The sequence below is a fragment of the Tupaia chinensis genome, unplaced genomic scaffold, assembly GCF_000334495.1.
Source record: "Tupaia chinensis unplaced genomic scaffold, TupChi_1.0 Scaffold000657_1, whole genome shotgun sequence".
Taxonomy (NCBI): Eukaryota; Metazoa; Chordata; class Mammalia; order Scandentia; family Tupaiidae; genus Tupaia; species Tupaia belangeri.
The window spans coordinates 845,316-917,404 of record NW_006160178.1 but is presented as its reverse complement, the minus strand read 5'-3'; positions in this window follow the sequence as shown (position 1 = coordinate 917,404).

The window sequence follows — 72,089 nt, the reverse complement described above, 5'->3', positions numbered from 1 at the left end:
ATAAAATGACTTGAAAAGACATAAATTAAAGATAATTAACATTAATTTTGGCATGCAACTATAATCATTCACTTAAACATTTTTTTAAAAATATTATAATTTCGCACACTTTTTAGTAATGTATACTTTTTCTAGTAAAATACTTTTATTTTTAAATTTTCTTCATCCCTGATTCCCTGCTCTTTCACCATTTCCTTTTTCCAATTCAGGAACTAACATTAGCAGACGCAGATCATTTTATGTGCCATACTTTTTCATAGGAAAACTTTATCCATCTATTTATTTATCTAATTTATATGTGCCTTTAGTGTTTTAATTGAATATAAATAATATATTTTATTATCTTCTTTGCATCTTGCTTTTTACTTCTCAGTATAATGTAGAAATGTCCTCACGTCAAGGGCTGCTAAATATCTTATTATATTTAGTATTCATGGTCATTTTGTTTTCCAAAGTTTATGTGTTTCCATTATGAATACATATAAAATACATAATTATCATTACTCGACAATTTAAATGCTTTTGTTTTTAATTTTTATGGGGAACATATTCAGAAATTAGATATCTATTTTGGGGACTATTTTAAGAGATATTTAAGATTATATTCCCTATAGGCTATCATTTGCATTTCCCTGAGGATTTTACTCTCTAGATTTCTTCTTCAATTCAATGATGAGACATTTCATTGTTTCTTTAGTTAAATTTCCTTCCCTCAAAACTTAATATTGGTCTTTTAAGTTATCTTTTCAGTGAAGTTTCTATTTTTAACCTTTAATTACTGTATCACTTTTTTCTGTTTCCTTTTCCTTTTGTTTTTTTTAAGAGAGATTTTTGCTATATGGTATGTGAGCTTGCCAGAATCACAGAGACAGAGAGAGAGGAAGTGAGAAATCATCCCCCCAGAGGTGATGACCATGTCACCATCTCCTTGTCTCCTTCTTCCTCTCAGGAATTTGGTCATGCAATCACATGCGCCCAATGTGAGTTTCAAGCCACAGTATCAGGACTTGAACTGTGGTCAGCCATGTGGGAATCTAGTACCACAACCACTATACGACCTGCTGGCCCCCAAATATCACCTTTTTAAAAATGTATTAAAAGTTCATACTTGTTAGAATACACTTCTGGATTTCATTCTGTTTGAGATAAATGCGGAAGTAAATTTTAAAATTAGACTCACATTTAACAGTGATTCTATTTACTCTTAAGTTTTGTATATAACATCAAGAATACAAGTAACCATAGCATAGTGGAAGCAAAGAAACATCTGGAGCAAAGTGTCTTGTTACCACATCAGATTGGTGTGGCCGAGCAGGAAGGTATGAAGCTTCCACCAGTGTGCATGGATAAGTTACTCACACAGATCAGACCCTTTAGGTCATAAAATCTTGCTAATGTACATGGTTGGGAGATTTCGGGTTTCAGGTTTCTTTCTGGTGGACAATCTTTAATAGCCAGATGGATTCTGCTAGATGTGTTTCATAAATAAGCAAATTACATTGATGTGTGTGTGTGATGTGTGTGTGTGATGTGTGTGTGTGTGTGCATTTCAGCAGTACCTTGCTGCTTTAATAATAGTGCTTTTTAATTTGTTCTAACAGCTGGTATGTCAAATCTATCTCCTGACCTTTTACATAATTTAAAAAAAGTTTTATAAATTTGCTTCCATTTATATTAAGTGCTTCAGGAAGGAAGTACGTTACTATGAGTTTTGGTTTCTTTCTGTCTGGAGTAGGTTTATTCCACTCCATGTTAGGTGATCTCTCAAGTATACTTCTACTGCTAGAACTGAATATCACAGATAATAATTCATATAGAATAATGTTTTATTCAGCCACCATTCTGGAAGCCCAAGATTGAAAGGACACATCTAGCAAGGACCTTTTGATTAGTGGGGACACTCTGCAGCATCCTAAAGCAACGCAGGGCATCTTGTGAGGACAAGAACGTATGTCAGCTTCGGTCTCCTTCTTCTTCTAAAGTCACCTGTGTTCAATCATGAGACCCTCCGTCCTGATGACTTTATCTAATCCTAATTATACCTCCCGAAGGCCCTATCTCTTAATACTATAGTCAGCTGAAGTTTCTGCTCTCTTTATACCTACCAAAGGAATTCAATCTTAGCCTGAGTTTTAGTGGGGACACTTAAATGATAGCAGGTGGTCTGAAACATAATGCTTCAACACCTACCATTGTGATAAAGTCGACAGTCATATTTCCCATGTAGGTGTAGATTTAGATACCTATACCATAGGGTAACATTCTGGAAGACCCATGGTTATAAAGAGACTTGTAATTTTCCATCATCATGCTTTATTAACCTATTTCATTGTATGAGAACTGACTTAATTTGTTTTTAGTGTCTTTATATATTTCTTCTTCTGAGAGAGATATCTATACATAGAAATGCAGAAACACAGAAATACAGGCACCCCTAACAGGGTCTACATATTGCAATTCACCCCTAGTCTCAGCCGACCCAGAACACAGACCCATACGTATGCCCAGTGTGCTCAGAGAGGTCCCAGGATGCAAACTCAGGACCTTTCCCATGGTCCACTTGTGTTTCCATGGAGCCACGCCTGGCTCTGGCTTCTTAATCTTTGATTTTAATATTTCTCTAGTTTGAATTGTTTGATGAAATTCAGTGTAGCCCTCTTCCTCACTTTCTCAGGGCTCCCTACAGAACCATTGCATTCCAATGATTCTTATTCTACTGGATTGTCTTACTATCTGTGAATATTGTGCTATGACAAAATTCCCTGTGTTTACTGACTCTGTCCTTGAACTCACCTGCAATATCGTGTACCATCTTTACCTCATCTGTAGGAAAGGTGACTGAAAATGCCATAGTTAAATAAATGACAAGAAGAATAAATAGTTCTTTTGAAACTGAGGAAATGTGCAGAATGAAAAGCATGAAATATACTTTACATTTGTGTGCATTTGTTGTCTGTGAAATGTTTCATAGTTAAAGAAGAGTGTATGAGGTACAGACAGTTTAAAGAATGACAATGAACAGATCTATACGGAAATTAAGATGAGAGCATTATTCCCATGACCTCTTAAACCTGCTGTAGGCTCTTCCACTTCTCATCACCTATAAATCATAGGACAGTGGGACAATAGCCTGCTTATCAACTTTTTCTAACTGAAATTTCAGAACTGGTCTTTCTTAGTGAAGTTATTTTCTCATCTGCTTTAAAGCCTCCAAAATTTTGTTGCTTTCTTCTCCTTTCTGGGTAGTTCCTCTTTTTTGGAATTGTTTTTATTGTCTATGAGGAAGGAGTAAAATTATAGACCTGTGTTCAAACTTCAGATTGATGTAGGTCCTGTGTGTATGTGTTAGTTCATCAATGAACTAAATGAACAACAAAATTGAATGTGCTCTGCCAAATTTGAAAAGAAAAATATAAATTGGAAGACTTCAATATTGAAAAGCTTGGTATTCATGTTTATATGCTACATTCCTTTATTCTTTAAAAAATTATTTATTTGGGACCAGCAGTTGGCATAGTGCCTATGTTGCTGGACTCCCATGTAGTCAACCGAGGTTCAAGTCCCATATCCAGTGGCTTAAACTCATACTGGCTGTGTGCGTGCATGCTCAAGATCCCGAGAGGAGAGTGGAGGAGAAGGGATTGCAGATGGCCATCCTTCCGGGGGGTGATTTCTCGCTTTTTGTCTCTCTATTTTCTCTCTTGGGGGCAAGTGCACGTGCTCTCTCTCTCTCTCTCTATATATATATATATATAAAATACTTTCCAAAAATTATTTATTTAATACTGTTTGTCATTATTATTTTTTAATTTGCTACAAGACATGTGCACTTACCAGCGAGAGACAGAGAGACACACAGAGAGAAAGAGAGCAAAAGCAAGAAAGCAAGTCACGAGGTATTGGAATTGAACCCATAACCGCCCATGTTAACAGTCCACAACCTTAATCACCATGCTGCCTGCTGTCCCTGAATTCCTTTACTCTTTTGTTTGTTTGTGTTTTTAAAAGATATTTTTGCTATAGGGCACATGTGCTTGTTGGAGAGAGAAAGAGAGACAGAAAGCAAGATATCACTCCCAGGGGGTGATGGCCATGCTGCAGTCCCTTCTCTATTCTCCTCTCAGGATTTTTCCTCTTGCACGTACATGCACATGGCATGAGTTTTAAACTACTAGGTCTGGTACTTGAACTGTGGTCAGTCATGTGGGTGTCCAGCAACATAGCCATTATAACATCAGCTGGTCGTGAACTTCTTTACTCTTAAGTCAAAGATGTTTGTGATAAATAGTATCTCAAAATTCAAAAGAGAAGCTTGTCTAAACAAATAGCATAAATTATAGAGAATTGAAAGATGAAAAATGTTTCCCAAAAAGTAAGTTGTGTGTGTGTGTGTGTGTGTGTGTATGTTTTGATTTATCTAGCAGAATTGCTAATAGACCTTCCTAAGGAACCATTCATACTTTTGAGAAAAATGCTGAGAAAAAGGTTTCAGCTACTGTTACTTTTTGTTTGTTTGTTCTCTCAAGTTTCTATAAAAGTCTAATTTATATTGTCAGTCCTTTATGCTTTTTTTAATCTTTTGTAATATTGTTGAATGTCTATTTTTTGATCTTTGCAAATTTTCATATCATGTGCTTTATAATACATTCCATTATGATTACAATAAATAAAAATATTAGATTGGTGTATAGATATCTTAGGTGCGCAGCCAAGTAAAAAGAAATAGAAAGCTCTGAAGAAAATACGGACCAGAACATCATCTACATAAGTAAGCAAAGCTATAAGGAATACTGCTTCCTGTACAGTACTTTGCTAGGAGCACTGAAACACCAAAGTAACAGTAGAAAGGCTGAGTTTCTTCTCAAGATACCAAAGGGATAATTTATACTCTGCAGAGTAAAGCTGACCTTGAAAAGTTTTCTTTTTAAACTAACTGAAAGAACAGATTTTTGACTCTTGTCTGTTAAGTTAGCATATTAGCATACATCTCAGGCTGGAGTCAGGAGATCTGTGATTCTCAGCCTTGCTAACACTTTTGCATCACTTGAACCTAGGAAGCATTTCCAGACATTTCTAATTCAATTGTTCTGGGTAAAAGCCCAGACCTTGGCAGATTCCAGTGTGCAGATATGTCCCATAACCACCACCAGGTAGTGAATTAATCAAATAGATTCACTATTTCCACCCTGAGTTAGGTTCAGAAGGTAAACAGTTGATGTCTTGTGGTTTCCAAAGGCTTTATGCTCCAGTGACATCAATTTCAGCATGCAATGTTCAAGGTAAATGGAGTTGCGCACACTTTTCTGAATGTCCTGTGGTTGGTTACTCATTTATTTTTTTTTATTCTTTACTGGACTCACATATATTGTTACTTCTGCCAGGACAGTTCTGTTCCCTGTATTTTGTTTTAAATCCTCAAGACAGGGATGAGCAATTAGTGTAATGCCTATGTCGCTGTTCTCCCATGGAGTCGATTGTGGTTCGAGTCCCGGACCCAGTGACTTAAACTCATGCCGGGCATGTGTGGTGCGTGCCCAAGATCCCGAGAAAAGAATGGAGGAGAAGGAATTACAGCGTGGCCATACCCCTGGGAGGTGATTTTTCACTTTCTATCTCTCTGTGTCTTTCTGTTTGGCGAGAGTACACACCCTATGGCAAAAAAACCCCTCTCAAACTAAAAAAAAAAAAAATCCTCAAGACATTGCAAATGTCCCCTTCTGTGAAGGTGTCCGTTATTCTCCAGGTCACAGCTTACCTTTCCTCTCCAGGTATCTTGCGGGGCACATGTTTCATTGTGCCTCTTTCATTTCTGTTGTTGATGATGGTTCCACCTCCCTCCACCAGTCTGGAAATTCTTTGGAGACTAATCTTTCCTCATTTCGACACTACAGCATTCTGATGGGCTCATAAAGGGGTCTTGTTCATTTTTAAATAGTCAACCGGTTAATATAAAAGATTTTAAAATTATTTTTTCCTAAAAGAAATGTTGTCTGCAAATACCCTTTTATTTGTGAAATATTACTAATCCTGTGTGTAGCATAATAATTTAATAGGCAGAGCTAGAGTAAAATTTATTGCAAACATATCTTAAGAGGAAATGTAGTATTAGTCAACTTTTGGTTTCATTGATTCAGCTATTTGTGTATAAAGATTAATATCTTAGTACCTAGAGATTAGTTATAGGCTGTAAAATGAAAAATCCATATGAAATAATTATAAAGTATTGTTTTTTGCTTTTTAGTTTTAGTATAATTGGTGCTGGGCTAGCCCTGTAGCCTAGTGGTTAATGGAAATGGATCCCACATGGCTGATTGCAGTTCAAATCCCAGGCTGGCATCTTGAAACTCCTCAGGGTACATGAGCTAGCATGCCCAATATCCCAATGGCTTATAGAGATGGATGAGAAGGAACTGGATGTGACTATGTACCATGGGGGTGGGAAGTTCTTTCTCCTCCACTCTATCTACTTCTCTCTCTGGAAAGTCCATGTGCCCTTTGGCAAATAAGATAAAAAATAAGAACCACTCTTGTTAATCTTTAACAATTAAATTTTTAATAATTAATTTTTTACAATTAAATTGGTATTTTTGAAATCCAGCCTTGATGGCTACCACATTAAATACTTCCGAAATATACCTCATTAAGTCTCCACAATAACATGCAAAGATATGTATGATTTTTTTCATCCTATAGATAAGGACAATTAGGCTAAAAAATGGTCAGATGTAATGCTAAGAACCACTCTTGTTAATCTTTAACAATTAAATTTTTAATAATTAATTTTTTACAATTAAATTGGTATTTTTGAAATCCAGCCTTGATGGCTACCACATTAAATACTTCCGAAATATACCTCATTAAGTCTCCACAATAACATGCAAAGATATGTATGATTTTTTTTCATCCTATAGATAAGGACAATTAGGCTAAAAAATGGTCAGATGTAATGCCCAAGTCCCACTGCTATAGGGTACAGGTGTGACTGACCTCAATTTTGTTTTTCTCTGGTCCCTTTGTTCTTTCTACTATGTAATACATAGGAACATCCATCCTTCTCGGAGGGCAAATATCTGATACCCCTTTTGTTGTCTATCTTCAGGGGCATGGCAATTGGTAACTTAGATAATTCTGCACATGCAAACTGTGTGAACTGGGCAAGGTACTTGATATTTCACAGCATCAGTTTCATACAACAAAGACAGAAATCATTCCTTTACCATGGAGTCTGTGTGAGGACCAAATGAGGTGATAGCATTGTTGTAGTGAACTATGTGTTGAGTGGCTGACATCAAATTTGGAATTGGGGGTTTTAAAACGAACACATGGGCAATGATGCGACAAGGTCCCAAGCTATTGCGAGAATGTTTTCGTCCTCCCTGGCCTACTTATATCACTGTATTACACTGGCTATTACCTTCATTTTTGTTCCTGGGCCGAGGCTAGCATTTGGTTTTGGATCAGTTCATTCACAGCTAAAATATCAGATGTATTGTTATTTTTTGTACTCTAGGAGTCCAAATTAACACTTTTTAATGCGCAGATTTCTTTCATTATATAAATATTTTGTACTTGAATATTTGTTTTTAAGGTGCAATTTCCATGTAATCAAATGTCTTAAATGTATAGTACTTTAGTCCCACACAAACATTTGGGAAGCATTTTACCATCCAGGCCTGTTATACCCTAACTCTGCTGTGGCACCTTATAGTCAACCATGCAACATATCCCTCCCCCAGGCAACATCTGAAAGATGTCTTAATTGGTAAATAGTATTCCACTGTATCAATGCGCCACCCTTTATTTATACGCATCCTAGTTTATACACATTTTAAAAATTTTATTTTAATTTCTTTTATACATTCAATCATTCATCACTACAGGTTGTAAAGTGAATTTACCCAACATGAATACACTTCACACCAGTCCAGTTAAAGATACTATATACGTTATCATCAACAGCTTATATATGTATATACACACACACACACACATATACACACACACACACACATATATGTGTATATATATATATATATACATTTTTTTTTCCTTTAAGAGATTTTGGCTATTAGGTCATGTGCACTCTCTGGAAAGACAGAGACTAAGTGACAGAAAGTGAGAAATCACCCCCAAGGGGGATAGCCGTGTTACAATTCCTTCTCCTCCATTCTTTTTGGGATTTTGGGCATGTAGGCACATATGTCAAGCTGCTGGGTCTGGAACTCGAACTGTAGTCAGCCATGTGGGAGTCCAGCAATGTAATCCTTATATCATCTGCTGGTCCCCAAATGAACTCTTATAGGTCACATTGACTAAGCCTGTTCATGGAATATAAACTCCATAAAATGTGATGAGGGCAAAAACTGACTGAAAAACCACTATAATGCAATGTAGAAATGAGTGTGCCAACATTGTTATAGAGGAAGTCAAAGGAGAAAGTTAAAACTGCTTTTACAGAAACTCTGCTATAGGCAACATGAGAGTACTCCTATTATCCTATGGGGAACAAAAGCACAATAATAAAAGAATCATCATAGTAATATCATCAGTGTTAAGTCTGAGCTTTGTGTAGGAGCTATCCTTACACCTTGGGTGTGACTGCACATATACCTACAGTAGCGCATGACTGAACATATTAGGCTTCATATATAAATTATGACATTTACTCTGTGTGTGTGTTTAAAAAACATTTGCATTATTATTATTATTTTAATCCTAAGAAACTTCGGGTTTTGACTGAAATGTTTAGATCATTTATTTTTAAAATCATTGCTGTTAGATTTCATATTGTTCGTTGTTTTCTGTGTATCATTTGTTCCCTTATTTTTCCTTTCTGGGTATCTTCAGTATCAGATATTTTTATTATCTTTTTTCTTTTATTTTAGCATTTTTACTAATTTTCTGTTCTCCTACTGGTTATCTTACAAACGAAAAGAGCAGGGACCAACCAGTGGCATGGTTATCCCTCATGCCCAACTTTGTAGTTTGAGTCGCAGGCCCTAGGGGCTTGAAAAACACACTGGGCACATGTGAATGCATGTCCCAAATCTCAAGAAGATGGAGAAGAGGAGGTTGTGACCGTGGCCATCCATCCATATGGGGAGAGGGGTGTGATTTCTCTTCCTCTGGTGAGTGCGTGCACTCTATAGCAAAAACTAAAAAAAAAAAAAAGAAAGAAAGAAAGAAAGAGAGCAGTCTAATATAGTAGAGCCTGCCATACACATTTTTGTTATTAGAGACAACAAATTAAAATTGCTATAGTATCTAAAACAATCCAATTTATCAGTTGAATACTCAGAATCTTAACTAAGTTAGAGTCTTTTAGTTTTCAGTATGTCTCAGTTCTCCTAGGTGTTCCAAAATTTGTCTTAAATTTGTTTAGTCAAGGACATTACTTGGCAAAAAGCAAAAACTCCCCAGGTGATTCTCAGGTGTAATCAGACATATAACTATTTTATTACCACTTTCTTATGGAAATTCTTCAGTCTTCCAGGAAGCTTAGAGACAAAAGTCAAGTTCACATGTTAAGATGATATATAACACATATCATCAAACATATCAAAACCAAATAATAATGATTCAAGAAATACGTCAACTCCACACTTTTTTTTTATTGAAATGGCCAGAATCACTTAGATGTTATTTCTCATTTTTTTCTTCAAACTAAGAATGTGTTTTCATTTTTAAGTAACAAAACAAATTTTATAATCTGCATGGACTACTTTCTTAGAGGACGCTGTTTCAGTTCGGATTTCTAACTTTATTCTACTAGACGCAACAATAGGAAATAATGACTAACTTGAGGCCGCCAAAATTACTACATGTATAAATTCAATTTTTATCTATAATCAGAAAGCTGAAAATCCAGGTAAATCTTGTTTAAAAGTATTTTTAGAGCTTATTTATTTATATATTTACTTCACAGTGAAAGATATATAGAGACAGAGAGCTAGCACTCCCCAACAGGGAATCGACACCATGGTCCCTCCCTTGCCCAGGCCAGCCCTGACCATGGGCACATGCATGGCCAGTGTATTCAGAAAGGTCCCTGGAAATGGAAACCTTCTATGGGTGTCTACCTTGAAGAATGGCATGTTTTCGTGTTGTACCACCATCCTGACCCCTAGAAAGCATTTGACTAGAACATCTCCATAAGATTTAGTGACTATTACATGTTCATAAAGAACTTTGCTCAACGGGCAAGTGAGCTAGCGCTTTAGCCTCCCTGAGTCACCAGGATTGCAGGCTCACTCCACACCCATCCTTTAGGTTGGGATACAAATGGAACCTGGGCCTCCCATGTGGTCCTAATCTGTGGAGCACAGCCCACTAGCATGGATCACTGCATCTGGACCCAAAAGTAACCCCAAGAAGGGAAGGGGTGACTCATGGCCCACAACTGATATCTCTTCTCTTTTCACTTTGCTTATTGATTCTTGGTGGAATAAAATCTTTTTTCATATACCCATGTTTGAATCTGAGTAATGTGTTCTTATTTTTAGGTAGCAAAATATGTCAATTTAATTTTTTTATCTCATAATATTCTTCCTTCAGCCAGGAAAGTGTCCTATTCATTTTAATCTCCTCCTCCCAGCCCATTGTACCCTCAAACTCGGTCCACCTAACAAACACATATTCAACACTTGAGATTTAGCTGAAATATCACCTTTTAAATACTTCTTTCTACTTTCTTAAGAAGAATGAGAAACTTCCTACTTTATGAGCCCATAAACTAATATCATTCTATATTAGCGTTTTTTGAGTTTAATATATTGCATACCAAGCCATCTGAACATTAATTAGAAAATAATTATTCCCCTACTCTTTATATTCTTATTTTTCCCTATGTTTTAAGCACATGGTTGAGAGAATAATTCCTATTTTTTTTCCATTGGTAAAAAATAAACCACTATGTAAGTTGAAAAACACAATGATACATTTGATTTATTGAGCAGTATTGGTATGATATTTTAATGTCTTAGATGAAGTATCTTTGATTAGTCCAACTATCTTCTGTTGTAAGAATAAAAAGCCCATGCAAGCAGGTAAAAGCAAGAATTGAGGTTGAGAAAGTTCCCATAGTAGCAAGTCTGGTTTTTAACTCTAGAGTTCTTATTCCAAGACTCTAGAATGCATTTAGAAAAACTGGTTTTCTGAGACTCTAACACCTGTATTCTAAGACTCAATAAAAACTTGGTTTTCTAAATATCTAGAATACATATTCTTTCCCCTAATCAAATATGACACAGTAATTCCCCATTTGAATGATCATTTTAGCAAAATTATTCATTTAAAGCATGACGGTGACATTTTATGAAAATAAAAAACATAAATTTAGTTTTGTTTTAAAGACACGATCTTGTCAAGTTGTAAGCCTCCTGCCTCAGCTTCCCAGCTGTGACTAATGGCATGTGTCACCACGCCCAGTTCCCTTTATTAAAAATTGCATAGAAGGTGCATGTACTCTCTAGAGAAAGAGAAAGGAGGGGATTAGCATGCATGCCCTGATCACTTCTCCTTCATTTCTCCTTTCAGTACTTTTGAGCATACACACACACACACACACACACACACACACACGCACACACACACACAGTGTATGTTTTAATCTTCCAGGTCAAGGACTGGAACAGTACTGTTGGCCATGTGGGATCCAGCTGCTGTATCCATCATGCCATGGGCCAATGCCTCCTTATTTTATTTTATTTTATTTTAAATAGGGTCTCACTTTATTGTCCAGATTGGTCTCAAACTTGTGCTCCTCCTGTCTCAACCTCCCTGAGTCACGGGGATTACAGTCTTAAAACACTAGACCCCATCTTTAGGTTGAGCTAAGAATGGAACCTGGGCCTACCATGTGATTTCGGCCTATAGAGCACAGCCTCTTAGCTTGCACCCCTGCATCTGGGCCTAAATGCTTTTCATTTCAAATGAAGCACAAAGAATCAACAAAGTGAATTAATTTGAGTGCAATCACACACACACACACACACACACACACACACACACACATATCCATATTTTAGAAAATATATGCTCCTGATTTTATAAAATTTACAACTTCAAGGAACAACATGACACTCTGAAAAAGTAAATAATATGTTCAGAATTTCCCAGAAGTGGAAGGTACCTATATAAAATATATTTGCATCATTTTATTTAGTAAGCCAGTGACTATTTTAATGTCATCACTAAAAAGTTACAACATTTTAAATAATCAAACAAATGTCTTAAAAAATCTTTATAAACATGTACACATAATTTTAATTCAAGTTTTTACTAAAAGTCAAGTGTGGGATGATTTATATATATACAGATATGAAGGAATTAGTCAGTTCAAATAGCAATTGATGCCATCTTGACAAAATCGTTCTTTTGTTATTCACTAATTTAACAGTAGAAAAGGCATTGTGACAATGTATTTAATTATGAACTGTACAGTGAGACAAATTTAGGCAGAATTACATATCTCCTATTGTTCTGCCATGGAAGTAGAATAAGGCTCCTCACTGATATTGCATTTGACAATAGAATTAAGTTTTCTGTTTCAAACAGTTTTTATCAATCACACAGTTATTAAGTCAAAACTGTTTCTGCTTTCAGTACCCTGAGACATTTCTTCTGGCATTACATAATACTACTGATTAAACCAAAGAAGCAGAAACGCATTGTATAAGTGCTTTTCTAAACTCAAATTACCAAACCCACCAAGACTGGGCTTACTAGTAAATTGATTTTTCAAGTAATGGACACAGTTTCAAATTTCTTTGTGCAGATGTGTCACTGTCTCTTCCCTTTTTTCCTTTCTCTCTTTTTCTCTTTTTTCCCTTCTCTTCAGTTGACATGAGTTCCAGTTATGGACACGTTATTGGCAAACAGCAACTAACCATGAAATCATTGCATCTATTTTGGCAGCTCAACTTCTATGTGTAAATAAGAGTCTATTTCGATTCCTTAGAAATGCCATTTTTATTTTTTCACTAAGGCATGAGACATGCCAAGATTAGATTATACTACAATTAACTACTGGTAAAATTAGAAAAATAAAATATAATTCCTTGCTTTTTCTATACCTTACTTAGAAACCTTGATCTCAACAGAATCCTCTAAAAGCAGCTCCTAGAAGAATAAGAATGAAAATCCATAAGAAGTTATTAGACATGAAAAGCTGTGGCATTAACTCTGCTTAGTCTCTGAAATATCAAAGGTACTAACGGGATATATTTGTGCACCTGCCTATTTTTGGGCTTTGTAGTCCCTATGCAAACAGATTTTGCATGTATATTACATTAAATCACTCAATCTTTCTACAATTTTATCTTACTGTTTGGCCAGATCACTTTATATGCAAGAATATTTGTTTTGTCATTGATTAATGTATGTGTTAATGTATTAATTATGTGTCCTTTCCAAAATATAATGTCTTGACATAGCTTTCTAGAATTGATTCCTTAAGAGAAGAAATTGATTCCAAGTTGTTTATTTTGAAGATCATCTCTGGTAGAGGAGTCCAAATATGAGAAAGGTAAATTTATTTATTTATTTATTTATTTTGGAGAGGTTTTTGCTATAGGGCATGTGTGCTCACCAGACAGAGAGAGACAGAGAGATAGAAAGCGAGAAATCACCCCCCAGAGGGGATGGCCACACTGCAATCCCTTCTCCTTCATTCTCCTCTCGGGATCTTGGGCATGCACGCACACGCGCCCAGCATGAGTTTTAAGTCACCGGGTCCGGGATGCGAACCGCCATCGACTACGTGGGAGTCCAGCGACATAACCATTACGCTAACTGCTGGTTCCATGAGAAAGGTAAATTTATAAAGGACTGATATTAGTCAAGTATCACTGTACTTGTAGTCTAATTCCATTGGGGAAGTCCAGGAGCCAGAATAAAGCATGTGCTTAGGAATTATCTTGCTCAAGGGCCAGTGACATGAAGACTGTATATTCCATGCTATCATCAGTCTTTGGTTGAGGTCTGCTCCTGAGGGAGAAGTGTCAGTTCCACAGCATGTTCAGTGTCCTGAATGGGTAGCAAATTTTTTTCAGAGAAAGCATACCAACTAGCAAGCAGAAAGTTGCATTATGTGCAATGAAGATATCACAATGTTGATTAGACTGGTCATCAAGTAATACAGAATAGCTTATATACCTTGTTTAAAAGAAATTATGAAAGAGTGGGAAACATGGCACATAAAATCAGAAGCCTATTCACTCAGAAATGTTCCTATGATTCATTGGACTTAGGGATACTGAGGTGACCCCTACAATATTAAGGCCACAGTAGTTGGCACTTCCCACTACCAAGAAAGACTTATGATGCTTGTAGTTTGAAGGCAGCTTGCATATTATTTGGTATGTTATTGGGCTTCCTTAGCCAAATAACCCATAAAACTTCTAGTAATTTAGTGGATACAGAAAGATAAGAGGTCTCTATAACAATTCCAAACGTTAGCAAGGCTGTGCAACTGCATTACTTTAACCTGTGAACAGCATAGAATAAATCTGAGCTCCCATTTTCCAATATTCTCCAGAGGAACCATCTGGACTATGATGGCATACTCATTACATTGGGTCCCTCGGTCACGGGGGGTACATTGATATGTCCTCACAAGACTAGATACTTCTTTCAGAATATGGATTTGCCTTTCTAGCTCAAACTATGAGGGGTCTTCAGAAAATTCACGTAAAATTTGCATTATGAAAAAGCTATGCATGGATTTCATATTTTTGTATCAAAATCAGCTTGTACTTTAATTCCATTTTCCCATAAACTTTTTGAAATTTCTTGTCCTGTCAAAACCTTCATCAATAGATGTATGTAATATTTTTCCCATGGAGTTATTCCTCACAATATCACTTTTGCTAAAGCAAATAAAGTGAAACAATGAGCTTATGTTCTGAGAATCTGTAAGTATTCTACTTAACTCTCACTCCAAAACATCTTTTCTGACAGAATTTTCTATCACAGACTCAATTATGACACTGGCTAGATGCTCACAACTAGAATTGAAAGGCTGCCCTATGATGTAATTTTTTTTTTTACCAGCAATTAATACAATGTGCTTTTCTTTCCATAACCAGGCTACAAGACTATAAATAAGCAGAGATATGAAAATAGGACTAACTCCTTTCTCTACAACTAATTATAAATATTCAGTGGGGCGGAAGGTGGAGGGTCGGGAATAATTCACCCCTCTCCATATGCTGATATTACCAGACTAGAGTAACCCAACAACATTGCCACTGAACTGGAAGCCAAAATTTTCCCCTGGCCATTTTGAACAACTTACAACTGAAACTACAAAGAAGAAAGTTAATATACCGAATGGGTTGGTCATGATTATCAGAGACAATAGACTATAGTGAGAACAAGATATGATACATGTGTAACCTATGAGATTATCTGGACTTTTTCTTAATATCCTGTGTCCTTAATAAAAAAAAAATGATTAAAATTTTAGTCACTGAAATAGAGTACTAATGATTTTGCAGTAGTAACGTTGTACTCTGCAAGGCTGACATGAGAAGACTCTGAGTGTATATCCGGAAACCTCCTTGAGTATGTTGGGCACTTATGTCTCTATTATCTGGGACCAGCTAGAATTGGGAGGGTGGGTTGCAGCGTGAGGCTCATGTTGTGGGGCCTGTCTCTCTCCTTTCTATCTCTCTCGCTGTGTCTCATTCATAGGAGAAATAAAAATAAAAATAACAGGATTGTTAAATAAGGAATCTTTAAAAAGCTGATGGAAAAATTTTTTATACAAGAAATTTATGCATGAATTTTCAAAATTATTTTACACCAAAATAAATTTGTACCTTAATCCCATTTTTCCACAAACTTTTAGAAATTTCCTTATAGCAAATTCTCTTCAGGAACAAAGTTTTGGTTTACCTCTCCATGTAACATACTAAACAAGGGGAAGGATAATTCACAATAATAGAATAATAAGTTAAATATAAATTTTGGTCATTCAGCTAGTTGCAGAATTGAAGGTTATGGTTGCAGCTAAGCATATTTCCTTTCTCATTAAATTTTTTAAAAATTTATTCCTTCCATGGGTGAAAGAGACCAATTAAGAGAGAGAGAGAGCTGGACAAACAGAAAGACAGCATACCCAGCAAGGTTGTGACATTGAAGTCCACCTTTAATTGTAGCCAGTTCCAGATCACAGACATTTATGTGTCCAAATACTCAAGGAAATCTCTGGACATGAATACCCTTTCCATGTGGGTCAGCTTCATTGAACATCTGGCTCCTTCTTTTTTCATTTTGTTGTTCATTAATTTTATGTAATCATTATCCCCTGTATCTAGTTTCCTTGAATTCATAAAGCATTTATTCATAATCATATCATTTAATATTTACGTTTTAGTAGTTCTAAAATGATTGTGAATGAACTACATGATGCATGATTATTACTCAGAGATTGATAAAAGTAAACATGGTAGGAAATAAAATAAAATCTGAAGATAAAAAAATAAATGAATTGTCTTGTCCTCAAGAAGATCATATTCTACAAGTGGAGAAAGACTAAACAAATCAGGGAGGAAAAAATGTAACATTATAGATTTGGGGCAAGAGTAATAATAAACACAAATATGATTATTATTTGGTGTGAAGAAGTTAGATGTATAAATTTGACATTTAAGTAATAATAGGCCAATAGGCATATGTCGGAGGAGCAGACTAGTCAAGATATTTACTAAGACATTATTTCCTAACACTATTGTCAGTTAGCATGAAGAATAAGGTATTGTCAATGATCTTTTATTCAGCCTTATTTTGATGGTTCATAATTTTCTTGCAGCAAATTGCTTGCACTTACAATATTATCTTGAATGATAGCTCCTAGAGGACCCAAACTGACACAGCAGTCATGTCAAAAGTGGTCTATGAAAACTGTCAATTTGAAGGGGCTTGGAGACTGGACCACTTGCCAACTGACTGATGAGATAAATAAGATGTGATGAATAGGTCAAGAAAATACCTCACATGTTAAAAAATCTGGGACCAGCAGATGACATAATGATTTTGTATTTGGACTTCATGTAGTTGACTGTGGTACAAGTCTTAGACCAGGTGGCTTAAAACTAACTCACTCCAGGCACTTATATATGCATGCCTAAAATCCTGAGAGGAGAATTAAGGAGAAAGGATTCCAAGATAGCCAACCATCTCAGGAGGGGGTGATTTCTCACTTTCTGTCTCTCTGTCTCTCTTTTCTGTCTCTGTCTCCCCAGTGAGTGCGCACACCTATAACAAATATCTCTCAAAAAAAAAAATCTTCAGGTTGTTATTTGGAAAAAAAAACCACAATACATAAAACTTAAACTTACTGTAAATTAAATTAAAAATTTAGTTTTTCATCAAACTAGTCAGATTTCAATAGTTTACCAATTACAGGTGACTAGTTGTCTTATTAGAGAATAAAGTTTGGCTGCAGTATGCTTATACAGAAGAATCTAAATGATCAACAATAATAAATAAATATATGGAGAACATTTTTACAAACTCAAAAGCCTAAACATTATAAAAACTCTTGTTTAATAAATAAAAATTATATTACTAAATCAAAGACTATCACGATGAGTTAAAATTTAGAATTTGGGAAAGTTTTAAAAATGAAAAGTAAAATGCCCTATATTCCTTTTATAATTGTTTATTTTTTAAAGATTTTTTTTGCTGTAAGGTGCATGCACTTGCCAGAGAATGAGAGACAGAGACAGAGAGAGGGAAAGTTAGAAATCACTCCTTAGGGGGGATAGCCACACTGCAATCTCCTTTCCTCCATTCTCTTCTCAGGATTTTGAGCATGCCTGCACAAGTGCCTGCATGACCTCCCACAGTCAACCATGTGGAAGTCCAGCATCCCAACCGCCATGCCACTATTGGTTCTGACACCCTATATTCTTAAGTATCCAATACTATTTATTTATTTAGAGAGGTTTTCGCTATAGGGCACTTGCGCTTGCCAGACAGACAGAGAGAGACATAGAGACAGAAAGTGAGAAATCACCCCCCAGGGAGGATGGTCACTCTGCAATCCCTTCTCCATTCTCCTCTTGGGATCTTGGGCACACATGCACACGCGCCCGGCGTGAGTTTTAAGCCACTGGGTCTGGGACGCAAACTGTGGTCGACTACGTGGGAGTCCAGCAACATAGCCATTATGCTAACTGCTGGTTCCCAGTATCCAATACTATTAATGTATATGAACATCAACACATATACATGCATATATATGTAATATAATTTACTCAGTTACTGTACAAAAAAAACACCACCATCTTACTTTTCCTCTACTCTTCAATTGTCTATTTTGTCTTTCTCATGGATAACTCTCTCTTACTTTTTCCCATTTTCTTTTCTCTTTATTAGCCATTCCCAGTTTTACTAGCAATTCCATTTTGAACAAGGTGACAAAGCTCTCTAAATTCTTATATCTATTAACTGGAATCAATAGTAACTTTCATATTTTGAGGATTAAAATTAAGATATTATCATTTTTATTTGATTATAGCATTTATTTATTTATTTATTTATTTATTTATTTATTTATTTATTTATTTATTTTGGAGCGGTTTTTGTTAAACTCGCGCCCAGCGTGAGTTTAAGCCATTGGGTCTAGGACTCGAACCCCGGTCGACTACATAGGAGTCCAGCGACATAGTCATTACACCAACTGCTGATCTCACTGATTATAATGTTTAAAAAAAGTCAAAATCTAGACTCATACTAAAGATTTCAATGCAGATCATAGGGAATGTTAAATTTTTGAGCAATTATATTGGCAAGGATTCACCAGAGAAATAGCACCAATAAATGAACTTTATATATGTAAATAAGTGAATTATTTTAAGAATGATCTCAGATAACCATAAGACAGAGAAGTCTCACAACAGGCTCTTTGTAAACTATAAAAACAGCTGAGAAACTCTGAAACCTGTAGGCAGGCACAGTTTTATTCTGAGGTCTGTAGGGGACCCTTAGAAGGCTGAAATCCAAGTCCTCTCAGGATGTTGCTTGTATAATTCCAAAATCTCAAGTTTAAAAAACTTGGAGATTGCCTGTCTGGAGGGTTGTAGGAGCCAGGAACCAGGAACCAGGGACCAGGAACCGTAGGAATAGACTCAGCCAAGGACGGAGTGGAGGAGAGGAAAAGAAGCAGACAATGTGTAGGAGCAGCAGTACAACAGGAAGGGAGCAAAGAGGGAGAGACAACTTTTTCTGTTTGTCCTTGCCCTGATCAGATAGTGCCTGTAGGTCTTCCACTCTCAGTCCACTGACTCGCATGCCAATTTTGTCTGTCAAAACTCACAGACACACTTAGAACCAACGTTCCCTAGATTTCAAAGCATCCTTCAGTAAAGTTAACACCCAAAATTTATCTTCACTGCATCCATAATTGTTTGTTGGACTGTCCCTAAATGAAAGTTCAACCTTTCTGACCATATTAAAACATAGGAACACTGAAAGAAAAATAAAAAATATGGTGGAAATTTTTGACCCAAGCACAGTGAGGTAAGAGCAACACATGCAAGTGGAAATACCTACAAATTTTTCAACATATATGAAACTAGAATTCATATATAAGGTCTGGACCAGTGTTCAGTTGAGTGACTAGAGTGGTTTTGTATTGTGGGGAAGGTTTTGTGAAAATATAAGGAGTTAATGGTTTAATAAACTATACTAAATCTATTGTTTTCTTTAACATCTCTAGCCCTTTTTTATTAGTAATAGAAAGTGGAAATATAACTTTTATTTTGTCATTTGTCTAAATTTGCTACTGTGGAAGCAAATTCAGAAAATATAGCAGATGAGACTAGCTATGACCAATTAGCTCACAGTATTTAAGGATTTATATAAAATAGTCAATCCCTGATGATATTAATAAAAACCATTCAAATATTTTCTTGGATATCGAATGGCTATTGCAGAAGATTTGGCCTCAGAATTTTGATTATCAGTCATTTGTATTGCTTTCTCGAGGTTGAAATGACACTAATAAATATGGTAATTTTTACAATCTACAAAGAATACATTGTATTAATTTTCAGATAACTCTTGAGGCTCCTTCAAGCCTGGATTGAAGGATTATGTAATACCATAAACATTACAAATTTTATTGTATCGATTTAAAATATAAAATCATAAATTAAAATAGTATGTTAAGAAAACTTTCTTGTTTCTAAGTTAGATACTTTCTTGAGATAAATTTAATTAAACTTATTAAAAGGAAAGCTTACATACTTTCTTATAGACTGATATTTCTCATATATATCTATCTATGTAAATAATATTAGATTCCATAAATATAACTTTTGTTGAGATAAAAGAAAATACTCCCGTAGATAATGTATGCTTACCTATACAAGTTTTACTTATTCAATCCAACAAGAAAAAATTATTGTTTCATATTGCACTCTCAATGTACTAAAGAACATTTTTTTCTCATGTGATTTGTTAAATTGATGTTAACAGTGAATAATAACAAAGGTTTGCATATTTTGATTAGAGTAAGAAATATTAGCAGGCTAGAATTATATATGAATATTAATACTACAGTCGACTACTAAAATTGGTTGTAAATTTGCTGAAATAAATGTGCTCCTAAATAACATTTTGGAGAAAGTTTATGCAGAAAACATTAAACTGAAATAAACTGGGTTTATGGAAAAGTACTCTTACCTATACAAGAAACTTAGTGAAAATTATCAGCATTGTATTTTGCAGTTTTTAAGTGAAAACATTTGCTTCAAAGTAATTCAAAAGTTTTATATACAATATGTTTAATTGCTAATAGTATATTTCCATTGTAAACATTTATATGGAGTAATCAATATTAAACAAAATATTAAAGTTATCTAATGGGAGCATTATCCATATTTTTTCTTGTAATGATGTAGAATCCTTATTGAAGTGTACAAGCAGTACACTTATGTGAATATAATATATTACGTGAATAATTACATACATTATGTATAGAATAGTATACAGTCATATTTTCACTGAGAAAGATATATGTAAAATTAGCTTCATATAATCAGAATCCTTTTAATGAAGTATGAGTTTTTCTGGAAATAGGTTATTTACCACTGAATTATAGATAAAATATTCTTATCAACTAAAATATTCATTAATGTTTTCAGTGAGAAGATATTCTTTTCTTTTATATTTAGCCAATATACAATTTTTTTTTAAAGAGAGATTTTTGGTATAAGTTGCATGTACTCACTGGATACACACAGAGCAGAAAGCAAGAAATCATCCTGCAGGGGGGATGGCCATTCTGTAATCCTTTCTCCTCCATTCTCCTCTTGGAAATTTGGTCACACACACAAACACACCCAGTGTCAGTTTTAAGCCACCAGGTCTGGGACTGGAACTGCGGTTGATTACGTGGAGTCCAGCAATGTAACCATTGTGCCACCTGCTGGTCCCAATGATAAAATTCTTACTATGCACCAAGAACTTTGCTTGGGACAGTTATGTGCTAGTAAATAGACTGGATATAATCTTGTGAAGGTTAATTTTATGTGTCAACTTGACTGGGCTAAGTTATGCCCAGATAGTTGATAAAACATTATTGTTGGATGTATCTGCAAAGATTATCAAGAAGAGAGTAACATTTGAATCAGTAGACCTAATAAAAATCAGCTTCCATTCATGTGGACATGCATCATTCAGTTAATTGAAGACTAGATAGAAAAAAAGAGCAGAGGAAAGGTAAATTTGTTCTCTTTTTGATCACCTTGAAAATCAAATTTCCTGGTGTTCAAGTGTTTGGACCCTGGAATTGGCACCATGACTTTCCTGGTTTTTAGGCCTTCGGGCTTGGACCAAATTATACAGCCAGTTTTTCTGGTTTTCCAAGTTCCAGATGGCAGATTGTGGGGCTTCCTGAACTTCATCATTGTGCTAGCCAGTTCCCTTAATAAAGCATCTCCTGTAATTCTGTATATATCCTAATGGATCTACTTTGGAGACCCTTGGTTACTATGGAAGATTTCTTTCCTGTGGACATTTCTGCTGATGGGGTAATCGCACTAAAAAAAAAAAAAAAAAAAAAAAACAGATTTGGCAAACTGTGGCCAATGGGCCAAATCTGGCTTGGCAGCTTATTTTATAGTTTTATTATAACACAGCCACTTAAATTCACTCCTATTTATCTAAGGTTATTTCACCTGCAATAACAGATTTGGATATTTGAGACAGAGACTGTATAGTTCACCAGTCTATAATGTTTTATGTCTGGTTCTTTATTTAAATTTATTTCCAACATTTGCTTTAGGATATAAAGTATACTTTTATAGCAACTCTCATTCAGTATAATATTAAAGTTTAAAAGCATGTTTTAAAATGAGAAAAAGATGAGCCAATTCTAATGCCTAAAAATAAAACATTAAAAAGTAAAATGGAGAGGGAGCCAATTAGGTGGTATGGTAGTTAAGGCAGCTGGATCCCACATGGCTGACTACTCAGTTGAATTCTGGACCAAGCGGCTTGAAAAGCACCAAGTACGTGTACGTGTGTGGCCAAAGTTGGTTCATCCACTCTGTCTCCAGCAAGCACACGTGCCCAGTAGCAAATTTAAAAAAATGGAGAAAAGGTAGTCTAAATTTTAAGAAACCCCATACAATAATGAGTATAACACAAGGATGAAGATTTTTTTAACATCATTGAATTATTAACAGTATACTACCAATATATATGTGAATGGTAAAAAACATTAATTATGATTTTTCAATGCAGTCAATTAACAACCGATCCCTACGGTCTTAAGCAAGACACACCTATATCCAAGGCAAATTAGACTAGAAGAAAAATCCGATGATAGTTCCAAATGAAAATAAAATGAAACAGTAAACAAAAGCAAACGTAAAATTATAGTGATCAAAACACATTTCCGGGAACCAGCAGTTAGCGTAATGTCTATGTTGCTGGACTCCCATGTAGTCGACTGCGGTTCACGTCCCAGACCCGGTGGCTTAAAACTCACGCTGGGCGCGTGTGCATGCATGCCCAAGATCCTGAGAGGAGAATGGAGGAGAAGGGATTGCGGCGTGACCATCCCCCCTGGGGGATGATTTCTCGCTTTCTGTCTCTAATGTCTGTCTGTCTGTCTGGCAACCCCACCCACTCTTTAGCAAAAATCTCTCCAAAAAAAAAAAAAAAGCACACATTTCCAATGGATGTCATTAACATACTCATAATCTATGGTCATTTGTATATATGATGCATTTATTTTTCTCTGTGTATTTATTCTTTTTGGGGGGGTTATTTAGCTGGTTTGTAATAGCTCTTACTTACTGACAGATCATACTTAAAATCTGTGTTTATTTTACTCTACCTTTAGTTTATGAGTCACATTTTTAGTATTACCTCTTTTTTTTTTTTTTGGCCAGAGGATGTGTGCACTCAAAGAGAGAGAGAGAGAGAGAAGAGAGAGAGAGGAGAGAGTGAGTGAGAGAGCGCAAACACTTCCCCATTGGACATAGTCATACTTCAATCTTCTTTTTTTCCATTTCTCTATCATGTGAGGATTTGGCACATATATGCATATGCACCTAATGTGTTTTTCAAGCTGCCAAGACACATGTTCAAACCACTGTAAGCTATCTGGGATCCAGCTTCCAATGCATAGTGCTTAACCACTGCACTATGGGGTCAGCACATGCCATCCTGTATTAATAATGATAATTAGGTTATTATTAGGGAGTTATTATAAAAAATAATACAAGGACTACTTCAGCGGTGCAGAGATAATGCACTGCTTAAGTGACACTGTACCTATACAGGATATCATGGGTTCGATTCCCTAGTCAGTCCCTCCACACATACCTGCCATGGTTCAGGCTAGCTAAAAAGGCTGGGGGTGATAGTAGCCTGGCCTCTGTTGAAAGTGCTTGACATTCTCCCTTTCTTGCTTTCTGTCTCTTCCTATTACTAAAAAAACAAACTTAATAAAAATAGCTGAATGTTGGAGGGAAGAATAACTCTTCTATATTTTAGGAAATGAGTATTAGTGGGATAAAAGCAGGTATCTCCATGGCAAATCTTTTTTTAAAGAATTATTTCTTTTCTTTTCTCTATTGATATTGTTATCAGTATTATTATTTTTAAATTTTCTATAGTGCATATTCATTCTCCAGAGAGAGAGAGCAAATGAGAGAGAGAACAAGAGCAAAAGTGAAAATCAAGCCTCCAGGTCCAGGACTCAAACCTTGGTAGACCATGTGGGAATCCAGTGCCTTAACCACAAGGCCACCTGCTGGCCTCTATGGCAAATCTTTGTAATTATGAATTAGGAAGTAATTTCCCTGAACTAGTTTATTAAAATCTCATTTAATCCATAAAATTGATCTCATGTAATCATAATATAGCCATGATATTACTATACCATCATTTTAATAATTTTATTCATTAAGAAACAAAACAGAGTAGCTACATTGCATGAAAAAGTCTGTTTGCTAGTGATATATAGTCAGTGGGTAAAATCTGAACATCTCAAATGTCTATGCTCTTACCCACAGTATTAATATTCCTTTACATCATTTAGAAGTTATTTTAATTTTCCAATAATTAGATTTTTTAAAAAAAATTGTTCTCAGTTTTTTAAAATGTACTTAATAAAAATTTCAATGATATACTTTTTTTTTTTTTTTTTGGAGAGATTTTCACTGTAGGGCGCGTGTGCTCGCCAGACAGACAGAGAGAGACATAGAGCCAGAAAGGGATGGTCACACCGCAATCCCTTCTCCTCCATTCTCCTCTCGGGATCTTGGGCACGCACGCACACGCGCCCAGCATGAGTTTTAAGCCACTGGGTCCGGCACACGAACCGCGGTCGACTACGTGGGAGTCCAGCGACATAGCCATTACGCTAACTGGTGGTTCCCAATAATATACTTTTATCTTTCTTGTATTCAATTATAATATCCAATATAAATCTCAAATAACTGCAGTTTTTGCCTAGATATAATAATATACAGTGATATAAATATTTCAGAAGGACTAACATTAATTGCATTTTTCCTGATATTTAAAAATTTCTATTGTATTATATCGGGTTGTTGGAAAAATCTTGATGCATTTTGGCATAGGAAAATACATCATGACTTTTCCAATGACCTAATATCTTGGAATAAGAGGAATAAGGGATAACTTTATAGGGGCCAGAAGATGGCATACAGTTATGTAGCTGGACTCCCATGTGACCGGCCACAGTGTGAGTCCTGGATCCAGTGTCTTGAAAATCATGCTGGGTGCATATGCGTCCATGCCCAAAATCTTGAGAGGGGATGGAGAAGAAGGGATTATGGTGTGGACATCACCCCTAGGGGATTATTTCTCACTTTCCCTTTCATTATATATTTCTCTCTGGTGAGTGCACACACCCTATAGCAAAAACTTTAAAACAAAACAAAAAAAGAACAACTATATTTTCTTTGAAAAAGATGGCTAGTTTATGCAATGGAAAAACATTTTACTCTCTGTAAAGGAGCTCTTTAGAAACTCTTGAATAATTGTGAATGAAAGTGACTACTTGAATTCTTTGCATGTCACTAATTTCAGCAATACAGTCCCAGTCTGATGACCTTTCCACTTCAGTGACCTGGGGATTGTGTTTACTATGTTCATTCAACAGAGAAAATCCTGAAACCAATGTGTAATTTTTCAGTAAAAAGGTGAAACCACACACATAAAATGAATAAAAATGACTACCGGCAAGATTCCTACCCTGAAAAATTACTTTGACACAATCACAATCCTAAATAGAATCTATATTCATGGAGTCTAAAGAAAGTGGAGTGTAAAAATATCCTACTTTATTAAAAGTCATCACTTCCTAGTCTTCATATTTTTATTGAATAGCACCAGTGAAATTTATATCTTTGTCACTGTATTTGGGCATATGTTTTATAATTGATATTACTCATTTATGAACCATTAAAATTCTATCTACCCATCATCTATCTAACTGACCATTTATATTTTCATTTCTATTATTTGTTCTAAAATATAATAGCAGGTAATGTCATTTGATTGATACAGGAAGCTATTCAGAAGTCTACTTTTACTGAGGAAAAACAAAAGGGATAAGTGACTATTTTCAAAATATTTTATAAATGTAAGCCTACAAGCATTAGCTTTTTAAAATGTATTTTTTAGAGGTTTTTGCTATAGAGTATGTGTGCTCGCCAAAAAGACAGAGAGAGATAGAGAGACAGACAGCAAGAAATCACCCCCCAGGAGGGATGGCCATGCCACAATCCCTTCTCCTCCATTCTCTTCTCAGTATCTTGGATACGCATGCACACATGCCCGGTGTAAGTTTAAGCCACTGGGTCTGGGACTCGAACCACAGTCGACTACATAGGAGTCCAGTGATAATAGCCTTTATGCCAACTACTGGTCTCTTTAAATGTATATTTTAAAGAATTATTTTATTTAACTTTATTTGTTTCAATTTCACTAGAGGACAGAAAGAGAGAGAGAGAGAAAGAGAGAAAGAGAGAGAGAGAGGGAAAGTGAGAAAAAAAAAAAACCTCCAGGTCCAGGACTTGAACCATGATCTGCCATGTGGGAATCCAGTACCCTTAACTACCATGTCACCTGCAGGCCCCTTTTAAATGTATTTTAAGGAATAAACTGCTGATTAATTTATAAAACAGTAATCACTTTTATGCTAAATATATTTAGAGTCATTGGGCTAGTAATACTATAATAGACTATTGAGAGAAGTGGATACTTCATTTAGCTATATATTTCACCAAATGAGCTAAGCAATATTCATTTAGTGCTTACTGTGTCTCTGGAACTGATAGAAAGACATTAGATTATCACATCAACCATACTTGATATGAGCTGTTTTCATACTCCATCTTTCTAGTTGAGGAATTATTCTGGGTTAGCATCTTGCCCAACATCACACAAATCATAAGCAGCAGAGCAGAAATCTGAACCCTGGCAGCCTAATTCCATAATAAGCCTGGTTTGCTACTGTAGGATGCTTCCACAAGAGGGCTTCAAAGAGATCACGGAACATGTGTACTGTGGAAAAACAAACTACGCATGTCTTTCAATTTTTTTTTTTTTTTTTTTGCACCAAAAGGAACTCATACTAACTTGTTTATAACATCTCTGTACAGGTCTTACTGTGAGACACTATGAAGAATAAAACATCAATTTGAAAAAGCCCCCTATCTTAGAAACATGAATTATACTAAAATTGAAGCAAGAACTAGGACAACCAGTGGTGTAGCAGTTAAGGCAGAGGATCGCACATAGCCAACTCTATGAATTAAGTCCTAGAAATGGCAGCTTGAGACATACACTAGGCAGGTGTGTATGTGCTCAAAACCTTGAAAGAAGGGAGAAATGGAAGAGAAGGGATTTCAGCATTATTAGTCCCCACAGTGGGAGTCGGGGATACTTTCTCAGTTTTCCTCTCTCTCTCTCTCTCTCTGGCAACTGCCTGTGCCCTCTGTCAAAATTAAAACAACAAGGAGGATTTGAAGAACAAACATCAAATTTACAGTGAAGCATGGTTAGAAGGATAGTATGTATGCCCAGAATGGAGGCCATCCCCCTGGGCAAGGTGGGGGTGGTGGATTTCTTACTTTCTGTCTCTCTGGAGAGAGCACAGCCCCTATAGCAAAAATCTCTCTCTTAAAAGAAAAGGAAAATTGGTTTGTGATCAACAGAGAAATAAAATCCTAACTTAAGGGGCAGCAGGTGGCATGTTGTTTGGGATGCTGGACTCTCTCACATATCTCACTGTGGTTCAAGTCCTAGAGCTGGAGGCTTGCTTTTTCACTTTCCCTATCTTTCCCTGGTCAAAGGAAAAGTAATAATAAATTAAATTAAATAATTCTTAAAACAAAAACAAAAGAATAGTAACACCACTGATACTTTACAAAAAGTTTATGGGGATAGTGACCCCCCCCCAAAAGTGGCAGTTTATAAATAGATAACAAAGGGCAATATTGAAGATAAAGCCCACAGCAGAAGCTCATGTACATTACTTGCAAGAAAATACTAATCTTGTTCATGCCCTAATTAAAGAGAACCAGTGATTTAACAGCAGAAACAATAGCCAGTACTACAGATGTCTCAGTCAATTCAGTAGACAAAAAGTCTTACTGAAAAATTAAAGCTGAGAAAATGCTGTACTAGTTGGGAGCCAGAACTGTTGTCACAGATCAGTTAACATTATCAGAGCTTTCAATGACAATAAACAAGCAGAATCAAAATCCTGAAGCATTTCTGTAAAGAATTGTAGCAGGGAGTGACACATGGCTTCACTAGAAGAGCCCCAAAACAAACAAAGGACAGCTTAAGGGCTGCCAAGAGTGGTCCAGTCAGAGCAAAGTGGACTGGTCAAGAACAAAGGTCGTGGCAGTAATTTGGGGGGATGCTCAAGACATTTTGGTTGTTGACTTTTTGGAGGATCAAAGAATTATAAAATCTACTTATTATGAGATTGTTCTGAGAAACTTAGTTGAAGCCTTATCAGAAAAACACCTGGAAAAGCTATGAGAATCCCTGAGAGTCCTTCTCTACCAACTTATGACACTCAACAAAAAAGGGCAATATTGAGAGTTTTTATGGGACATCATTAGGCATCCACCTTATGAAACTGATCTTACTTCTGACATCTTTTTGTTCTCTAATCTTAAAAAATCATTAAAGGCCAAATAGTTTTCTTCAGTTAATAGTATCAAAAAGACTATATTCACATGGCTAAATTCTCAGGATCCATGGTTTGGTAGGAATGATCACTTTCAAAACTTTTTTGAACTTGAGCATATGGTGACAAATAAAATTAGTATGTTTTATTTTTATCTTTCAGTTTAATGATTATGTGAGCTTACGTTACAATAACATAAGAAGAGGTGTGCTATTTATTTGCCAACCAAAAGCTGACAGGACACAAAATGCATATACTATTTCAGTCATTTATTGGACACTTAAGATGTGATAGACACATTCAGCGCCAACAGCATAGCAATGAATGAGACAGTGCTCTGTCCTTATTTATGAGACGTGTTCTCTAACTGTGTTTATCCAAACCACTATTTCAATTTAACTGTTCCAACTCTTCTTTCTTTTCATTTTAACTTATGTTTTCTTCAATGTCTCTATTTTTTTAATTGAATTTTATTTTTACACTCAATCACTGTATGTCATTACAGCACACCAAATGAATTTTCCCAGCATAAATACCCTGTATATTAGTCCAGTCAAAGATATTACTATACCCACTATAATCAACAGATAATGTTCCATTTTTGTGTCCCTTAAATGTTTTACTTTTTTCTTTTCCCCCTTGATTCCCTCACCTCACCTCCTGATTTCCCATCCTCCTATGACACTGTCTCTAGTATCTACAGTTGCTCTCTAACTCTAATTTAATTTCCTGGCATTGGGGCACTATAAAAAGGTCTAGCACAATAGTATTTTTTTTTTTATGCACATCAAGGGTTTATTTTAAGTGTTTTAAGGAGAGGATAGAGTTTCCTCATAACTATAAAAATTACCTACAGAATTGACAAATTTATATTGTGTATACTTTTACATGCAGAGAACACAGAACTGACTACACATTGTAGAAAATAAAATTAAAATTAAAAAAATAATTCAAGCTCGAAAGATGAGGCCATTGGGCTCATTTTAAAACGTGAACACGAAGACCTCTGAATGTTACATTCGTCCCAGTTGCACTATTGATGAAGAATACAGTGCACAGCATTTCTAAGGAACCACAGATGTGTCAACAGGATTGTTTGTTATAATAATTGTTCCTGTTTTGTCTTTGAAGAATTTTCTTTCTTTTCTTTTTTTTTTTTAAGTCAATCTCAGCTTAAGAGTATTTTCAGGCACTAAGATGCATAACAGTACTTTCAAAAATCACTATGTACAGAGATGATAAAAACAGGGTCATGGTTGTGAGAAAAATTACAATATAATCAATAGGCATGCCTTGAATATAAAAGATAAATTACAATTCAAGGTTTCATACAAATTCAAATATAGTTCAGCAATCTTTGTATAAAAGAGAAAAATATTTCTCATTTTGTTCTGCCATATCTGACTTTATCATCTTTTGCTACAGAAAAAAAATACATAAAGGAGAAACAACATCAAAAACAAAATGATTTTGCTTAAATTGGAAATTTTCCCCCATTTCTGAAATTTTGGGAAGTTTATAAAGTTATCTTTTTTATTCATGGTTTTTCCTTTGGTTTAATTTTTACATTCTTTCTTAAGATCCATTTTTTCTGTTCTGAACCTAAGTAATATAATTGGTACATTTACTATGGGAAATCTCTGGAAGGCCAGACAATAGCATGGTGGTTAAGGCAGCAGGATCCAACATAGCTGACTCTGCAGTTCAAGTCTTGGACCTGGAAGCTTGAGAAATATGCCAGATATGGGTGAGTGTGTGCTCAAAACCCCAAGAGAGGAATGGAGAAGGGATTGTGGCATTGCTTTCTGCACACATACCTTACAGCAAATTTAAAAATAAAATAAAAGCTCTGGTGAGGCCCAATATGATAACATACATTTAATTAATTGATTAGAATATGCTTTGCAAAAATAGGTCAGTTACAAGTATGATTGGTCAAAAATTATTGCTCATTTATTTAATTCTTAAATTTATTTATTTTGTTCTTGAATGAGACACACACACATACACACACAGACACACACACACAGACATGTATCTTTATGGTCTTACCATGCCACAATTCCCACCCCCAGTCTCTAGCCAGCCAGGATCATGAGTAAACTCATATTCAGGTTTACCGGGGATCTGAACTTGTGGTCTTCCATATGCAGCAATGTACATCTATGTACCACAGCTGGGTCATTCATCGTACTTTTAACATACCAGTTGGAAAACTTGTAATTGTTTGTTTTTTTTTAAAGTTTATTTATTTTTCAGTTTAATTTACTTTAAAATATTTCTAGCAACTATTTCTGTTTTGTGTTTTCTGCTCTCAGTTGGAAAGACATAGAAGCAAAATAATGTAAATAGACCACATTTCACACCTCCCTTGTCCCTGCAAGCAGCTATGTGACTCAACTCCTGCACTGGGTGTACACCACTCCCATTCCTACACATTATATCATTTCATGCTAGCCCCAAACAACAGCCTGTAATTAGAGAGCTTGTTAAACAAATTACTGTAAAGTTAAGCATAGGATATGCAATATGATTTTATTTAATAATAATATTGGTCACAGTATGTAAATAGAGTGTTGTACATGGATAAGCAACAAAGCCAACACAGGATAATTGAAATTATGATTATTCTATATTTCTTATATTTTATTCATTTTTTTGTAATGAGGTTGTATTACTTTTACAAGATGTGTTTTTATTCAGTAATGTTTTCTAGTTTTATTTATTTATTTATTTTTAGAGTTTTTTTTTTTTTTCAGATATGAATGCCCACCAGAGAGACAGAGAGAGACAGAGAGACAGAAAGCAAGAAATCACCCCCCTCAGGGGGATGGTCATAACACAATCCCTTCTCCTCTATTCTCCTCTTGGGTTTGTGGGCACACATGCACATGCACCCAGCGTGACAATTAATCTGCTGGGTTTGGGACTCGAACCATGGTTGACTACGTGGGAGTCCAACCACATAGCCATTATGCCAGCTGCTGATCCCTTCAGTAAGATTTGAATTTTAAGTTTTGGCAGTGATTTCATGATTGTTTTAAAATTTTAAAATAGTAAAAAGATGAATTTTATAAATTGTAACTTTTTATAATCCTTTGTGTTTACTACAAAAACTCTTTAAAACAATCTTCTTTCATCAACAACTTTGCTGTTGTAAGAGTTATGATTTTTTCTAATTATTATGAGTGAATTTTTAAATGTAACTCTATTTTGTTTTTCTAGTTATTATAAGCAAATTTTTAAATGGAACTTTATTTTGCTTAGTGGAATGTAAATTAGACATAATTTTCATAATTTGGAAAAAGGCATGACAAAAAATGAGGACAATTCTGGTGAATAGATATAAATGCATGATATTGCCAAAAATGTTAACCCCAAATTACCAATATATATCTGATGCAAATGAAAGAGCCATTTGAAGAAAAGCTCTGCATAGCTATGGATCCACAATAAACACAAATCTAATTTTTTTTAAATTAAAAATAGTCTAAATTTATACAGAGTATCTTTGAGGAGAGAAGGAGAGAAAGAAACATACAACATGCAGCAAAATCTATTTAAAACCTTCTTCGTGAATGGTGTTGCACATCAGGTTAGCTATCCTTACCTCATTTTTCTAAAACTTCCAAAATTATTCTTTAGTCACTGATTCAGTTGTTGCTCTCTCTTTATTCTATTTCCTGATTTTTGTCTTTTCTCTTAAAAATTTTACCTCTTCCAAGCATTATCTATTTGAAGCTGCTGTCTTTATAGCTCTTAGTTTCTTCAAATATTTAACTTCCTACCCAATATGATAAAGCACTGAACTCTAAAGCCATACCAAGAAAGAAGAGAGAAAAAGGAAGAAAATTTTATGTTTATACACTTACATGGTTTTTTTTGGGAAAGGTTTTTTGCTATAGGGCACGTGTGCTCACCAGACAGACAGAGAGAGACAGACAGAAGGCGAGAAATCACCCCCCAGGGGTGATGGCCACTCCACAATCCTTTTTCCTCCATTCTTCTCTCAGGATCTTGGGCATGCAGGCACATGCACCCAGCGTGAGTTTAAGCCACCGGGTCTGGGACTGGAACCACGGTCGACTACGTGGGAGTCCAGCAACATAGTCAGTACGCTAACTGCTGGTCCCTACACTTAAGTTTTTAATATTTGTAATGTTACCCTGTCAAAAACCTTTAATTGTAGATACTCATGGTGACCAAAGTGAATGCATTAGCAACTTGTTTAAAATCATTCTTTATGTTGTAGATTTTTCAGCCAAATTAATATTATCAGAAGTATCATCTACCACCAAATATATATATAAAAAAAATTAGACTTCAGTAGTTAAAACAGTAAAAATGTAATATAATTTAAGCTTGTGTCAAAGAGTTCTGTCTTAGGTTTCTTAGGATGACTTTATAAAGACTTCTTAACAGAAAAATAAAAGACCTTAAGTAAGTTACGTATGGAAGTAAGTCTTATTTCTGCATATGAATAATTGATATAAAGGTATTTTCCAGTTCCAGAACTTCATATAAATAGAGCTGTACATAATGGATACTATATGTAGCCTGGATAATGGCTAGCTATTTTCATTCAGCATATGGAGTTTAATCATGTGAATTAATATAGTGATCGTTTTTATTTACCACAACTATTATATTGTATAAGTATGCCTCTGTTCATTTATCCACTAATAAAGAGGCATTTATATTGTTTTCAGTTTTAGGCTACTGTTAATAAAGCTACTGTGAATACTTGTTTAAAAATGTTGGGGTAGACATAGATTCTTTCTTTCTTTTTCTTTTTCCTTTTTTTTTTTTTTTTGGAGAGGCTTTTGCTATAGGGCATGTGCGCTTGCCAGAAAGACCCAGAGAGACAGAGACAGAAAGTGAGAAAGCACCCCCCCCAGGGGGGATGGCCAAGCTGCAATCCCTTCTCCTCTATTCTTCTCTCAGGATCTTGGGCACACACACACACACACGCCCAGCGTGAGTTAAAGCCAACAGGTCCGGGACTTGAACCATGTTCGACTACATGGGAGTCCAGCGACATAGCCATTACACCAACTGCTGGTCCTGACAAATTATTTCTCTTGCAAATTTCTGGAGCATATATGGTTTTAGGCTTAGCTTAATAGACAATCTGCAGGGTCCAGCATGTGGCGTGGATGCTGGACTCCCACATGGCTCGCCACAGTTTGAGTTCCGAGACCTGGGGGCTTGCTTTCTAACTTTCCCTCTGTCTGTCTCTCTCTGGTCAAATTTAAATAAATAAATAAAGCTAAAATAGGAAAAATAATAGACAGTCCACAAACTGTTTTTCAAATTCTATAGTTGTATCATTTAGTATTTCTCCCAGAGTGTATGCTCTACAACTCCAACGCCAGTTGTTTTCTCTGTCTGTGTCATTTTCTCCTTTCCAGTACATGTAAATGGTATCTAATTGTGGTTTTGACCTGATTTTTAAAAGAACAAAATTTAGATTATTTGCATTTAATTGGGTATTTGTACATCTTTTTAAGAAATAATCTGTTCAAAAGTTTTGCCATATTATTATTATTAAATTATAATGCATCTTACATATTTTGGACATATAACTTTCAAAGAGCAGATTTTTAAAAATAATTATTTCAATTTTATTTATTAATTCATTTATTTTATTTTAACCATAGAGAGACAGAGAGAGAGAGAGAGAGAGAGAATATGAGAAAGTAAGCCACCAGGTCCAGGACTTGAACTGTTGTCAGCCATGTGGGAGTGTCAGCACCTTAACCACCACGCCACCTGCTGGTCCCAGCGAGAAAAGAACCTTCATGGTGATGACCATGCCACAATCCCTTTTCCTCCATTCTCCTCCTGGAATCTTGGGCACACCTGTACATGAACCTGGTCTGAGTTTCAGACTGCCAGGTCTGGGACTCAAACTGCAGTTGGCCATGTGGGAGTCCCGCAATGTAACCACTATGACATTGGCTGATCTTAAAGAGAAGATTTTTAAAAATTGTGTTTAATATATTAATTTTTATAGAGATTTTTGTCTCCTCTAAGAATTTTTAGGACTAAACTATTTGTATAGAGCTAGGATGTAGAAATATTATATTATAGTTTCTGCTTTGGTGTGTAATATTTTTCATACTGACATTATTGTTACTTGATTGGTTAGGCTTTACAGTACATCTTAAAGTCAATAACTTTCGTTTCTCCTTTCCTGCTTTACTTTCACAACTATTTTCATTATTCTTAATTTTAAACTTTAATCTTAAATATATTAATGTGTTCTTTTACTTATTATTTATTGATTTCATGTGATATGGCTTTGCTAAAATTAATGTCTAGAAGGTTTTCATAGATTTGTTAAGGTGCTACATATATGTGATTGTTATTTTATAATGCAAGAAAGTTTTACTTTATGTTATCTATAAAATTTTCTTTTTCTTTGCTTCTTGCCTTATTGTACTGGTTAAGCGTTTCAATAAAAGTTGCATAAGAGTAGAATTGGATAAGTTCCATGAGTGGAAATCGTTGTGTTCTTTATTCCTTTTATGAGATAAATAGAGAGAGAGAGGCTCAACAGGGTCTTTATGCCACAATCCACCCACAGTCTCCGCCAGCCTGATGACGGGCAGGCACATGCATGCCCAGTTTGCTCAGGGAAGAACCAGCACATAAACCCAGGACCTTTCCAATGAAGGTCCAGCAGCATTAATGGCACCCTACTTGGCCTCTATTACTGTAATTTCATTTCATTGGTGAAAGTATTCGGCTTTTCACTATTATGGTGATTGTTACTGTCTTTTCATATTAATTTCTATGGGGTAGAAGAAGTCACTTTATTTTCTTTCTTTCTTTTGTTTGTTCGTTCATTTTGTTTTGCCATAGGGTATGTGTGCTCACTGAAGAGAGACCATGAGAAAGAAAGTGAGAATCCACCTCCCCAGGGGAGATAGCCACTCTGCAATCCCTTCTCCATTCTCCTTCCGGGATTTTGGGCACGCACATACATGTGTCTGGTGTGATTTCACAGCTGCCTGGTCCAGGACTTGAATAGCACTTGGCCTTGTGAGAGTCCAGCACCGTAACCATCACACTACCTGCGGGCTCCAGAAATTACTTTTAAATGTAGTAGCATTTTATTTTATTGTCTTTTTTTAATTTCCAAAAAGTGCACATGCTCGCTACAGAAAGAGAGACAGGGAGAGGCAGAGGGAGAGGGACATAGTCATGGTGCAATTTCCTCTTGCTCCATTTCCCCATAATATCAGTGTGGCCTCCAAGCCAATACCAGAATTCGAACTGTGGTCAGCCATGTAGAGTCCATTTCCCCCCACCACTAAGCTACAGGGTCAGCCCACAGTTTTTTGTAATATACTGGGCCTTTAATAAAAGCTTATTAAATTTAAATTTGAATAAACATTTATAATTATTGAACAATGTTGTTTCACAATTACTGTTTATTTCTGACATAAAATCTAACAATGATTCACAAATAACTGAAGTGTATAATGGATCTTAATATGTGTGATGATACTGTATTGCATTTACTAGTACCAAAGGAACTTCCTTTTCTGTTGGAGTTGAGGGCTTTATGGTACAACTGTATCTACTTCTACTTGGTGACCTTTTCCTTCTATCCTGTGGAGACAGCATTTTCCATTTGTAATAAATATACCCATATTTTCTTTGTAAATATATCTTTCTTCTTTTATAATTCATTCCTTTTTGTTAAAACTTTGCTTTTCTTTTCATTCAAGGTACAAATTTTTCTAGTTTGTGGCTTTACTATATTCTTTCATTCCTACAAATGAATATCCTATTTTCATATGGAAAGTTTTTCAATTTTATGTCCTTTTTCATTTCAATTATTCTAATTTGACAAGGTAGGTTAATAATTTGTTTCATGTTTTATTCATAATATCCTTCTATTTGAAGTTTTCACTGTAGTAACAAACTTCACTAAAATGTATTCTACAATCCTTTAGATACAGATATAGCAATGATTGTTTAAAATGATTTGTATAAAATTAAGTACTTGGAGCTGTCTATTTCTCCCATATTAAGGGTTATTTTTCCCTTTTAGATATATCATATTATTTAAGTAAATGCAGTTAAGAACATGTGTTAGTTCTAAGTCTGCTTAAATAATTTCTTAATACAAGCACTACAAGAAAAAACAGGGAAGATAAATTCAGGCTGAGTTTGATTGTATGCCTTGCTACATTTAACCTTTTAATCTATTTCTCAATAGAAATCTATTTCTCAAACAAAGCTATGAATTTCCCAGAGCACTGCAGAAATTAGGTGGAATATTTCCAGAGCTGCAGAAATTAGGTGGAATATTTCTTAGGCTACTTGGTTAGAAGTTTAGGAAAAATGAAAATAATGGTAAAGCCCTCACAGTGTGCAAGAAGTATTGCCCTCATAGCAGGTCACTGGTCATACTCTGGTGTCACCAAACAGTTGGACTCTCACAGGATTTTACCAGTAGGAAGGAAGTTAATTCTAATATGTGATATCAGTCAGTTTTTGGATGAAGGCTTTTTTTTTGTTATAACATTTTTTCTTTTACATTACAATACTTGTGGATCTTAGCTCCAACGTGAAACAACAAATATTTAATCATACTCTGTACATGAATAAAAAATTTTAGGAATCCTTGAAACCAACTACCAAGATTCCCTGTGGTGAAAACTATGTCAGTTACCAGCCTGAATTCCTCATTTCTCTCTTTCTTTTTTTCTTTTTCCTTTCTCCTTTTTCTTTCTTTTTCATTCTGTTTCTTCCTTTTCCTCTTTTTCTTTCTTCTTTCTTCCTTCTTTCTTTCTTTCTTTCTTTCTTTCTTTCTTTCTTTCTTTCTTTCTTTCTTTCTTTCTTTCTTTCTTTCTCTTTCTTTCTTTCTCTCTTTTTGCTTTCTCCTTTCTTTTTCTTTCTCTAATGATTTTTCTTTTCTTTCTTCCTTTTTGTCAGAGAACACATGCATACATATATGTGGTACACCTGTGAGAAAAAGAGAAAAAAACAGATTCCCCCTAATTAAGTATGTTTATATCACAATTCTTTTTCCTCCACTTCTCCATCCTGTCAAGATCTGAGGTACCAAAAAAAAAAAAATCTGAGGTACATACATTCACCCAGGGTGTCTTTCAAGGTGCTAGGGCTGAGATTCCAATGTGGACAAACTGTGGACAGTTACATGAGGTCTGGCAACCATGCACTTGACCACTGTGCTCCTATCAGACAAGTTCCTTCATATTCCTTTTCTTTCTTCTTTTTTTTTTTCCTTTTTAAAGTTTTCCCAGATGGCATGTGTGCTTATTGGAAAGAGACAGACAGACACAAAGTGAGAAAGCATCTTCCCTGCCTCCCATGGGAAATGGTCATGCCCCAATTTCTTTTCCCTTCTCTCGGGATTTTGGATAAGTACACATGCCCAGCATGTTTCCCAAGCTGCTGGGTCCAGGACTCAAACTGTGCAGTCAGCCATGAGGGATCCATCTATCTTAAATACCATGCCACATGCTGGTCCCATATTTCTTACATTAATATCCAAAGTCAAATGTAAATATATACAGAACAAGAAAGGAGGCAAAGTTAAATAAAACACCTTTCTTTTCCTCAACAGTCTATCCTCAACAGATATAGAAGTATTACTATCTATTTCCAAAGTGTGATCTATTCACAACACCTCAGAAGTACTGTGAAATACTTAGAATTAACAAATACATTTGAGTATTTGTTACCTGAAAAAAAATTACAAATACATTTGAGTATTTGTTACCTGAAAGTAAAATATCATATAGCCTCAATGGCATTTTACAATCAGGCAAAATAATCATAATTTCATGTCTAGCAGAATACATGTGTTTTTACTTTACCTTAAAAGTGTTTCTGTGTTGTATAGGAAATTTCAATAATAAAACCTTATTTTGCTTTAAAAGATATCAATTTTCACAAAATTCCAGATGTAGAGCCTGTAAAACAGTTCTGAATCTGACTCCAACACTTTCAGTTAGTAAATGAAAAATTTAAGATGTAACTCATCATCTTTAAATTGCATTTTTTTGAATATTGCTTTGCAACTGCAAAGGCTTCTATTAATTTGTCTTTGATTTCAACTTTAGTTTGCATACGTAAAACTCAATCATAGAGTTGATATGCACTGAAGTGTATAGAGAAAAATGAAAAAGACTTTACATTTATTTGTGGAAAAATAAACAGCTTTCTCTATAAAGAGTTGCAAAAAGTTACCTTGAATAAGTATATAGAGAGGAGATCAATTGTAAAAAAAAAAAAATGAAAGCTGTCAGTGCTCAAGAATAAGGGACAGACATACCTGGCTTACTTTCTGGCTTTCCTTAAAACTCGTGGGTCTTGGTCAAATTGCATAATGCTTCCAAGATTCAATTTGCTTTTTAATGAAATGGTTAGTATAATTTTTAAGAACAGTAAATGAGATTATGTTCATGTATTGCTTAGTACAGTGTCTTGCACATAATAGCTGTTCAATAATTATAATTTATTTTTACCATCATTATGATATTATTTTTATCATTATATGCCGTCATTTCAAAGAAGAGGGCTTTTACTTAAAGATCCATTATCTAAATATATACTTCCTTTATCAAATTCTGGGAAAATAGATTTAAATGATATTAGGCTTATACCATAGGGCCAAAGCAACTTCTTCATCTTTATCCCAAAAGTACTATGCAGACCCTAAGTTTGCCCCAGGGCTTTCTGGTCTTTCTTTTTTATGAACAAGCTTGGTCTCCTTGGCATCTTGTCCCTTCTTTATGAATCAGCCCAAAACTATTCTTCTCCCTCCAAAAACAGATAAGCAAACAAAAATCCAACTTTACAGCTATTATCAACTAAATTTCAGATTTTATTTTAAGAATTACTTCAAGTTCTGCTTTCTATTGTTTACTTTAAAATTCTCTTACTGTAATTTTGTAAGTATGATGTCTGGATTCTTTCTCTCTGGGTTGGTCAGTTCAAATTTCTTCACTATTTCTTGTATAAATCTCAATTCCAAGATTTGTAGTTCAGAAGCCAGTTCTTTCCTCCATCTTTTGGGACAATTCCAGTTGGACTAAAAACAAAACAAAATGAAACAAAAAACTCAGTATATGTCTAATTCCAAATAGATTGTTTAGATATCTTCTTTGGTGTCCCCAGATATAGTTCTCTCCTCTTTTGTAAACTTTATCATTGATTATATACCTCATTTCGTTTTTCACACTCAAGTTTCTAAAAACACTGAATAGAATCCACAATGACAAGTAAAGCAAAGGAATAACCACTTTACTTCCTAATGTGAAGCATAATTCACAATAGAGATGTCCCAAGATAACAGTTTTAATGTCAGAAATAGAGAGCTGGTTGGCAGAAACACTAGGGAATTTCTAATGGTAAAGACCCACATTTAAAAAGGAAATAGACATATGAAACAAACATATATTTGGTAAATTACTAGATTTTGTTTGCGTATTACAAGATAAGGATACTGACGATAAAAAAATAAAGGATTGTTAATGTAGGTAGGGTCTACATCATGGAAGTTCTTTGGTGCTCTGCATAAAGATCAAAGATTTTCCCACAGACAAAGATGTTGAGCAATGAAGCAATACTTATTAAATTTGTGTTTTAGAAAAGTTATTCCAGTTAGAATAGATTGCTACTTTAAAAAATCAATCTGATTTCTTTTTTATATATTTTTATTTTATTTTATAAATTCAATCATGTTATTTAGCTTACAAAGTAAATATTCCAACATGTGAACATTTCTCCCTAGTCCAGTTGATAAAGCTATAAAGAGCTGGTTGGCAGAAACACTAGGGAATTTCTAATGGTAAAGACCCACATTTAAAAAGGAAATAGACATATGAAACAAACATATATTTGGTAAATTACTAGATTTTGTTTGCGTATTACAAGATAAGGATACTGACGATAAAAAAATAAAGGATTGTTAATGTAGGTAGGGTCTACATCATGGAAGTTCTTTGGTGCTCTGCATAAAGATCAAAGATTTTCCCACAGACAAAGATGTTGAGCAATGAAGCAATACTTATTAAATTTGTGTTTTAGAAAAGTTATTCCAGTTAGAATAGATTGCTACTTTAAAAAATCAATCTGATTTCTTTTTTATATATTTTTATTTTATTTTATAAATTCAATCATGTTATTTAGCTTACAAAGTAAATATTCCAACATGTGAACATTTCTCCCTAGTCCAGTTGATAAAGCTATAAAATTATCTTCAACAGATAATACCATATTTCTTCTATATTCCTAACACTAAAGTCAAATTTCTCTCCAATCCTCTCCATTCCTCCTTCTCTCATAACTCCATTCCAGAACTAACGAGTCTCTCTTTTCAATGTGAAATAGTAAAAATACACTTGCTTGGCCTGAAATATTAATTGCAAGGGCAAAGTTTTATTTCCTAAAATAGGCTTTAAATTTGTAATGACCACTGATGCTCTAAACATCTTTATAGAGTTGACAAACCAGAAATTATTCATATTTACAGATTAAAAAAAAATAGCAGTCCTTACAGGGCAATTCAATTTTGAGGATCATACAGATCAAAGCCTGGACAATCTCATGAACATAAATGAAAATGCAGAACAAGGATTTTTGTCTTTCCAAATTATGGGTTTTCTCTTCATTCTGATAAAAAAGGAAAAGAATACATAAAAATTAGATAGCTGATATAAATGTTTACCAGAAGAAGCAGGGGTAGTACAGAGTTCATTGATACATGAGGGTTTTTGTAAGGGCTCATCTTCCTGGAAATTAAAGCAAGTGTCAAAGAAGCTTAATTATTGCAAATACTATTTTTAGAGAATATAACAATGACAATAAAATCTGTGCTCAATAATAATTGCTTACTAGAAGAATGTGCTTACTCTAAATACTGCATTATGGTGAATTAGGACAGCTGATCCATATAAATTAAGCTCCCAATTTGATGCAGTAATTTTGACAAAGTCGAAAGAATGAAGTTCAGGACCTTCATTATGACAAGTACAAGGGAAGAAAAACAAAGAAAACAAAACACAATATCAAGAATTATGATAGAATATTTCAGGTTCTTTCCTCCTAACAATTTCTTAACAACCAGTTTGGTTCCTTAATGTTTTCCCAGTTTAAACGCTTTTTCTAAGGTTCAGCAATTGTCAGGAACACAAAGAATCACATCAAGTAACCAATCTATTCTCAATAACACCCATCTGATTGGGAGAGTTTACTGCCTATACTAAAGAATAAAACTTTAATCCAGGCAAGTGGTTGATTCTGGTACAAATATTCCCAACTAGCTTTACTGAAACTCCAACAAATTGAACTCTGCTTAATTACTTGTCTACTGATAGCAATTATCAGTTACATGATGTCCTTACATGGATTGAAGTTAGAACCAGTCTTTTTTTTTTTTTTTTCATGTTTAGCACTAGATGGAGCAAGTGTATGCATGCAGGTGAAGAACGAGAAAGAACGAGAGAGAGACATAGGCAGAGACAGAAAATGCACCATCCAGTGGGGCCTGGGCACACTGTCATCATTTCTCCCCCAATTCCTCATCTCAACAAAATCCTGGGCATATATGGTGCATCTAGAATATTTTACAGGCCTCCCAGGCTAGGACAACATCCCTGGTTGGCCATGTGGAATCTGGCTTCCTTTGAGCAGGGATTAGTTACTACACTGTAGGGCTGGCTCATAGAACTAATTTTAACAAGTGACATAGGAACAAAGTGTCCTTAATACTCTTTTTTTTTTTTTTTTGAAAAGTTTTTACTATAGGGCATGTGCGCCTGCCAGAAAGACAGAGAGAGACAGAGATGCAGAAAGTGAGAAATCACCCCCCAGGGAGGATGGCCATGCCACAATCCCTTCTCCTCCATTCTCCTCTCGGGATCTTGGGCACGCACATGTGCCCAGTGTGAGTTTAAGCCATGAGTTCTGGGACTCCAACTGCGGTCGACTACATGGTAGTCCAACGACATAACTATTACGCTAGCTGCTGGTCCCCTTAATACTCTTTAAGAAAGCCTATGTGTAGGTGGTACAAGCTTGCTGGCCTGCAAGAAATGGGAGGTTCATACAAAGTAGTGAGGCAAGCACAAAATGAAAGTCAAATGGGACCTGAACAAGCTGGAGAACGTAATCCTAATGTAGAGTTTCTTCCTTCATCTTCCCAGCTGTCTCTGTGAAAATGAAGCAAAAATTTTGCTATATAAATTCTCTCGAATTTAAAGGATCAGTACTTTTCTTTTTCCTGCCAAATGTGTGTACTCATTAGAGAGAAACAGAGAGGGAGAGTGGGGGGAGAAAAGACCCACCAATGGAACATGGTCATTCCACAACCCCTTCTCCTCCACTTCCCCAATGTGTCAGATTTGGGTTACACATGTGCATGTGCCCAGCACGTTTTCAAGCCACCAGGACTGGGATTCAAAATCATAGTCCGCCATATGGAATCTGGTTCCCTTAACCACTAGGCCATAAGGCCAGGTCAATATTATTTGAACACAGGCTAAACAAAACTCTTGTTAAAAGTAAAGCACATCTTTTTTTTCTATTTGATATGAATAATTTCTAGGTACTCTGAGTCAGAAACAAGCTAACTAAACCATCTAGAACAATGAGTCAAGTTGACTCAATTAAGTACAAAATAAAAATAAATTTCCATGGAAATAAAAAGCTGCATTCACACAAATGCCAAAATAATGCCTTATGAATAACATTATTATAGTGAATACAAATGAAATCATGATTTGCCATTTACTTAATTTGTGTTATTAAATGCTTGATAAGAATGTCAGAAGTGTTTTTAAAAATGCTCATTAAAATGATTTATTGTAATGATGAGGTATAATTACTATTAAAGGATTAGTATGGATCAGGCATGTATTGGAGAAAGATGGCATGTGGAAATTGCAGAGATGATGAGAAAATATGAACCCAAACATAGATCACTAATATACATTTTTCTGAGACTGTCGTAAGAGAATCTCATAGAATTTAAGAGCATAATGTTTTTTTGATTAAAAATAATAGAAGATACACCATACTCGCTCTTCCTAAACTTAAGGAGTAAATATCAGTAAATATTTAGGTATATGCAGATTTCAAGATTATGGTATACTAATGTAAAATATAGATTTCTTTCAATGATATTTAATATAACTTAATATAAGTATAATCTATAGTTGTTTAATGTACAAAATATATACTACTATATCTAGTAATTATATATAAGCAATCAATATCACATATTTCTGAAACTTTATTGTTGATTATTATGAGCTTTTTAAGCTTCAATTTGTAATATGCGATTCTCATTTCACTTGAAATTTATTGGGAAAGTTTGTTGTTTAAAATATTATATCTTCTAGAATTGAACAGTTTTCCTTTCAGGAGGAATGTTCCCAAGCAAAGTCAAAGGGAGAAATGAAAAATCATCAGCTGGATTTGGCTCGGGTTGCTTTAAAAAGCAGCTAACATAAGCCAACCCCAAATTCTTCTATCATCTGCTAGAATATCAGCCATGTTTTCACACATTCAATGTTTTAATCCTATTTGTCAGATTGTTAGCTTGCATTTCCAAATCTCTGATTTAAACTGGCCCACAGAATCTCTGGTTAACTAAAGCCTAGCAAAAAAGAAATGAGTCTTTGTCACCAGGCTGCTAAAAGGTCAACAAAAGTGACAGCTTCACCATCTCAATTGCAGATTTTCAGCTAAAAGCCAACTGATGTCAAGATTAAGTCAAAGCTGAGACCTCATCATAATAAACAGATTGTCAAGACAGCAAAACAGTGTACAGCTTAGAATAGGAAGTATAGGAAGCTGGCTTTGTGTAAATATGAGGGCAGGGCAGAGACAAAAAACGAGCCTTCAGCTTTGCCATTCTAACTTTAAATCTTTTAAGTTTGTTGATCTTTCATACATCACAAGACAAAGAGAAATGGAGAGAGAACTTTATTTTTATATAGCTGTGGTGGGTTGGATGTGGTAACATATCTGAGCTTTCAATTACCTTATTAATTATAATTAAGAGTAAAGGCAGAAACTTTGAAGTAGAATATTTTTGAATCAATAAATGCAAAATTATATTGATGGTGGAAATGTCAACTAAATATGAAATAAGTTTATGTGCAATTGTTCTTAACTAAAACTCATCGTTGTAGATGAAAATCCTGGGTGGAGATAAAACTTTAGAAAGAAAAGAAAAATAATGTGTGTGTGTGTGTTTTCTTTTTTTTTTTGTGAGAGGTGTTTGCTATAGGGCATGAGCACTTGCTGGAAAGACAGAGAGAGACAGAGAGACAGAAAGTGAGAAACCACCCCCCAAGATCCTCTTGGGATCTTGGGCATGCACGCACACGCGTCCGGCATGAGTTTAAGCCACTGGGTCCGGGACTTGAACCACAGTTGAATACTTGGGAGTTCAGCAACATAGTCTTTACACTAACTGCTGATATCCCCCCAAAAAATGTTTTAAGGTTGATGGAAGACATTTATGGAAAGGGGATCTAGGGTCAATTTGCAGAACTATGTAGGTATCTTTAAATAGTACAATTGCATATGGAAACTTGACAACACAGCCTATAAACTTGAGGATGGTTACCACAAGATATCTTAATTTTATGTCATTACATATGCACACAATCAAATACAACTAAAGTATGTTGAATATATATTTTCACCAGGCTGTTTTCTAGGCATTTAAAATAAATTCAAGAACATGAAATACAAGTACCTCACTTTATAGCATTCACATTCTTGTAGTAAGCTGGAAGATGGTAAGGCTATATAAAAATATATGTGGTAAGAGGAATTCGGATGCTATTCTAGTTTGTTCTCTTTTAATAGCAGAAAACACTTAAATTTGAGTTATTAAAAAAAAAAAAAAATTTCCAGAGGGCTTTTGTGCTTTCTAGACAGAGACAGAAAATGAGTGAGGAATAGAAAGCACTGCCCCTTTTCCACTGGGGATGGTCAAGTCACAATCCCTTCTCTATTTCTCCCTCATTTCAGGTGTGCTTTTCTTTTTCTTTTTCTTTTTTCTTTTTTTTTTAAGAGGTTATTTATTTATTTATTTTTGCTATAGGGTGTGTGCGCTCGCCAGACAGACAGAGACAGACAGAAAGAGAGAAATCACCCTCAGGGGGGATGGCCATGCCACAATCCCTTCTCCTCTGTTCTCCTCTCAGGATCTTTGGCACACATTTACACGTGGCCGGTGTGAGTTTTAAGACACCGGGTCCGGGAGGCGAACCACAGTCGACTACGTGGGAGTACAGCGATATAGCCATTACACACTAACTGCTGGTCTCATCAGGTGTGTTTTTCAAACCACTGCTAGATCAGGAACTTGAACGGCACATTGGTCATGTGGGATAGCAGCCTTAGCCATCAGGCTCAAAATTGAGTGGTTTCTAAAAGTAGAGATTTATTTACCATGGCTAGGAGATTCAGAGTCGGTGGGGCCCTCTCTGGTGGGATTCTCTTGGCTACACCACAGAACAATAGAGGCAGGAGAGTGTAACTTGTATCCCATGTGTTTGTCTGTCTCGTTTCCTCTCCTTACAAATCCACCAGAATCACTAAACTCTTTGCAAAGGGCCAACTTTTTGACAACATCATCAGAATTTTCACTCTCTTAATCCCATTACAATGGCTCAACCTGTGAATTTTCTGGGAACATATAAAAACTATAAAATTTTGCCCCTGGTCCCCCAAATTAATGCACAAAATCATCCCAATGGCCCAAAAGTCTCAACTCATTCCAACACAAACTCCAAAATCTAAAGTTTTCGTCTGAGACTCAACACAAATACCTTTAGGCCATTAGTCAATAGAATGAAAACAGAAGACCTCCTTCCAAAATTCAGTAGTAGGACAAGTTCAGGGTAGAATTTTCCATTTCATAAGAATAAAGGAGAAAAAGACTCCAAGCTAGTTTAAGCCCAAGAGGACAGACATTTAATCTTGAAATTCTATATGCCATATCCTGGATGCTATGGGGTTGAGTCCCCAAAGCTTCAGACGACCCTTGTTCCCTGGTCCCAGTGTCTCCTAAAATCATTCAGCAATCTTTGCTCTCTGGTTCCATAGCATAAAGAGAAATACCTTTGAGGGTGTTTTGCTCATTGTCCTCACTGCTTTCATCTGGATCCTATTTGTGATAGCGGTCTCTTGCAACAGTCTCTCAGTAATACTTCGCTCTGGCAAACACGTTTTTTTATCCTTTACCACATGGCAAGTCTGTAAATTTTCCTGCTCTGCTTCTCTTTTAATTATCGATTCTATCTTTAAATCACCTTGTTCCTCTTCTCTTTCACTAAATGCAATGAATTATAACCATGCAATTCTTTTCATATGTTTCCTTGAAATTTCATTTGCCAGATCTTTTTTTTTTTGAGAGGTTTTTGCTATAGGGCGTGTGCGCTCGCCAGACAGACAGAGACAGAGAGACAGAAAGCGAGAAATCACCCTCCAGGGGGGATGGCCATGCCGCAATCCCTTCTCCTCCATTCTCCTCTTGGGATCTTGGGCACGCACACACATGTGCCCGGCGTGAGTTTTAAGCCACCGGGTCCTGGATGCGAACTGAGGTCCAGCCACATAGTCATTACGCTAACAACTGGTCCCCATTTGCCAGATCTTAATCACTCTGAAATTTACTATTCCATAAGGCCTTAGGACATAAACACTGCAACCAAATTCTTTGAAATGGTGTAACATGGATGACACTTTCTCCAATATCAAATAAGTCTTCCTTTTCACTTAAGTCCTTATCAGAATGGCATCTATTTTTCATATTTGTATCAGCTTTCTAGTTATAGCTATTTGACCAATTTCTATGAATTTGCAAATTTTCCTGTCTTCTTATCTTCTAATGAGAAGTCTTTCTATCATCTAGTCTTTCTATCGTCTTCTGACTTTCTACCAGAATTTAGGCTCTTTATAGTCTGTTCCTCTAAATTCTTCCAACATCTCCCCATATTAACCAGTTCAAAAGTCTATTCAACATTTTCAGGTATTTGTTATCAGCACAACAACCTCACTTTCTGTGCTAATTTTCTGTTCTAGGTTCGTTCCATTTCTGATAACAAGATATACCTGAAACTGGTTTATAAAAGTAGAGATTTATTCAGCTCACAGTTTGGAGGTTCTATTCCAGGTTCTGTCTCTGGTAGGGTTCTTTTAAGCATAACACAGTAGCAGGCAGGGCAGCGTGGTCTGTGTCTCATGTGTCTGTCTCATTTCCTCTCCTTACAAAACCACCAGAATTCAATCATGGGGGGGGCCTCTACCTCAATCAGCCAATCACGAATCTCTGCTCAAAGGCCCCACCTGTTAATGTCATAGGCGGATTAAGTTCTTAAATCCTTAATCCCATTAAAATGACTCAACACATACATTTCTGGGGACATGTTCAAACTATAGAGGATGCCAAGTGTGCTACCTATGTGCACATATGCATGTGTGTGTGTGTGTTTATAGACAATGAGAGGGTGGTGATTTTAAATATGATTGTGTGTTTGGGGTAGTATTCCTTGAGAAAATATTTTTGCAAAGATCTATAGTAGACTATTCTGAAAATCTTAATGAATAATTCAAAAATAATTACATAATTGACTTTAAACTATTTGCTATTTTGCACAATGTATGAACATTTAAAAGAAAATGTTAAGAAAATGTATAGAAGGATTTTTCTCTACACACACATATTCTAATGCACACAATATTCCTTTTCTCTCTATTTATTTTTCTCAACTATTAGACCTACCTCTCTAAAAGTTACCTACAAACACATTTTTAAATGTTATTCTGTGTTCTACTATCTTGACAACAATCCATTTACAGAAATTATGTTTGCTTTTCTTATATCAATTTGCATTCAGAATTTACTTCTAAACAGTATGATTTTCTTTAATTTTTCAGCTGAATTTTAGAGCATGGAGACACCAGAGGGAAAGCAACAGGTAAATTTATATGGAAAGTTTCACTAAAATTAAGTTTGAACAGAAAAAGTCAAGAATATAACTCTAGAAAGGCAGCAAGTATTTTTTTTTGAAAAGATGTACAGTTTTCTAACCACTCTCAAATTTTGATCTGATTCCAAGAAATAGGATGACTTCAATAAGACAAAGACAGAATGTCACTATTCATTCAATTGCAAATAGAGTGTTTAAACTCTAAACTTACAATTGCTTTTTATAGCATATTGAATATCATTAAATTCAAGTGCATATAGCTCATGCTACCAACCATTATTGAGGGCTTTTTTAAACAACAAGACTAAGTTTCCTTTTTAAAAAGTCTTTATTCTTATACCAATGCACTTCTTAAAGATAAAGAGACTGTAATTTAAAGAGGGAATCTCTAATTTCCAAATGTTGGTTCCTGTGAGGGCAAGTGACTATATCCTGAGCCTAGTGCATAATAGGGTCTCATTCTTGAACTACTTAATTAACATAATTACAGCTCAAAATATGGGGCATATAGCTTCATCAAATCAATGCATATTCATGTGTTTCTCTTTCATTACCACATATGTTACATTATCATTGTGTGGAGAGGCATTTTTCTCCTTCTGGTCCTTTTTTTTTTATTTTTGAGATTTTTCTTTTCATTACCTTTTCTTCTTGCTAGCAGAATATATTTAATTGACTTTAAGTGGTAGTTTTTAAAAAGCATATGGGGACTTGATCACATCTTTCATGATTTTTAGCTAAATGGCCAGTTCCTTTATCCTCATTGAATCTCAATTAGCTTAATTGTGAAACTGAATAATAACATCAGCCGATGAAAGGTTGGTGAGAGGATGTGAGAATAGAGTACAGAGATTCTGAAGGGTAGAAGATTTTACTAAATTCTATTTTATTATCACCTTGTTAAACAACAATGTAGAATATCTTTCCTTTCCTTTTTTTTTTTTTTTTTTTAAGTTTTTCGCTTAGGGTATGTGTGCTTGCCAGTGAGAGAGAAAGAGATAGTGAGAAGGAAAGCGGGAAAGCCTCCAGAGAAGATGGCCATGCAGCAATCTCTTTTTCTCCATTCTCCCCCAGGGGTCTTGGGGGGGGTGGGACAGGCACATACGCCTCCCCGCCTTCCCTCTGATTTTTAAGCCACCGGGTCCAGGATTTGAACTGAGGTTGGCCATGTGGAAATCCAGAGATGTAACCGCTATACCACCTGCTGGCCTACCAACAATGTAGAATTTTGTCATGTTTATTGGGTGATTTATAGTTTACCTTTTTGGAAATAAATTGTCTAGACTTTTTAAACTATAATAAAATAGACCTAGAAATTTCAAATACTATTTTCCCTTCATGATGTTTTTGTTTTTATTTTCCATATTAGTGCTTAGGTTTGTCTGAATATGTGTTTAAACTCAAACAAAATTTTTTATGTGGTTTCTAATCCAATATTAGTTCATAGTATTTCTTCAATTATATATAATATCTACTATATAATATTATTCCCACATTTAATAACACATGACTATATTAACCAGTAATAAATCAGAAGCACAAAAATTAATAAATGCCATTAACAACATTTGTTATTTAAAAATGTGACAATTTTCTGCTCTCTTCTAAGATATAAGATAATATTATAACATTGTTGATTATAAAAACAATGCTGAATGTTAAATGATAGGCTGAGATTTTTAAACATGTTTAATTTTTTTGTAAAATAGTGGTAGTACATATAAGATCACAGGATAGTGAAAGTTGTCTTGGCCAAAGCTATGTGTCCTCCCCCGGTAAGCCTATATTCAGTAAATAATCCTGATTGGACTTGAAGGCCTGGGAGCCTTGTTTCCAGGCCTGGAAGCCTTGTTCTAGGTCTGTGCTAACTGCAGAGCTGACCTTTGAACCAGCTGAGTCCTTTATTGCAATGCCGTCTGTGCCTAACTCCTCACTCTGTCCAATCCTCCTTCCCTCCCTGCAACAGGCATCCTTTCTGAGAATATACCTCAACAAATTGCATATGTAATAATATATACATATATGTATATATGATACATGTACTCACATACTCAGATCCTTTTGTGGGAAACTCAAGAGGAGCAATTCTAAGGGAAAAGAATATTTCCAAGTATTTTTAAAAATTACCATGATGCATTATGTAAAAATTGGTAACAACAACGAATTTCTATTTTATCCACAATATCTAGACGAGTGCTTTGGCAGTAATTCTAACTCAGCTAGTTCCAGCAGTGTGGCCTTCTGTGTTAACTATAATTTCTCTAATTTCTTTATATGCATAATGTATTATTCATAGAACAAACTTATGGTATAATGAACTAAATAATGTAAGAAAGTACCCTTAATGGCTCTCCTAACTTAGGTTAAACATTCGAGTTAGGGCATGTTTTAGTAGATAAACACAGAATACAAGCTCATTCTTTAATGACGGCAAGTATTCATAGATGGAATTCTAAAAATTCTTTGCATTTGAAGCACAGTCTCAACTGCAAAGCCAGAATGAGATGCAGAGACAAAAATAAACTCCGTATTTATCCTCCCTGAGTCAACTGAGCAATCCCTACCACCAGTAGGTGGCTTAAGAAAAACAAGGTTGCTCACTTTTGACATGCCAGATCTCAATTACATTTATGAATTGTATTTTTAATGCTTGTAAGGATAACGTAGCAGCAAAATCTCATTGTTATGCTGTCAACATTCAATTGTAAGCTGTAATGTCAGACCACCTCATTGCTACAGCTCTAGAAAATGCAGCACAAAACTTATAAGCAATGGGGACATCAAAAACACATAATAAACACTCCACTCTCATTGTTTGCCAAGCCCAGTTTTTCTCAGTAGAAGAAACAAAAATTTGCAGGTGCGTTCTTACTGTATTAGCTCCTTAAGAAAAGCCTTACTAAATAATAGCTTCTGGAAAACTTTCGATTTTTACATTTTTCCTTTCATACTGTGTGATTCTGTACTCTATTTCACAGAACAACGCTCTACCGAATGCTGTCACTCCCACAAATGGTGTGGAAGCTGTCAGAAATTTTCTAAGAGAGCTGAATAATATGTACATATCTTATTTTAATGTGTTCAAAACACATGAACCTTTTTGGTGTTAGTAGCAAGTGAAGGATGTGACCATAAGGTGAATACGACTCACGCTGTGGGGCCAACCGGCATGAAACCGTATGCTTCATTAGTGATTCTCCTCATAGCAGCTGGCCAACGGATCATGAAAATGAATCTGAAATATTAGGCCTTTTCTTATTATTATTATTTTATTTTTGCTTTCTGCATTCACGAGCAATTATGAACAGTTGGGTTTCACCTTCCGATGGGTAGTATTTCAATTCTCTGCTTTGAACTTTATAGGTTTTCATTTTAAAATCATCTGCCCTAACTCATGCATTTGTTACAGATAGCAAACCCACATTAAGTTGAATATTTCCAGTAAACATGGATATTAGAAAACACTCCTTTCTTTGAAATGGAAGAAAAAAAAATCCCTCAATTGTTAAGAAGTAAGCCAAACCATTCTTATTAAAGAAATAATGAGTGTGTCATGTGTCTTTCTGAAGACCAGAAAGTGAGCCTAAAATCAGAGATAATACTTAACCTCATTTTGTGAGAGCTATCCTGTGATTCTCTTCCTAAACTCCATAGGACCAAAGGTAGCAGAAATTCAAATGAACTAATTTCATACCTCTCAGCATCTTTTATCATACTAACAATGCTGCAATCATACATCACAATGCAATGCTGGGATACCGAGGGTTGCATGCATGCTGTCTCTGAGAGGGTCTCCCTTCAATAACTTATTCTTTTAATATGCAACAAAAGTCTCTGTCATAGAAGTGAAAAAATAAAACTCTTTGTTTCAAAAAAATAAATTATTGTTATTATTAAAATAAGCACTTACAGTTAGTTGTGGTTTCATTTTAATTTAAGCTTGAATCATGAGCAGTAGTCAGATTCTTTTTGTTTGTCGTGGTTCACTGTCACCTGTCCCAGCCAACAGTGTAACTAAATGAACTAGTTAATAGTTCCTTTTATTGCAAAATTAAATTCTACTTCTATTTGTTCTTCCCAAATGCTTCATAAATAACCTAAATACAATTTAGCAAATTTGTATTTTCAAATCACTATGATGGTTTTAATAAATGGCATAAAGCTACTTTTTAAATGGAAAATAACTAGATCTTCAAATATATAATTGACTTGTGGTATTTCTACTATAAACTAGCTGGGACTTTTATTGCAATGACATCAATATTTAAAGTTAAGAAACATCTCAGTAACTTTTTAAAAGAATGTCTGGGATTGATAAAAATTAATAATGACTTTACAGTTTATTTTATTTTTAGAGACATTTGCGTCTTGGAAATGTCTGTCTGAACATCTAGTAATATATTTTAAGAATATAAAAAAATGAAAAGCAATATATTTAAAATATAAATTGAAAAATAAAATAGAAGTGAAGTAGAATTCTTATCTTTTATTCTAAAGTATTAGGTAATTTTTTTTTTTTTGATTTGGAGAGGTTTTTGTTATAGGGTGTGTATACTCTCCAGAAAGGCAGAAAGAGACAGAGAGACAGAAAGTGAAAAATCACCCCCCCCTCCCCACCGGGGGATGGCCACACTGCAGTACCTTCTCCTCCATTCTCCTCTCGGAATCTTGGGCATGCATGCACACGCGCCCAGCTTGAGTTCAAGCCCCTGGGTCCGGGACTCAAACTACTATATGGGAGTTCAGCAACATAGCCATTATGCCAACTGTTGGTCCCAATTATTTGGTAATTTTACTCATCATATAATCACCCACGTGATAGTCTGTCTCTAACCAGCAGACTCACTATATATATGTGTGTGTGTGTAAAATACATGTGTACACATATATATGTATATAATTTCTGCGATAATCATTTTATACAGTGAAGTTGAATTATTTATTTAACTTGAATAGTTATTTAATTTTCATTTCTGTCAGCATTAACTTTTTTACCTGGACAAATTTTAGGTTAATTATATATGGCCAGATTTTCTTCATTGAAAAATGCCATTAAAATTTCTCAAGTCATGAAAGTTAGTACTAACTATATGAAATCTACTAATCCCAAGTTCTTTCTTTCAGATTGTTTTACTTCTTTCTTATTTTTTAAAGAATCATCTATTTTATTTTATTTATTATTAATATTATGATTTAATTTGTGATAGTACACATATGCTCATCAGAGAGAGAGAGAGAGAGACAAAGAAAGAGAGAGAAAGGGAAAGTGAGAAAGTAAGTCACCAGATCTGGGACTAGAACTATGGTCAGCCAAATGAGAGTCCAGTACCTTAACCACCATGCCACCTGCTGGCCCTAATTCTTTTCTATTTTGTGCATCATGTACAATCTCATATAATCTTTTCTCCTTCCTCTGCTATGAAACTCTCTGTGTTAAGGTCCATGGTAACTTCTTGTATGCCAAATCTGAAGACCTTCCTTCACCTCATGTGGATTCTCCATGCCGTTTGATGCAGCTGACCACATGTTTCTCTTTTTCAAACACATTTACTCTGGTCTTCTGTGACATCACTACCTCACAGGACATTTCTCAGCTGCATACACTGCCTTCAGTTCAATGGTCTAGATATCCCCAGAGCTGGAGTTTATACTGTCTCTGTCAAGCTGTAGTCTCTGAGGGAAAACTCTTGAGGTCACATGACTATAAAATTTATCTGTAGGTGACTCCAAATTTTTGTCTTTCTCTGGAAGTGTTCCTTGAACTCCAGATTACTATGTCCCAGGGGACATCTCCTTGTTGTGGTCTCATTCATTTATTAATATAACATCCCAAATTTAAGTTCTCCACTTTTACTGCACAACTGTCTTATTGTTTCTCATTTTAGAGATATCATGGCTCACTCTTTTGCTCAAGTCAAAACTCTAGAAGGATTCTTTTTTATCTTTGTTCATAATGTACCTATTTTGAAGAGCTGTTAGAACTATCCCCAAAATGTAAAAGATAGTATCTAGGGATTCCCTTTTTTTTCATTGCTAGCACTTGAATCAAAGACATGTTTAATACTATCTGAATTAAAGCAATAACCATCTAACTGAATTTCTCTGATTTGGTTATTGCTGTCTAAATGTTTATGTATTCATAAAGTCAAATTGCATAGCTGCCCTGATTAAAACTTATCAATCTCTTCTTCTATCATCATAATACAATGTAGGTTTATTTATATGCCTTCTTTCTTTTAAAATTTTTTAACTTTTTTATCAGAGACTACATGTGCTAGTCAGAAAGCAACAGAGAGATAGGGAGAGGGAGACCCCCCCCAAAAGGGTATGATCATACCACAATTCCTTCTTCATCTCTTTATCCTGTCAGGATTTGGGGCATGCATCCACATGTACCTCATGTAGTTTTCAAGCCATTGGGATTGGAGTTTGGGAACTGGTTCCCTTAACTAATGGACCAACCTCCGTGCTTTCAATCGCTAACATCCTCTGACCCCAGTGTAGTTCTCCACCATTTTGTTTATCACTCTCCTGCATGGTAAATACTCTCCAAATACAATGTCTTTTGCTTTGCTGTGAGAGCATCTGGAATTCTGCTTTTTTCTAGTTGAGTAGTCTCAATTTTCTCTGCCCACACTATCTCTTATCATATTTCTTTATGTGACAGAACTCTTGGAATTCAGGACCTAGCTCAGATACTACCTCTTCTGGAGAGATTACATTCATTACATTATTTTATCACGCTAAAATGAGAATTTATCCTTTTGCATACTGTTTTACCCAGCTCTTTATTGCCTGTCTCTCACATATCAGAACCTAAACTATATTCTAACAAGAAACTTCACTTGTTCTCATCTCTATCCTGAGACCTAGAAAATATCCCTCTTCTAATGATGGCTGTCTTTTTTTACTCATAAATGTCTACTAATTTCTTCACTTCTTTGTGTCCCAGTTTTCCTGCAGATAAGGCTAAAATATGGCTAAACTCTTTTGCCATAATTTAATTTCAGTGATTGAAAGAGTCTATAAAATGTATCATATTTATTTTATGTCTTCTTTCATTTCTCTCCCTTTGAGATATAGCCAGGAATTTTATCTCAATGGAAAGGTAGAAAAAGTGTACTCCTAGTTCAGATGGAAATGCAGCAGCACCCATAGCCTTTATTCCCTGTTTTCCTTTGAGATCAGCTCCTTCTATTTCTCCGGTTTTCTAGATAGGTTATTACTCTAATTTTCATTTTATAAAAAATCTTAATAGTACTATTTCTTATGAATTCCTATCTCACCAATTTCAAATATCATTTCAAGAATAGTACTAAAAAAAAAAAAAATGAAACTTGGGCTAGTAGATGGCACTGTGGTTAAGGTGATGGACTCCCATGTGACTGATAGTGGTTCGTGTCCCGGACTCGGTGACTTGAAACTCACACCAGATACATGTGCGTGTGTACCCAAAATCTCACAAGAAGAATGGAGGAGAAGGGATTGTGGCATGGCCATCCCCTCTGGAGGGGGAGTAATTTCTTGCTTTCTTTCCATCTCTCCAGTGAATGGATGTTCCCTATAGAAAAAACAACAAACAAAGAAAAAACTGTCAAAAAATAAATAAATAAGTAAATAAATAAATAGGAACTGAAGGACAGATGGTGGCACAGAAGTAAAATGCTTTGTTTTGAGAGGTAAAGCCACATGGACAAAATCCCAGTTCAAAACTAGAGACTTCCCTGAGCACACCTGATATAAGATTGACCATGATCTGGGGGCTGACTGAAGAAGTGAGTTGAATTAAAGCATAAAGACCCTATTTGTGGGTGCTTTCTTTCCCTTTCTCTGTATTTCTCTCTATCTCTCATGCTCATGGAAGATGTAAATAAGTACACTTTAAAATAAATAGTCAATAGGAACTTTAATCTACACAAGATGAAGAAGAAGCTGACATGAGAAAGTAATGAATGTTTCTTGTAATGAATGTATCTTGTGTGTCAGAGCCTTTTCATGCAGGGCCCTTCTAGACTTCAAAGAATGACTTTACCCCTTTGCAAAGATGAACGCCTTCTTTTCCTTGTATTATTTATGTTTTTAGCCATACCTGTGTTAAAAGGCTTACAAAAAGAAGGATACTCTTTTGTTCATTAAATTCTGTAGAAAAGAATGCCTGTGTACTTTTTTGTATCATATCGTGTTTGGAAGTACACTACTACATGGCTCTGATTTGTGAAGAGATAATTAAAAATATTCTGAAGTTGTTTTACCACAAATTTCTCATTTGCCCAAGTCTGCTTATAGTCATTTCTTATTAAAAGTTACAAAATCAAGAAGCCTTTTTGTGGCAAAATCTTCTTCATGCCCACTATGATTCACTAGCAATAAGCACTTCAGATCATGTCTGCAATCATTATCAAAAGACTTGATTTGTACATAAGAATGGAAGTTTCTTTTGGTTTTCCAGTTGCCAATTCAGGCATCTTCACTCCCAGATGTTAATCATGAGCACATAGCGTCAGATTAAGAAACGGAAAGAAAATACTCCTCATTTACTGTCTGAGGAGAGATATGTGCATATCCCACAGAGATAAAAATTGCATACTAATATAGGAGACAAATTTTCTTTCACATCTGTATCCTTCTGCTCTTAAAGGTTATGAATTTTCTTCAAGGTACTTGACTTAATTGATCTCTTACAAAACATATTACAGTCATGACTTATCATTTACTTTATATACAGTTTGGCTTTTTATAATACTGTCATGTAAATAATAGGTGCTCATGATAACAAAGGGGATGATAATAGACAGGAACATTTATGTATGAATTCATCCGTATAATGTAAACTCTTGAAAAAATATGAAATTCGCTACAAGGTTCATGGACAGAAAGGGAGAGAGAGAGAGAAAGTAAAAAAACAAAAAACGAAAACAAACAAAACATCCCTAGAGGAGATAGTCAAATCACAATCCCTTTTTCTTCTTTTCTTTCTTTTTTTGGAGAGGTTTCTTTGCTTGCCAGACAGAAAGAGAGATACAGAGAGACAGAAAGTGAGAAATCACCCCCTAGGGGGGATGGTCATGCTGCAATCCCTCCCTCAATTCTCCTCTCGGGATCTTGGGCATGCATGCACACGCGCCCGGCGTGAGTTTAAGCCACTGGATCTGGGACTCAAACTGCGGTTGACTATGTGGGAGTCCAGCGACATAGTCATTGCGCTAACTGCTGGTCCCAAATCACAATCTCTTCTCCTCCATTCTCTAGGGATTTTTTGTGAGGCAGGCACACATGTGCACCTGGTGTGTTTTTCAAGCCATTGTATCTGGGACTCAACTCACACAGTAATTTGTGAGAGATTTAGCTGCCTTAATCATCATGCTGCTAGCTGCCCCACAAACTCTTGAATTTTCTGTTGATCATAGTATTATGTGTACCATTCACTCTTTTATCTAGATTATAAACATATATACACAGAATATTTTATTTTTCAACGAAATGCTTAAATCTATAACTATATGTATGTGATAATCTCATAATGGATAGAATTTATTTCCCTGCTTAATATCTTTGATCTTTCTCCTTCCAAATAGTCAACCATCTAAATATTTTAAGCAAGATACATTATGTTTCCTATTAAGTGTGTCATAATTATTTATTGTCAGTGCTTTATGAATATTCAAGTGGTTATACACATTTTGCAATGGAAACTTCTTTCATAGATAGTAATGCTCCTGTACCTTCTCATCTAGAAGATTTCTTTATTGTTTTCTCTCTCAATACAGTCCAAAATGTTGAATTTACATTCTTTAAAAATGTACATCTTAAATACACACATACACACACACACACACAGGGAAATTTTTGCTATAGGGCATGTGTGCTCACTAGAGACAGAAAGAGAAAGAGAGAGAAAGCAAGAAGTTACTCCCCAGTGGGAATGGCCACACTGCAATCCCCACTCTTCCATTCTCTTCTTGGGATTTTGAGGGCACATACACACATGCCTGGCATAAGTTTCAAGCCACTGGGTCCAGGACTTGAACTGTGGTCAAGTATGTGGGAGTCTAGTGATGTAACCATGATGACATCTGCTGGCCCCTTAAACATTAATAGTATTAATAGTTTCTTTGACATTATTTTCTAAATGAGTTTTAAGAGTAATTGTCAGTTAGATGAGTTTACTTCTCACGCATAAGACTGCCATTCTTGGTGGACAGCAAAGAACTCTCTGATGTTGCAATTCACATTCACCAGTTAACAATGACTGTCCTTCATCTGTCTTTATTAGTAATATTAATATTAATACTACTATTTACATTATTTGTGCCTCTTAAGTGTTATATGTGGTTGAACTTTTTCAAACCACTCCATTTTCTTCTAGTTACCTATTGACCTATTTGAGTGCAAACCCAATCTCTTCTGATTGCTGAATCTGCATGTTGCTTATCTCCATAAATATTTATCTTATAAAATATAATTTGTCTTAAACTCTCTTATGGCAGACATTTGTCTTATAAAATAAAGTTTGTTTCCCATTACAAATTGCAAATTTATATAAAAAAATAAAAAAATCTAAATATTACAACTCAATGAAAATGGTTTGCATTGCTGTCCTGGAATGACCTTTATAGTCAAATTAATATCTATTGTCTCATAAGATATAAAATAAGTGAATAGCAAATATATAAATGATTCTGGGAGAAATATCAACCTTTTATACAAATACGTGATTCTAAATGAAATGTGCTCCAAATATATTAGTTTAATTCTTTTCAAATGGCATAAATAGCTCATGAAAGGAGGCAGAGGTTAACCTTTTACCGAGAGGTACATAAACATAATTGAGTTATGTTTTTTTATGGGCCATCCTCAAAGATGTGGCTAGAAAATTCTTGCTGACTTCTTAAATAGGTGAAAAAAATTTTACAATTTCTTTAAGCTGAAATAGTTTTAATGAAATAAGAATAATTATTTGAAGTGTCTCTAAAGCATAACTCAGCAGATGAGAAAATTTCTTTGTTGTTTTTTGGATAAAATCTCTTTACAATCTAAATGAAGTATAGCAATTGAATGTATACATAATCATAAAAAAAGAGTCCATTTTCATTAAACATGAACACATGTAAATTCAATATATTTTATTATTCCACATAGGACTTGAATCACCTCTACATATTGTGCTGGTCATTTTCTTAAAGATCCATTCACCAACTTATCCTCACTTGATTTCACTTGTGGTGAGGCTGACTCCTGAAAACCTACTTTCCAGGTTTGCTTCCAACTAATTTTAGTTAGGAGGCAGTGCAGGGCATGTGAACTGCTCTGTAGCACCAGACTCTTGCTTAGAAAGACTTTGCATGGGGAGATTAGCAGTTAGCTTAATGGCCGCTGGACTCCCATGTAGTCGACTGTGGTTCGTGTCCCAGACCCGGTGGCTTAAACTCATGCTGGGCGCATGTGTGTGCGTGCCCAAGGTCCCTAGAGGAGAATGGAGGAGAAGAGACTGCGGCATGGCCATCCCCTCTGGGCGGTGATTTCTCACTTTCTGTCTCTCTGTCTCTCTGTCTGTCTGGTGAGTGCACGCACCCTACAGCAAAAACCTCTCCAAAAAAATAAAAACAAACACTTTGCATGGGGTCAGGAGGTGCAGAGGTAACACAGCTGGACTCACATGTGAAATTTCCTCATGTTGAGTCCCAGGACCTCCCTGAGCATGCACAGTCCATGCAAGGCTAATGCGTGGCCACGATCCAAACAAACTGAGTTTTGGGTAGATCCACGTGGACCCTGTGGTGATGCTTGCTTACCTTCTCTTTTTCTTGTCTTTTTCTCACTCTCATGAAAGGAAGAAATAAAAGAAAGAAATATCCTGCACTTAGCTAAATTTCCTATTGTTCTCTTGAGATTGTAATAAAAATTGTACTGGAAACTAGTGAGACAGAGTCTGTATTCCTAATTTCCAGATGTTTTAGCAAGGTAAGTGGCTGTACCCCTAGTCACTGGCTACCAATTCATCCCACTTTTTGATTATTTATTTTTGTAGTCACAGGGCACATTCAGGCACCAGAAAGAGACAATTAAAAAGAAACAGAGAAAGGGAGAGGGAGAAAGCACTCCTCAATGGGACATGGTACACTCCTTTTCCGTCTTCTCCACTTCTTCACCTTGTTGGGAAGTGGGACATGTATGTCCACAGGCCAGGACTATTTTCAAGCTGATGAGGCTGGGATTTAAGCCATGCAGTCAGCATGTGACTCTAGCTCCCTTAATCACCAGGCCATAAGACTGAACCCCAGTTTCTTATATTTTAGAATGGACAAGGTGGAATTCAACTCTGAGTTTAATTTACTGTGGAAAAAAAATGGAATCAATGTATACTTCTTTCATAATGAAATAAAATTTTATTTTTTCATAATAAAAATTCATAACATGTATTTTTCATAAACTTTTTGGAAACAACTGTATATTGACCTGAAATGATTATGTGCATTGGTATTTTTATTAATTTATTGTTTTCTTTTCCTGACTTCATTAAATCCTGTGAGTTGAGAAGCCTGGCTTCTCTTATTTACTAGAATCCCCAATTCTTTTCTTTTTTTTTTGGAGGTTTTTGCTATAGGGCGTGTGCACTCGCCAGACAGACAGACAGAGACATAGAGACAGAAAGTGAGAAATCACCCCCCAGGTGGGATGGTCACACCGCAATCTCTTCTCCTCCATTCTCCTCTCGGGATCCTGGGCATGCGCCCTTTCCCAGTGGGATTTTTAAGCCACCGGGTCCGGGACTCGAACCGCGGTCAACTACGTGGGAGTCCAGCGACATAGCCATTATGCTAACTGCTGGTTCCCTAGAATCCCCAATTCTTACCATTGTACTTTGGCTAACTGAACACACTCAGTATAGTCTATCAATTAATGAATTACTGGTGCTCATTGTCTACTTCCTGTCTACAAAGACACAGTGCTTTGTAAGTTAATAAACTTTTTTATATAATTAGTGTGATAATTCTTTTCATTTTAATCATTGTTTCAATTTTTTTATCTGAAATTTCCAAAATCTTAGCAGTTTCATATGTTATCTTTATTATATTATTATTATTACTTTTATTTTTTTTAGGTTTTTGTCATAGTGCACTTGTACTCACCAGAGACAGTAAGAGAGAAAGTGAGAAATTACCCCCAGGGAGGATGACCATGCCATAATCCCTTCTCTTCCAACCACTATGCCACCTGCTGTCCCTATATCTTCGTAGATTTTTAGTTTTGCTACAGGTTATGTGCACTTGTTTAGAGAGAGTGTTTGTGTTTTTGGGGAGTGTTGAGAATCAATCCTGGGGCGGGAGTGAGTTGGGAGGATGGCCATGCTACAATTCCTTTTCTACCATTCTCCTCTAGGCAGTTGGGACACACATGTAAACATATCCAGCATGTTTTCAAGCTGCCAGGTCAGGACTGGAACCACAGTTGCGCAATTGACCACATAGAATCCAGCTACTTTAACCACCATGCAACCAGCTGGACCTGTAATCTTTATTATGTACTCTATCTCCCTATATACCTGTGGTTTCTTTACTTTAAAACATTTATGATGCTCTTAATTTTTTTTTTATTGATTTCTTTCATGAATGGAGAGACTGAGAGTGAGGAATAGCATGAGAGTCAGTTGCCTTCGACAAGATCTTCTTGCCATAATTCACCCCCAGGCTCAGGCTATCCTGATCATGTGCACACACCTGACCTGTATAAGGAGACCTTGGGACAGAAATCAAGAGTTTTTCCTATAGGGTTAGCTTGCATTATTGTTACGTCCCCAGGTGGCCCTTTTTGTGCTTTTTTGGTGCACTATCTCCCAAAATATTAATTCAAGGTCCACAAGTATTTTTTGTCAATTATTTTATTGAAATTTTGAAAGTCCTCTACAGGATATCCTATACCTTTTGTGAGACAGAAAGAGACAGAGAGAGACAGAAAGTAAGAAATCATCCCACCGGGGGTGGGGTAGATAGCCTCACTGTAATCCCTTCTCTTCTATTCCCCTCTTGGGATTTTGCTCATGTAAGCACGTGGGCCTGGTGTGAGCTTTAAGCTGCCAGGTCTGAGACTTGACTACATGGGAGTTCAGTAACATAACCATTGCACCATATGCTGGTCCCTGTGAGAGTTCTTTACTCAATTCTATTATTTCTCTTGTTTTTCCCATTAGCTGTTTCTTTTTCTTTTCTTTCTTTCTTTCTTTCTTTCTTTCTTTCTTTCTTTCTTTCTTTCTTTCTTTCTTTCTTTCTTTCTTTCTTTCTTTCTTCTTTCTTTCTTTCTTTCAGAGGTTTTAGCCAATGGGCACCTGTGCTTGCTAGAGAGAGACAAAGAGACAGAGAGAGGGAAAGTGGGAAATCATCCCCCAGGGCAGATGACTATAACGCAACCCCTTCTCCTCCATTCTCTTCCCAGGATCTTGGGCACATATGCACACAAGTTCAGCCTGATTTTCAAGCCACTGTGTCTGGGAGTCAAGCCGTGGCTGGCCATGTGGAAGGTCAGTAACATAACCACTATGCCATCTGCTGGTCCCTAGTTCCCTAGCTGTTTCTTTATAATAACCTTCTCTTATAGTTTCTTCAATTTATTTAATTATTATTATTATTTTTTAACTAGGAACCATTTTCCAGTTGTCAACATGGTGTGGTAAAAATGTAATCTCGTATATCCTCCTTCTTCCTCAGGCACAGTTTCCTTGTATAGGAGTGACGTTTATTATTGGAGAGATTATTTTTTTTTTGAGAGATTTTTGCTATAGGGCGCATGCGCTCACCAGACAGACAGAGAGAGACAGAGAGACAGAAAGCGAGAAATAACCCCCCCCATGGGGGATGGTCACGCCGCAATCCCTTCTCCTCCATTCTCCTCTCAGGATCTTGGGCACGCACGCACATGTGCCCGGTGTGAGTTTTAAGCCACCAGGTCCGGAACGTGACCCGCGGTCGACTATGTGGGAGTCCAGCGACATAGCCATTATGCCAACTGCTGGTCCCAAGAGAGATGATTTTGAGGTAATGATAGAGTTCCATGCACTGTAGCAAGGAGTGAAGTTCTATGAATTATGGAAGTGACAGATTTCTGCTACAGGAACAATGGTTTCCTCAGGCAGCATGACTTGAAATTCTTTACACTTTTTTCGCTGACCAGAAGATGTCTCTTGGTTAACTCTGTTCAATGCTCTTCAGCAGTTGTCACTGAATAGTTTTACTACAATAAAAAGCAAACTGTTATCACTTAGAATGTCTGGAGTGAAGTGATACACTCATACATTTTAATATTCCATTTCTGTCTGTAGAAGCTATCAATGATTGATCTGCCTCATGAGCTCAGCAAAATATTACATGAATACAAGTATTATGTGGATACATAGAGTAACCGAGTCAATTGTAGAGAAGAAAACATCTTAAGGCACTGGGAAATTCTTAATAATCATATTTAAATGTACAGAATAGGTCTTCTATTACATTTTCTATTTAAACTCTCCTAAACATTACCCAATTTCAAGTTAATCCTAAAAGCAATGCCATTAATATGACAATATTTTTATGTTTTAGTATAATATTGGGTCATCAGAAAAATTCTGATGCAAAAATGCATAGAAAAACAGAAAATTACTCCAAGACTTTTCTTATAACCTAGTTATAATGTGTATGAGAGTCAGGTACACTTCAGTATGAATACCTTCTTTAACATGGAGAATCTTTATAAAAACTATCAAACTTATTCTTTAGTGCATTATGATAAGATATATGAATGTCAAACATTATATCTATCATATAACAGACTTTTAGTAAAATTGAGAAGCATATGTGAATTATCTAACTTCAAGACACTAAACTTTCTATTGTCAAATATCTTGCAGGTGAAAAGTATTTTAGAATAAAAGGCAAGGCCAGACCTTAAACTTTTCAATCACAATGTGAAGAAATGATTGTAGAGAGACAAGATGCTATCTATGGAGAACTGTTAGGAGGCCACTGTTGTTTGGGTAGGTGTGAGAGAAAGGAGTGAGGTGTTTTGCACCCATCAATAATGTCATTGGAAGAAAGAAATGTAAACGGATTTGAGACATATCTGTGGCACAAAGTTAAGAGGACAAAGTGATAAATTGGATATTATGAGCATGGGAGAAAAAGTTGCTTATGGAGAAGGCTAGATTCCAGGCATAAGAAACTGACTGTGTGGTGTTGTCATTTATCAAAATAAGTAAAAATTGAAGAATGACTTTCAACAATTTAGGATAGAATGTGTTTGCATTGAGAAGTCATGTCTGAATAAATGCATATGATGCTCAAGACATAGGTCTGATGTGGAAAAAGCTTTTGGAACACGTGAGCATTGGAGCTTAGATGCACAAAAAGAGTGTTGAATTTTAATTCTGCTTTTGAAACTGGGTGACTGTGGGAAATTAGAGTCAATTATCCTCTCTGATTCAATGATCAGTCATCTATAAATAGGGATTTGCAATTATGTATGCACTAAACCAGCTAAATTATTACTAATGCTGTCTATAAGGCAGAGAATAAATGTATAATATGTAAACACAGAGACTTTGGAAGATTTTTTTTTTTCCTTCTTTCTAGATGCAGTAGAGTTCAGTGAGCAGAGACGAGTGAATGGGAGAAATCATTAGTCCTGTGTGGCTGTCAACTCTAAAGGGGAAGTATTGGAGAATCTATTTCCTCAACCCATACTAATGGAAATAATGAGATGTCCAAAAGTGAATCTTGAACTTCAACGACAGATTCTTTTTCCCTTCTAGAATATAGCAAAAGAGCAAGTAAAACATTTCCTAGAAATAAATTTCTAAAAATCATTGTGGCCAACACACAACACATTTAATAGTCACAAAATGAAAAGTTATCTGATGATAATAATGTATATCGTAATGTCTTTGACTTGACTAATATGCACTGTATTCATGCTGAGAAAACCCATGTTGTACATCATGAAGATGTATAGTGATTAAGTGTAAATTAAAAATAACAATAAATAAAAACTAATAATAAATAAAAGCTATAAATTAAAAGAAGACCTTAAAAGCATTGCTGCCTTTCATAAATTTTACTTATATAATGACTTTTTATATGCTAATTTCTGTTTGTTTTGTTTTGTTTTGTTTTGTTTTGGAGAGGTTTTTGCTATAGGGTGCATGTGCTCACCAGACAGAGAGAGACAGAGAGACAGAGAGCGAGAAATCACCCCCCGGGGGGATGGTCATGCCATAATCCCTTCTCTTCCATTTTCCTCTTGGGATCTTGGGCACACACACACACACACACACACACACACACACGCACATGCGCGCACGCACCCAGAATGAGTTTTAAGCCACCAGGTCCGGGAATACTCTAACCATGGTTGACTACATAGAACTCCAGCAACATATCCATTATGCTAACTGCTGTTCCCTATGCTAATTTCTGGTCACTTACACTTTCATAAATATAATTATGGAGAATCTTTATAAAAACTATCAAACTTATTCTTTAGTGCATTATGATAAGATATATGAATGTCAAACATTATATCTATCATATAACAGACTTTTAGTAAAATTGAGAAGCATATGTGAATTATCTAACTTCAAGACACTAAACTTTCTATTGTCAAATATCTTGCAGGTGAAAAGTATTTTAGAATAAAAGGCAAGGCCAGACCTTAAACTTTTCAATCACAATGTGAAGAAATGATTGTAGAGAGACAAGATGCTATCTATGGAGAACTGTTAGGAGGCCACTGTTGTTTGGGTAGGTGTGAGAGAAAGGAGTGAGGTGTTTTGCACCCATCAATAATGTCATTGGAAGAAAGAAATGTAAACGGATTTGAGACATATCTGTGGCACAAAGTTAAGAGGACAAAGTGATAAATTGGATATTATGAGCATGGGAGAAAAAGTTGCTTATGGAGAAGGCTAGATTCCAGGCATAAGAAACTGACTGTGTGGTGTTGTCATTTATCAAAATAAGTAAAAATTGAAGAATGACTTTCAACAATTTAGGATAGAATGTGTTTGCATTGAGAAGTCATGTCTGAATAAATGCATATGATGCTCAAGACATAGGTCTGATGTGGAAAAAGCTTTTGGAACACGTGAGCATTGGAGCTTAGATGCACAAAAAGAGTGTTGAATTTTAATTCTGCTTTTGAAACTGGGTGACTGTGGGAAATTAGAGTCAATTATCCTCTCTGATTCAATGATCAGTCATCTATAAATAGGGATTTGCAATTATGTATGCACTAAACCAGCTAAATTATTACTAATGCTGTCTATAAGGCAGAGAATAAATGTATAATATGTAAACACAGAGACTTTGGAAGATTTTTTTTTTTCCTTCTTTCTAGATGCAGTAGAGTTCAGTGAGCAGAGACGAGTGAATGGGAGAAATCATTAGTCCTGTGTGGCTGTCAACTCTAAAGGGGAAGTATTGGAGAATCTATTTCCTCAACCCATACTAATGGAAATAATGAGATGTCCAAAAGTGAATCTTGAACTTCAACGACAGATTCTTTTTCCCTTCTAGAATATAGCAAAAGAGCAAGTAAAACATTTCCTAGAAATAAATTTCTAAAAATCATTGTGGCCAACACACAACACATTTAATAGTCACAAAATGAAAAGTTATCTGATGATAATAATGTATATCGTAATGTCTTTGACTTGACTAATATGCACTGTATTCATGCTGAGAAAACCCATGTTGTACATCATGAAGATGTATAGTGATTAAGTGTAAATTAAAAATAACAATAAATAAAAACTAATAATAAATAAAAGCTATAAATTAAAAGAAGACCTTAAAAGCATTGCTGCCTTTCATAAATTTTACTTATATAATGACTTTTTATATGCTAATTTCTGTTTGTTTTGTTTTGTTTTGTTTTGTTTTGGAGAGGTTTTTGCTATAGGGTGCATGTGCTCACCAGACAGAGAGAGACAGAGAGACAGAGAGCGAGAAATCACCCCCCGGGGGGATGGTCATGCCATAATCCCTTCTCTTCCATTTTCCTCTTGGGATCTTGGGCACACACACACACACACACACACACACACACACGCACATGCGCGCACGCACCCAGAATGAGTTTTAAGCCACCAGGTCCGGGAATACTCTAACCATGGTTGACTACATAGAACTCCAGCAACATATCCATTATGCTAACTGCTGATCCCTATGCTAATTTCTGGTCACTTACACTTTCATAAATATAATTATACCACACTTACTTTTCCTATTTCTCAACATTTAAAAAGAGCATTACTATGCAGCAGAAAGGATTTGAAGATGGAATATATATGAGTATACATGAAGAACTAATAAAGGAATTATTTATTATGTGCTTTGATCCTGAAAAAACAGAGAAAGAAATACTCTAGGATATAGTCCTTATGTGTATATATGTGTAGATATACAAAAGCACTACCTACATATGCACACACACTTTATATATACATACAAAGTGAGCTGTGTATATGTACATTTACACAAACACAAATAAGCATCTATATATATATATATATTTAAAGTGGGACTCATGGTGAAAGTGTTATAGCCATGCATGACATTGTGTACTTAGAAAATCACTCTGTAGAACAGTCTCTGAGATGACCCAACCCAATATAACTTCTCCTACTTCTCAAGTTAAAAAAAATGAGTATTTCCTAGGGAAAAAGCTTCAATATATTTGATTTTCCTGTTTTCATTCTTGTCAAACACTACATTTTCTTTCACATTTTATAGTCATGCAAAACAGAGTAATTAACATTACATACTTATTCTTACTTTATTAGTGACATTTACAACTACACTATTACAAAACTGTGCTAATGTTTAATTTATGATTTTTATGGCCTTACATTTTGCCATTCATGTCACTCACATTTAACAAAGACAGAAATTAATAAAAGCCAGGTATTGTATATTATTTATCCTTGTCCCTGGCATGATAACAGCTTTAATGAAAAAAGAAATAAAAATGTAGGTAGTAGAAATTATCCACTCCCGTTTACCTCACAATGCAGATGGAGTCTAATGCAGTGAGTTTTCAGACCATGTCCTTCATGTATTCACATCACAGTAAAAAATACACAGAGCTGTCACTAAACATAAGTCAGGCTGAACAAATGGGCTTTTAATTTGCTCTAGAAAATACAGTCAACTTACTGTACCTCATTTTACATGGAAGGATATTACAAAGACATTTAAGAGGTTAAACACTCAAAATAGTGGAACCCAGAAGGTTTGAAGGGGAGGGCAGTTACCTAGGTAATATATCAATATATCAACAGCTCAATCAATAGGAATATTTTGCTCTGAAAACCCAGGTTAGAAAAGGGATATTATAAAAGAGGTACAGGGTGAATGCAGATCAATCTGCCTAGAAAGAGACTATAATAAATCCTAAGAAGATTAATAATTGAGATTAAGAGACAAAGCTGAAACAGCAGGGTAGTTAAGGTTATGCAGTTGAAAATCAGGATGGGAGATTCCTATAATCATAAGTCTACTGACTCTGATTGAGGGCAGTCACACACACACACAAATGGCCAAGTGCTTTTTAACATATGGGCCTATCTTGTTTGTGACAACTGCCCATAAATCAACGATGCATAAGCAAGAGCCTCATGGAGGACTAAATAGAACTAAAGTGTTTAAATGTGAGCTGTTGTAAAATGCTATCGTAATTTTAGAATACATTTAATGCGTTATGTTCAAATGTGTTCTTCACCAAATGTGTGGCTTGCAAAGACAAAGTGAAGACATGATTTATATTGCAGCATTTTTATATCATATTATTCCCCTAATGTCTAGGATGTGAAAAAATGAATGTTGACAAGAGAAAATATGCATATTCAATAAGCTTATTATTAATATGGATGAGGCAACATGGCAGATATTCTATATGTGTTATACAACAATTCCTTTGAGATAGGCATTATTATTTTCATATGTAGGATAGAAACTAGAGTCTGGTGGAGTTGCTTACTAAATATCAGGGAGTTATTTCATCCAGATTTTCTGACTTCTAGTTCAGTGCTCTCTCTCTCTTACCTTGCAATGAGCTCTGTTATGGAATGAATTGTGTCCCCTCCTTCTCATGTGTTTGTCTTTACTTTCTGTTCCTTAAAAAGCAATTGTATTTTGTGAATAAGTTAAACTGAGGTCATTTTCAATGATGTCCTTATAAAAATAGAAACTTGGTACACACAAGGAGACACCAGGAATGAGCACGCGTGCACACATGCACATAGTCACACAGAGAAGACACACATGAAGACACAGGAAAAGGAGAATAATCTACAAGTCCCATAGAGAGGCAGCTGAATGAAATGAAATTAATCTTGGATTTCAAGTTTCCAGAACTGTAAGAAATGTTTCTGTCATTTAAGCCACTCTATCGGCCATATTTTGTTATGACAGACCTAGAAAATTAATACACCTTCTTTTTGTTTGTTTGTTTATTTGTTAAGGTTTTTGCCATAGGGCACATATGCTTGCTGGAGAGAGACAGGGAGAGACAATAAGCAGAAAAGTAAGAAATTACACCCCTTGGCGGGTATGGCCACACTGCAAACCCTTCTCCTCCATTCTCCTCCTGGGATTTTCAGCACACTCTCACATGCACCTGGCCTGATTTTCAAATCTTCTGGTCCAGGACTCAAACCATGGTTGGTCATGTGGAAATCCAGCATCTTTACTACAAGGTCTTCTGGTCCCACTAATACACCCTCTGATACTGTAAGGGGAAAACAATTCTTAAATGTCATATGCTATTTAATTACATTCAGATAATTATTATTTTTAGTGACAGAAAGATAGTAGATACAAAAGAACTAACTTTGAAGTCTCACAGATTTAGCTCTCAACTCTCCAAATTCTTACTATTTTTACTCTTTTGATCAAAGAGTTTACTTTTCTAAGTTCTTCTTTTGTCATTATAGAAACAAGGTAGATAAGACATATGTAGGACTATGAAATAAGAATAATCAAGATATAGCACAATAAGTATGGTGACAAGAACATAACTGGTGCAATCGATGTTGATTGCCTTTTACCCTTGAGTATGTAATTCTATCAGGAGTTATTTAGTTAAGGAATTATATTTGAGGGCACATTTCAGGAAAGTCAGTGAATAATAGTATTTAAGGTTTATGTTTCAGGATGTGATGCCCCTGTATGGACCTTATCTCCACTAGATTAAGGGATATAAATATCGATGATATAGATTTAGATATATAGATATTTCATTAGGTACATAATTTTGAGTGTGTGTGTGTGTATATATATAGTATAGGTATGTGTGTGTATATATATATATATATATATATGTAAGTATGAATATATATATATATTCTTTTTCAAGTTTAATTCACCATCTCAAGTCTCCAGAATTCAAAATTGTGTTTTCATTCTCTACTTATTTTCCCTATTTCATGGATTCTGGCTCAAGTGATTTGGCTGTTTAACCTCTAGACCAACAGACTTATGTGAGTAGAGCAGAACTGGGATGATTTTTTTCTCCAGAAACTGCCCTTGCCCTACCCAGGCCCTCATCCTAGTGATGTGACAGCCTTTGCTCTCTTGAATTATTTCACTCTAAGACTATGATTGTAAGCTTTCTCAGAGTATAAAAATATGAAATAAGATTCTTAAGATACTGTTTACCATTAGTTCATCTAAATGACAAACTTACTCCACTGTCTTGATAATAGATATAACTTCCAAAATATAAAACTAATTTCAATGATATTTTTTTCTTTGATCTCCAAGATTACTATATAAAACTAATTTCAATGATATTTTTTTCAGTGATCTCCAAGATAAATTGTGGGTGGTAGGCCAAAAGAGAAGGGAAGGGGACAATCAAAATCACTACAAAAGTTTAGTTCAAAACAAAAATCTCCTGGTAGAAAAATAGAAGGATGAGACAGATGAAAGAGAATAAGCTCAGTAATGAAGACAGGAAAGTTCCCAAGACAGAAAGTACAGATCAGAATGTACAAATTAGTTACGAATTCTAAAATCAGTTTACAAGGTATAGAATAATCAAAATATAATTTTAAACATTAGCTATTTATGATAAGGATATTAGTTTGCACCTGAATTTTGAGATTCTACATATTCTTTGGACACTTTATTTTTTTTTTTAGAGAGATTTTTGCTATAGGTCACATGTGCTGACCATAGAGCCAGAGAAAGATAGCAAGAAATCACTCCCCAGGAGGAATGACCATGCTGCAATCCCTTTTCCTCCATTCCTCTTTCAGGATTTTGGGCATGCACACACACACGCCTGGCATGTTTCAAGCCAACCAGATCTGGGACTTGAACCATGGTCAGCCATGTACTAGTCCCATGATGTAACCATTA